This window comes from Heloderma suspectum, chromosome 6, assembly GCF_057233095.1.
Source record: "Heloderma suspectum isolate Gila_16-S chromosome 6, 16-S_ref, whole genome shotgun sequence".
Classification (NCBI taxonomy): domain Eukaryota; kingdom Metazoa; phylum Chordata; class Lepidosauria; order Squamata; family Helodermatidae; genus Heloderma; species Heloderma suspectum.
Window position 1 is genome coordinate 63,978,663 of NC_139463.1, and position 54,695 is coordinate 64,033,357.

The 54,695-nt window shown below is 43.4% G+C and overlaps 1 protein-coding gene across 2 annotated transcripts; it reads right to left on the reverse strand.

The window, feature by feature from the left end:
* Positions 1–5,849: 5,849 nt before the first annotated feature.
* On the reverse strand, positions 5,850–49,141 carry TOP2A (DNA topoisomerase II alpha). 2 transcript variants are annotated; one of them, XM_084804605.1, is made up of 35 exons: positions 48,774–49,141; positions 44,642–44,794; positions 43,559–43,649; positions 43,180–43,243; positions 41,670–41,815; positions 41,000–41,097; positions 40,462–40,674; positions 40,108–40,281; positions 39,128–39,229; positions 38,438–38,575; positions 38,139–38,277; positions 37,549–37,706; positions 36,999–37,124; positions 35,223–35,333; positions 34,993–35,098; positions 32,610–32,719; positions 31,357–31,449; positions 30,298–30,412; positions 27,608–27,729; positions 26,932–27,080; positions 26,450–26,681; positions 25,882–26,016; positions 25,562–25,762; positions 22,675–22,870; positions 19,797–19,888; positions 19,177–19,332; positions 19,003–19,086; positions 18,351–18,542; positions 17,950–18,058; positions 17,551–17,700; positions 17,144–17,291; positions 15,143–15,207; positions 11,386–11,499; positions 6,951–7,180; positions 5,850–6,229 (listed from the first exon to the last, which is right to left on the reverse strand). In XM_084804605.1, the coding sequence occupies exons 1-35, from the start codon at positions 48,804–48,806 to the stop codon at positions 6,083–6,085; spliced, it is 4,692 nt and encodes a 1,563-aa protein (XP_084660731.1). In that variant the 5' UTR covers positions 48,807–49,141; the 3' UTR covers positions 5,850–6,082. The 2 variants fall into 2 exon arrangements, with proteins under 2 accessions (XP_084660731.1, XP_084660730.1); XM_084804604.1 differs by having other exon boundaries at positions 5,856–6,226; positions 17,551–17,703.
* Between the last annotated feature and the right edge of the window lie 5,554 nt (positions 49,142–54,695).

Consider the following 54,695-nt stretch of genomic DNA (forward strand, 5'->3'; position numbering starts at 1 on the left):
CTAACAACTATCTCTGTTCAACCTCCCAAATACGAACTTGTATCCAATCTGGATCTGGGTGGCCTCCTTGACCAAAGGGGGGCGATCATTAACAACCTTGCCTTGTGGACCTGAACCTTGCCCAATGTACTTGCTATTTACGGAAGAGGAGGAAAAGGGTACAGAATGCTTTGGGGCCACTGTATTGAGAAAGCATCGATCCACCATCAGGTTATGACAATTTGCATAGGACCTTTGTACCTTCCTGTTGTCCCATGTCACAGACAGATTGAGAACAGGATAACACCAGCAGTGAGCTATGTCTTGAAACACTCCTGAGTTAAGTGCCCACTTGTCCTGGTCCACCATCTTCCAGCTCAACCAATCTGCCTGGATATTCTGATCTCCCGTAATATACTATGCTGAGATCAAGGCTAGATTGTCCTCTGCCCATGAGAGGATGAATGTCTTCTCCTCCAGGAAGATACTGGATTGAGGTCCCCCCAGAAGTTGATATGTGCCCCTGCTGTTACATTGTCTGTCTTCACAAGGACATGATGCTGTTGAAGCACGCAGGCAAAGGATCTGAGTGCTAGCTGAGTGGTGCAAATTCAAACTAATTGGTCAGCTGCACAGCCTCCTCTGTTGACCAGGCCCCTTGAGCCATCTCCGACTAGCAATATGTTACCCATCCATTCAGACTGGTATCTGCGGTGACTTGGATGGGTTCCTGAAGATGGACCCCATAATCAGATGCCTCAGATTGATCCACCATTCAAGAAATCTCACTACCTCTTGAGGCAACCCCACCTTCATGTGTACCTTGCTCATAAACTGACTTTGGTACTGGAAGACGAACCATTGCAATGGTCTTGAATCGAACCTGGCCCAGGGCACTGAATCTAAGAGTCTCCCTGAGAAAATAAGTCCGTTTGGAAAAGAGGTTGCAGTGGATCTTTGCCTTGGGCAAAGGAGAGTCTAGGTGGCCAGACTGTGGGGAGTCTGGCCAAAAAAGAAGTGGAGCGGGGTGACAGTACAGCAGCATTCCATGCCTTTTTGGCATTTTTAACTGGGCTTGTCCAACGGAACTTGGCATGGTCCAAAAATGGATGGAATCCTGCCAACAGTGGAGGAAGCCGGGAGACCAAGGTGGATGCAGTAGCATGGTCCCAGCGTGTTACTGGTCCAATCTACTAGCCAGTAGATTGACATAGGAGACAGTCTTTTGCTGAAAAAATTCTGCAGACTTTTTTTCTTTACTCCCTGAAGAAGGCCTAAAAATAAGAAAAAAGGCTGAAACATGTTGGGCTTCTTACAATACATTCAATTTTGAATCCTGAGAACCTGTTTCTCTTCTTTGTGATCTACTTTGGATGCTCACCTCCTTCTGTTTTCTTTTCTTGTCCAACAGCCACAAATGGAACTAATAGGGCACATGGAGGACTTAGACCTTGGGGTTCTCATATAGTTTGAATAAAAAAGTCCAAGGAACAAAAAGATGTCAACCCTGGCATAATAAAGCTACAAAGAGGCCATGGAAAGATTCTCAAGTGGCAACAATGGCCATTATGGGCTGAAACAATAGGGTTGGGACAACTCTTGGGCAGAGCCATCACAAATGTCAAAATACATGGTTTGGGTTGGGTATCCTAATCAATTGCTTTTGTTTTATACTGCAGTTTTAAACTTCTAAGTTTAAAGTATGGTGTTCCTGCTCCATCTCCATACCGCTGGTAGGGGAAGAGTGATCTGTGGTTGCTGCATCAGCCTCTGCTCACCTGCCCTGCAAGGAGGGTTGGCAACAGGGCCTCTGTGGTCTCTGGCTGAGCTGTGGCATTCAAACTATGCTGCTTGGCCTAGTCAGGCAAAGGGGTATGAATGTGTCCTGCTGCAGCCTACTTGGCCCCATGAGGTGAGCAGGGGAGGGTGATGCAACTGATCCCTGCCCCACTCTGTGATGGCTACCCTGCCCTAAGTAAACTGTGTCAGGTGGAGATGGGGGAGAACCAGCAAAAAACCCCAACAAAACCACAGCGAACATGGAGCTCACCAAAGGCCCTATTTGTCTGCCAGTAGGCAGGGCGAGTCTGGACATCTGGAATACCCTCCTACTGGAGGAGACTGGTGAGAATTTGGCCCTACGTACTGACTGGAAGAGGGACTATCCCAAAGGGTAGATGAATCTGCATGCCCTCCAGGAGTCCTGGGAAAATGGTTAGTCATCTTGCTGCCCTCAAAATATCCCAAGGAATGTTACCCTAGGAAGCTGAAGCAGCTGAAGCAGTGATACATGTTTTTCCGATGCATTGTATGTTTCATTAACGGCGACAAGTGTGAGCTCTTTTTCCAAAATCAGAGTGAACACTTCCTTACCACAGGATTTCTGATGCAAGAAAAAACAAGACAGGGCCCTGAAACTCCTTATAATATTTGAGGGGCCTCCTAACATCAAAAGCATACCAGACCTTTTCCTGGGGGTTTCAGATGTGGGCCAAGGGAGGGGAAAAGATAATAGAATCATAGAATAGTAGGGTTGGAAGGGGCCTACAAGGCCATCGAGTCCAACCCCTGTTACAGGTTACAGATGTTTGTTACAGATCCTGTAACGAAAAAGGAAAACGGATACAGTACCTTTTTCAAATAGAATATACAGAGCTGCTTTGCTACCAAAAGGGCAACATTCAGTTTCAAGTATGCATCTAGACAATGTTAAAGCTACCAGAAGTGCTGTCTTCCAGGACAGGAACTTAATTGTTCAAGGACTAAAGTTAGCTGTGGTGATGGACTGGAGAACCAGGTTCAAGCTTTTCCAGGGAACCAGTAGGGGGACACAACAATTTAATCTCTGCCAGAAGCATCAGTATGGATGGTTTTCCAGATCACAGCACTAATGGTGATGATCTAGCTCTTAATGTTGGCCTTCAACCCTGATCCAAATGCTAATGCAGGAAGACTAGAATAAGCGACACCTGTTTTCATGGGAGAGATCTTATTACACCATGATACCAAGACTCATCCCCACCCGGCACTTTGATCACCTTATTTATTGATTATATTTTTATCCCTCTCCTCAGCCAAAAAAGGCTCCCGGAGCGGCTTACAATCAATGAACAAAGAAGACTGCTCCTGCCCGCAGGCTTACAATCTAAAAAAGACACGACACACAAGGAAAAGGCAATGGGGAGGGGAGAAAAAAGAATTAGGCAAACTGTCAGCAGGGCTGGTAAGATGGCCCTGTTCTCCCCTCTCATCTCCCAAAGGAGGGGCAGTCCAACTGGAGTAGGCCCTGATGTTCGCTTTGCCTGCTCCCTCGGTCCTTTTTCTTCCCCACATTCCCCATGGATGTCAGTTAGCCCTGTGGGGGGCGGGGGGAGTCCAACTGGAGCAGGCCCTGATGTTTTCCATGTTTACTGAAGGCCCTTGGGATGACATACAAAACCAAAAATATTTATACAGTGCTGAGAAAAAGTTTCTGAACCCCTTAGGAATATCACATTATGTCCAACCTAAAACATTATTAGATCTTAAGGTAACCCCATAATCCTAGATAAAGAATAATAACCTGATTAAACAAATGGCAAACAGACATGATGCTTTTTCAACACTTATTTATCCACCATTGATTCAACCTCCAAAATACATGTGTGAAAAAGTATGTGGACCTTTAGATTCAGTACCTGGTGGCATCGCCTTGAGCAGAAATGACAAGTAAGCGTTTCCTGTAACTGTTGGTCAGTCTCTCACAGTGGTTTTGAGGAATTTTGGCCCATTCCTCCTTAAGCTCAGTGTCATTTGAGGGCTTCCTTGCATGAGCAGCTTGCTTCAGGTCCTGCCATAACATTCTGATGGGGTTTAGGTCTGGACTTTGACTAGGCCATTCTAAAGCATGGAATTTCTTCTTCTGCAGCCATTCTTTTGTAGATCTGCTTATATGTTTAGGATGATTGTCTTGTTGCATGACCAACTTTTGGCTCAGCTTCAGCTCACAGGCGGTGGCCTGCCATTGCCCTTTAGAATCTTCTGATACACTGCAGAATTCATGGTTGTGTCAATGATAGCAAGCCGTTCAGGTCCTGAGGCAGCAAAGCAGGCCCAAATCATCACATTCCCACCATGCTTGATAGTTGGGATGAGGTTCTTCTGTTCCAACTGTTTTTTGCCAACATAACTTTTCTCATTGAGGCCAATTAAGTTCTACCTTTGACTTTTCTGTCCAGAGAACATTGTTCCAGAAGTCTTGGGGATCATCTATGTGATCTTTAGCGAACTTCAGATGGGCAGCAATGTTCTTTTTAGAGAGCAGTCGTTTCTTCCTGGCTATCCTCTCATGAACACCATTCTTGTTCAGTCTTTTCATGATTGCTGAGTCATGAACACTCACATTAGCCAAGGCGAGCGGTCTGCAGATCATTGGATGTTATTCTGTGGTTCTTTGACTTCCTGGATGATGCACCCGTTTGTTCTTGTGGAGAAATTTTGGTAGGTCCGCTCCTGGGTAGAGTGACTGTAGTCTTGGAACCTTCTCCATTTGTAGACTGTCCATCAGTGGATTGGTGGAGTCCCAAATCCTTAGAAATTTTTGTAACCCTTTCTAGACTGATGAGCAGCAATAACTGCTTTTCTGAAGTCTTCAGAGAAGTCTTTTGATTGGGGCATGATGTTTCCATACAACCGTATAGTGAAGACCAAGCTCATAAAGTTTCTGTTCCTTTTATAGGGTGGGGCCTCCCAAACTCATCCCTGAAGATCTACCCAATTACTTAAACACCTGATTTGAATTATTCCCTTTGAGCTGATGCAACTAGGGGTTCACTTACTTTTGCATATACCCTAACTCAAGTACTCATTGTTTGCCTAATTTATACATCATTTTATTTCAGAAGACACAGAATTGGTTAATATGAACCCTACTGGATATTTAGAAAAGGACTGGTTTTGATTCACAAAGGCTATCATGGTAAAATTATAGATTTTCTGTAATTATCATTAGGGTTCACAAATTTTTTCTCAACACTGTATAAAAGAACAAATACAGATCTTGATACAGCTTTGCAGAGCCTGCTTCTAACAGCGTTCTGTATTTGTATTTCAAAGACCAGTCTACAAGTAGAATTAATTCTGCATATTGGACCAGCTTACATGTATTAACTTAATTATATAATTTGTTATTTGCAAGCTGCAAAGGAACAGAGAGTCAATGCATTAAGTGGCAATAGATGTATTAGTTAAGCCACAAATGTTGGTTGGCAACATACATGTGAGGAACCTCAATTTGCCCCAGTTCAGATGCAACACTAAACTATGGTTGAGAGAGCAATCCTGTGGCCACTAGATACTGTCTAGACAGCCATAGGATTTTTTTTTTGTTTCTGGGAACCAAGGTCAGACGACCTTGGTTCCCAGAAATTGCACTTCCCTCCAGTACGGTTCTTTCCATGCTGCCATCATCTCTGCACTCATAAGCGGAGCACAGAAAGGGCAAAAATGGGGTGCTTCTGGGGGCAGGGAGGGAACCACAGAAATTGTTTCAGACAGCTTCCTATCTGGTGTCCAGCCCCCCCCCCCCCCCCCCCGCCACAACTAGGCGCACGAAAAAGCACATCTAGCCATAAATGCAGGGTGGGTGAGGCGTAGAGGAGATCTCCTTCATCCGCCCTGCATTGGATAGTCAGTAGCCTCTGATTTCAGAGCCTACCAACTATCTCAATAGGATTGTGCCCTTAGTGTTATGGGACCATGTTATAGCAAGCCTTGGGCTCTCATGTTCCCATTTGGAGTACTCATCAAAATAAACTGTTGTTTGTTGTGATGGCCCAATGCCGCCTTTGAGAGCAGAGAACTGAGTACAGATTCAGAAGTTAGAAGAATTACTAAGCACAACCTTCAAGTAAAAAACATTTATTGAGCAAATATAAAAGCAGTAGTTATAACAGTGTCAACAAACATACAGAAAATATTTACAGAGACGGACAGAACAAAGATAAAGTTTTGTGCCATCAAAAAGGCCACTGAAATCATTTGAAATTCATTTCTTTGCCGTCTAAAGCAGACACTACATTTTTTGGTAAGATAGAACGAGATGCAAATAAGCTTTGTTTTCAAATCAGAATATCTCATCATCCGACTCCTCCAGATATTGGACTGGCTTCCTGGTCCGACCCACCCTTTCACGTTGTACAGCTGGAGCAGGCAAGTCCTCATCTGAGTCCATTGCAATGGAAAACGACTCATCCAACTTCTTGGATTTCTGCTAAAAGAAAAATGGGTTTGTTAAACTCTCAAGAAACATTAGAATCTACAGAATTCATACATTGCATTTGGGAGGGGGGAAAGGGTGGATAACCCCACCCCCCTTTGGGGCTGTATATTGGTGGTGGTGGTGGTGGTGAGTGGAGCTTTCCAAGGGAGAGTGTGGGGATGATCCTAAGAAAGAGTGTGGGGTGGCTTTGGCCCCACCCACCGCCATTACACACACACACATGCAACCTCCTTTTTCTCCCCCCTTGCACGACTGCAGAAGGACAGCTTTCACATATCAGATCAAAAGACGCTGCGTACTGGAAACGAGCAACTCTCCATCCTTGCTCTACAAAGCAGCCTGGGAGGTAGGCAAGTATTCCTATTTTATGTATGAGAAACCAAGTCAAACAGAAAGGCACTAGAGGACTCTGAACTTCATAGCTTATCTGAAACCAGATCTCACATTTTATTAAGGTGTTGGTTTCTTTGCAGAGTATCGTAGGCCTCCTCCTAAGATGCTACCTAGGGGGAGGCAATTAAGTCACCCACATATACAGATGTTTGAATTTAAAGAGGACTTCCTCAGACATGCAAAATTGTTCCAGTGCCCCCAAGTCTGCACAATAAAAATGTGGGCACAGTGGAGTAGGGTGGCCAGAGTCCTTTAAAATGGTTTTCCATCTTGCAACATTAGAGGTAAGTGGTGAGAATATAAATAGCAACAAGCAAACCTTAAGCATTGTTGATTTTTTAACTGATTGGCCGAAGTCAGAATCAGAGTCCTGAGAACTAGAGGAGGAGGAAGGCTTCCTTTTTGCAGGTTTCTTTGCCTTGGCAGGCGCAGGTTTTTTGGAGGCTCCTGCATCACTACTGGAGTTTGAACTCTTAACTGCTGTTGCCTTGCTGGGTTTTGCAGTTGTTTTTTTCTTAGAGAAAGCATCCACAATAGAGACCTGATTGTCTAAGAACAAAATAATCAGTTAGATATTTGCTGACAACAATCCTGTTTGTCTCTTTGTAGTAAGAAGCTAGGTCTGCTGCAAGAACACATTCAAGCCTCCGCTTCAGAAACTTATTCTGATGACTGTCAAGACAACTGTTAATTACTTGCAAAACACTAAACTATTGTTGATCAAACTGAATCATACCCTGCAGGAAACGGCACAGTATTTTGTATGCAGGAATATCAAGAGAGCGTTTGGAGAGAGGCATTACCCTGAGCCACTGTTAAGTGACAGCCATAAGCAAGGCTGCTATTCATTATAAGCAGTGCTGAAAAGTGTCTGTGGAAATGGACTAAGTTGTAAGAACCAGAACTTGCACAAAGTGGATATATTTCATCAAAAACCTGAGGCTCTGTGTGCATGGTGCCACCTCTGGTGAGCGTGACAAGAACCTCCCCTGCCTGGCCCTTCCTGTGGGAAGGCCAAGTGGAGAGTGTGTGTGGTTGGGTGCCAAAATCAGTAGGCACTCCACACACCTTTGGCCAGCAGCACCCAACCGTGCACCCTCCCAGTTGGCCTTCCCAGGTGGGCTGGAACATTGGATGTTACTTCTGAAGACACTGTGTGCACCTTTGGGCAGTGCTGCCCAACAGTGCTTGCTTCTCACTGTGTCTCCCCCTTGGGAAAGGCCAGGCAGGGGGTGCGTTAGATGTGCACAGAGCACCTTTGGGCAGAAGCCCCCAGTGGGCCCCCACCCACCCACAGAGGAAGGGAGCAGAAGGCATGTTCAGCTAATACTCGGGGAAGGAGCTCCAAACCCTTTTACCAAGCATTGCCTGAAACATTGTTCATTGATTGTAAGCCGCTCAGGGGCTTTTTTGAGCTGAGGAGCGGGATAAAAATACAATAAATAAATAAATAAAAACCTACACTGTCCCCGCTTCTGTCCCCCACAGGAGACAGCCGCTGCCTGGCAATGGGACTGAAGGCATGAGGAGCATTTCTAGGCAAAGGCACCCAAGAGTGCACACTGCCCCCAAGAAGTTCTGCAAAACCATAACAAATAAAGAATCCAGACAATTTAATGTGATCCTGGTTCTCGACTCCATGGGACATACAGCTGAAGTTTCCTGCAACAAGGTCAGATAAATGCTGAATCTGAATGATAAAAATGTTTCATGGAGCTGAAGATCACTGAAAGCTTTGTTGCCTTGAAGTAAGCAGGGCTGCAGGAGGCTCCTCCCACTGAAGGGGACCAAGGACAATGCCTATGCTTCTAAAGAAACTGCAGTCCACCTGTGCAGAATAGAAAACTGGGCACTCACCCTGAGATTCCATTCCAGTTTGGTGTGAAGGCAGCATCCATGATGGGTTAACTCCCACTACCACCCAGGAAAAGGCAGGAAACATATTTATTTATTTCATTTATATCCTGCCTTTTTTTCTCCTTAGGGACATACATTGTCCTCCTCCTCCTCCATTTTATCCTCACAACAACCCTGTGTGGTGGGTTGGGCTGAGAGTCTGTGACTGGCCCAAAGTCATCCAGTGAGCTTCCATGGCCGAGTGGGGACTAGAACCCAGATCTCCCAACTCCCAGTCCAGCACACTCGCCACTACACCACACTGGAAACGTATGACCAAGATCTGGCCTCTGTGGCTTCTCCCGTCCAGCTCCATCCTAGCCAAGCTAAAGACAGACGAGTGATCAAGGAGCCAGTTGACTGTCAGAAGGGAGAAATAAAGAAGTCCCCTCTGAGAAGATGCAGCCCTTCCCGGATGTCCAGTTTTTGCTAAGATGCTACTGTGTATTTATACTTGGCCTGGTGAATGTAGGGTGTGGTTTGGACTTCACACAGAACCAGAATGGAATTTCAAGGTGAGTAACCAACTTTTACTCCAGTAACCAACTTTTACTCCAGTGTGAGGAGACATCCAGAAGGGGATGTTCACAAGCTTGGAGATCAGATAAGGTGGGCATATGTCGCAGGCTGAGGTAAGTCTTAGGTATTACTTGTTGCAAGACCCTCTAACCAAAGACAGCCTCCCCAAACGCAAGTTTGACCAACCTATAGCGACTAACAAAGATGTTGTGTGATGACAAGGTGACTGCCTTGCAGATTGGTCGGGTGCCTTAATGTCGAAGGCTACTTAAGTTGTTGTGGCCCTAGTGGTCCGTGCGGTTACATGGGCAGGCCTTGGAAGTTTTTGTAATATTAGCTGCAAAAAAGCAGGCCTTAACCCACCTGGCCAATGTAATGCAAGTGACCTCTTTTGCCCAAGGCAGTGAGTGGGCTGAAAAGAAACAAATAAGGCTTCCAAACTCTTCCATCTGTCTAAGGTAAATCTTAAGTCCCCCGTGGACATCCAGTGTGTACCACATCCCCTCAGCAGGATGGGAAGGACTGGGACAGAATGAAAGGGAAGCTACGTCCTGTGTTCTGAGAAAAAGAGAACTGACCTTAAGAAGAAAGGATGGGTCTACGTCTAGGATGGCAGCCTCTGGTAAAGATGCATAGGTAGTCTCGCATTAATGGTGCTCCCAGCTCTGAAATCCTCCTGGTGGATGTTATTACCAAGAGGAAAAGGACTTTTAGAGATAGGAGGTGAAGAGAAACAGTCCTTAAAGGCTTGAATGGTACCTTTGTCAGAGCTGTGAGAACCACCTGTAGCTTCCTGAAGGTGTGTCATCATCTTTTGGGGCGACAGCCCCTGAAACAAGAACTGCTAGTGGTACATCTACCAGTGGAACATTAAGTTCTTCCATAGCTTGCTGTCGCAAGGAATAGAATCTATAAGCTACATTAGAAGCCTTCCTACCTAGTAATGGAGAGGACTATTCAAGCTTTTACCAGTTTTTCAAATGAGGTTGGGAAGGGCACCTTTTGGCCGACTGGCATGGGCTTTGGAAAGAGATGGTTCCTGTGTGGTAGTGCTAGTGAGGCCATGGCCTTAGACTAGAGGGAGAAAAATCTCATTATTAAAGACAGACCATTCCCCTTCCTCTTTATTAGATGGGTCCAGAATCTGAAGGGAGTCACTATTTGAAGGGTGGTGTGTGATGGTAGTCCTAGACTTGCAATGTTTACCTCTAGCCATGTCTCTAGGGTCAGGGACTCTGTTGCTGAACCTGCAAAGGAAAGTGAGCCCATCTTGTGAGTTTTGATAAAATGCTTAGTGCTTTCCCCCCCTTAAGCTGGGGCAAAGGAGAGGAACCTGAAGAAGCAGCCTCTAGCTTACGCTTATGGGAGCATTTGTTAACCTTGTGTATGGCATTGGGGTGGTGAACCAACTCCTGATTAATAGTTTGCTGAATAGTGGCCAATAAAAGTTTCTGTTTGGTTTGAGAGTTGGGTGACAGCAGCAGTAGACTGAGATCAAGAGACTGGTCTGCTGAACCCATGCAGGCAATGGGGCTCACTGAGTTAGATGCCCCCTGGAGAAAACCATCTCTCTTGAAGAAATTGCGGATGCTTTTTGCGGTAAAATGAGGGCTGAAACCCCGGACACTGCCAGTCCTGGTTACCAATCACGTCTCCTTGGTGCTGTCCTCCTCAGAAGATGTGCCACCTACCCTGACTCCAAAAGGGCCGTGTGGGCAGCTAAGATAGGCAGCGTGGGCACAGCTGAGTCTTGATGGCAACTTTGCCTGTCTATACATAGCTCACTCAGTAAAGATTGCAGCCCTGTATCATTGTCGGCTAACACCCCGCCTGCTTTGGCAGAGGTTGTGACTTGCCTCATGACTCTGACATAAGCCACTGACATTGTCTTCTCCTGTGCAGGTCTGGTGGTCTTCTTGCCTGTTGGGGCTATTTCCAGGAGCAGAGGAAGAGTGAAAGTAAAAAAGAGAGAAGGAATAAAAACACAAAACAAGAACAGGTAGAAGAAAGATGAATTCCAAGAGATAAAATGAAGGATCTGAAGAAAAGAAACTGAAACTAGGTACGAGATTAAGGAATGAGGCCTAGAGAGAGACACAAGCTCTGTCTTGAGTGAAGGAAGGAAACGGACTGGAGGGGAAGAGCCACAGAGGCCAGGATCAAGGCAAAGATCTTGGTCACATGTTTCCTGCCCTTTCCTGGGTGGTGGGAGTTAACCCGTAGTGGTTGACCCCTTCATACTGGACAGGGAATAAGCCAGTACTAATTGCCTTTTAATCTCTTCAAAAATAATGTTCCTGAGTCGCCTCTAAACGCACAAACACCCACAATAATCTTACCTTTAGCTATGCTTGTTGTTTTCTTGGCTGGAGCTCTCTTTTTAGGAGCAGGCTTAACTGCGACATCAACAGATGCAGCGGGTTTAGCTTCTTCATCATCGTCTTCAGTGTGAACTTGAATAAAGAAAAGTTCCCAGTAAACTAACAGATCTGAAATATTTTCAATTCTGAACTCTTTTATTATTAATTTATCTGATTTATATTCTGCATTTCCACCCAAAAATGGGGCTCAAAGTGGCTAACGATAATAAAACCAAGATTAAAACAAAAACTTGACAATAAAAATAAATTAAAAGCATAATTTAAAGAACAGTAAAAGAAATAAACAGCAGCTAACCCAATAAAACCCCGTTCAGCAAGAGACCAGCTTATATGCCAAAGGCCTGACTGGAAAAAAAACTTTGCCTGCTGGCAGAAGGACAACAGAGAAGGCCAACCTAGCCTCCCATGGCAGGCAGTTCCAGACCCTGGGAGCTGCCACTGAGAAGGCCCGCTCTTGCATTCTCACCAAGTGTGCCTCTGATGATGGCAGAGCCAAGAAGGACCTCCCCGTAAGACTAGCCTCAGCTGTGCAAACACATTCCTGGCTACTGCCAAGACCCGGGCAATCCAGGTCCAGGCCAAATCCAGGATTACACCCAAACTGCAAACTCGAGTCTTCAAGGGGTGTGTAACACCATCCAGCACAGGTTGAATCCCTAACTTTGTATTTAGAACAAGCCAAGCAATTTATAGAAAACTGTATATATTCATGAACAGGGGTAACATTCTCTCTAGTCGTGTATCCAGGAAGTGGGTGGTAATGATGCTGATATTACTAGATGCTCCTAGGGCAGGATAAGACCTATGCACAAGATAAAACCTATGGGCTGATTGGAGTCCTATCACTATCTCTTTGCAGCCCCTTCCCATAATGGTGAGAGAACAGCTATGGCCTACTCAAGCCCATCAAAAGGGAAAAAGAGGCTGGGAGAATGCCTGCACTACTACATTTGTATTGCTCTTTTCCTCCTTGGATTCAGAAGTGCATGATGAAATTGATACTAGTTTTTCTAGACTGTTACAGGAGGCCATGCTGTAGTGTTCATTGTTGTCACAAACGTAGGAATGCGTAATGACATGAGATGAAAAGTTAGTGACTGCATGAAAGACAAGGGAATGAACAGAAAGGAAAGTGCTGTAGGATGGAGAGAGAGAAGAGCCTGCACAGTGTGGAGTGACAAGAAGTAGAGAGGGTTAACAATGAGAGGGGTTCAAGGAGATGTGAATGTGCCTAATGAGGCAGTGAGAAAGAGAATGGGTCAAAAAGAAAAACAGTTAAGGTTGTGAAGTTCAGGTTTGTTTAGAACCACAGATTGTCATAATATAGAATACAAATACAATAACATGTTGCAATACACAAAATATTCAATTCTGAAAAACTTGGTGGAGCAAGAAGTATCTAATACCTAGATTAAAGTGTTGCAATGCAAAAAATCAGATGTAGTACAGTAGATGGCCAATGAAATGCTAACAATACTTTTCTGTGCTGTTATACTCATGTGGCCCCTTTGTTTTTATCAACTCAAAATGGCCCTTGGGCAATTTGAATTGTGCATCCTTTACAAGGCACCAAGCACAACTGCCAAATGCTCTAAACAAAGTAACAAGATACAGCTCTAGGCTTCAGGAATCCCTTTGTTTATGGAACTTGCAAAACAAAGAGACAATGCAGGGAAGTACCACCACTGACCTAAAAAAAAAAGTATTAGACTGACAGTTCTTTTGTCCGCAGACCAGATTTCCTGGTTATTTTTAAAGCTTTGCTATCTCTCATTAGAGTGTTAACAATGACCACTCACAGGAAACAATGTCGAAATCCAGGGCTGCAGTGATTTGGCAGCATCTTGTCCCACCACCCAGAAACATTGAAGACTGACATTTAGGCTCTTTCAATTTCAGTTCTTCTTGTGAAGGAGAAATGGGGTGTGTGTGTGTGTGAGGGGCGAGCTTCAACCTTTTAAGCCTTGCCCTGCAAATGCTTCCTGCACTATGTGAGGAGGAATAAAACTATTATCTCCATTCTGCAGGAATGGGGAAGGGATCCTGAAAGAATGGTATACGGCAAAACTATAGTGTAATCCAGTGTTTCTGAAATTGTGTTCCATGGAACCCTTGGTGCTGCATGCAATGTGATTAGGGTACCATGAGAGTTTCAAAGCCAGCAATATTTTCCCCTCTAAAATATTAAGTATGAAATTATGTATGTATCAAAATGTTTAGTTGAACAGCATTGAGATGGTAAAGGCTGCTATTGTGATGTGGCCATTGCAAAGTCTCCTGGCTCTTACAAGCTGGAGCCACTAAGGAGGATAGGGCAACCCCCCACCACTTCTCAGGACATTATGGGCAACCATGAGAACGCATGGTCCTATCAGAGCACAGCATCTGTATCACATGGCTGATGTATACAGCAAGAGCCAGGACTCAGAATATAGACTCATAGAGAGCAGTCTGGAGCCAAGCATTGGTCTCTTCCGTAAGCAGCAGACGCCTGAGTAGAGTTTGCGCGCGCGTGTGTGTGTGTGTTCATTTAATTTCTGTTTCTGAATTCGGGGAGACAGCGGGGCAGCCTGCAAGCCAGGCAGTCAACTTGAATCCGTCCAGACCCTCATCATACAAAGGCATCAGCCAGAAGGTAGGAAAGTTTTTCAATTTGTGTTTTAAAACTGGGTTGCTGTTCTAGGCTCTACAAACTAATTTTAAAGGTTTGGGTGCAGCTTTGGGCTCTAAAATCAATTTTTAGGGCTTGAAAGCAGCTCTAAGCTTTATAAATTATTTTTTGGGCTCTAGGCTCTGTAAACCAATTTTTAAGGCTTGGGTGTGGGTCTAGGCTCTGTAGGGAGGGGCTATGGCTCAGCGGTAGAGTACATGCTTTGCATGCAGAAGTCCTAAGTTCAATTCCCAGTATCTCATGTTAGGGCTGGAAACATTCCTGCCTGAGACCTTGGAGAGCTGTTGCCAGTCAGTGTCAACAGTCCTGGGCTAGATGGACCAATGGTTTGACTCAGTATAAGGCAGTTCCCTATGTTTCTAAATTAATTTTTAAAGGTTGGATGCAATTCTAAGCTCTGCAAATTACTTTTTAAGGCTGACTGCAGCTCTAGGCTCTGCAAATTACTTTTAAGGAGTTCTTATAAGGAGGACAGTTGTTGGTTCAGGTAATTTCCCTTCATTCTGCTCTCCTTGTTCTTTATAAAATATAAGGCACCCCCCAAATCCTAACTTTAAAAAACTAAAAAAAATCAGATGCACCTTTCAGTGTTATGCGCAGCAATTTTCAGTATGGAAGTAGACTTGATTTCCTCTATGTCACTCTAGAATTTTCCCAACCTTCCTTTATCCCAGTAGTATTCCGTACTCCCCTGATCAACATGTATGGGTTCTGCCAATATATTTCAAACCCAAAAGTGTTCTGTGGCCAAATTCATTTGGGAAACGCTGATATAGTTCATTACTAATAACCCCACATTACTGGGGCGAAGGGGAATGCACAACAGAGTACCTTATGACAACACCGATCCAATAACATGAATGTTACGATCTTGTCTCTCTGAGACAGCTGACTGGCTTAACAGACCAGAAAGTGTTTGAATACAGGGCAGCATCAAGCTGCATTAATCAAAGTCAGGCAAAGGGTAATAGGTGGGAACAGAATTTGGTTTTGACAGACTAAGTGAATTAGTCATTCATTCCAGTAAGTGAATGATATACTCACTTGAGACAGTAGTCTGTACCTCTGGTGGTTTGAATTCTTCTTTACCTTTCTGTTCCTTTGCTTTCCTAGAATAGAGAACCAATACCCTGGAATATACTTTCCACATTTCCATGTGCTTGCCCTATATTCTATAGAAATAACTAATATGAAATAGAAAAACCCAACGTTTTATGTAACACTGGAGCTGAATGCTTGGGTCTTTGGAGAATATTTGGTAAAAGAAACTACTTTTGCCATGGGAAATTGAGACACACACATAATACATTCATATAGCTGGGAGGTTAGGATAACAAAGCAACATGGGGTTGAATACACTTAAATCCATAACAGGAACAGCAAACATTACTTTGAGGGATGACCAGAATTGATAGTGTGTGGACTTCCAAGCTGCACAGAACTCTTCTCAATAGGTGGTATGAAGGATTGGGGATGAAACAGTGGAAGTATACAGAAGCATGCAGAAAGTTCCAGGTTCAAACCCTGGTAACTTCAGCTTAAAAAGGATTAGGCAATAATATTGTGGTGTGGAGGACATTTGCCTGAGACCCTGGAGAGACCCTGCCAGTCACAGTAGGCAGGTGGGGATAGATGGACAAATAGTCTGACTTGGCACAAGGCATTTTTTATACTTCTTTTAAGGAAGAAAGATATTTCTGGTGTTGAAGCAACATCATGCCCTACACCAAGAACACTTCTCTCTCTTTTTCATTTGTTTTCGTGTGTTTTTTTAGTCTGTCATACCATATGAACAGTCCTGTTGCTACTTGGGCGTTCATACACTACTCTGTTGTTTTCTGGTTAACCTTGAGACAAATATTTTCCCCAGAAGCCTTTGCATCTGGTAAGACTCCTAATCTGCATAACAGGCTACCTTGCAAATATTTATCCAAAATAGTTATTTTGTCATCCATATTTGTATCATAATTTGCTACACTTTCCTAAGCTACAATTTTCAGGGAAGCAAATAGATTAAGATAGATTCCTGTTTTAAGTTTGAATCAGTTTGATTCTAACAGAATCTTTGTGCTGACATGCTGCAACTTTTGACTGAACCTTTCACTGACCTAGGAGCCTGCTATGGGAAGGAGGAAATTTTCCCAGCTGAACTCAGGCAAGGCCAACTGGTGTTTCAGATAAGGAAACTGGGAAGAAAGAATAGCTAGCTGCTTACTGGACTATTGTTCACGTGTCCTGCTTATGATGAAAATGACATGAAATATTGTAAACAGAACTAAAAACACACATCAAATTTAAAATAGTAAACCTCTGGAAGAGAAGCAGATATTATCCTGTTTGGGGAACTTAAGGAAATGTGTTCAGAAAAGCTATAAAATATGAAGTAAATGTATTACTTCCAAATCATACCTGGGAACTTTGGAAAAAAAATAACCAGTTGTCAGAAAAAAAACTATTTTGTGGGAAAGATATATAAGCAGTGCCAATACAGAATCATATAAATATGAGGGGGAAAACACAGGGACTCCAGAACCAAACATCAGTTCTCATCAGGACAGAATACTGGGTCTCATTGACTTCTCTGCTCCAGTTTGCTACACGTTCCCTAGTGCCATGTGGGTGAGATATTTTATTGCTTTAAAGGCAATGCTCCTAGAACTGAACTTAAAATGTTTTTTAAATGTGATTTGTTTGTAACAATTATGTATTTTGTCTAGGTTCAATGCTCTTACATCAAATGTGAATCATGTCAGTTTTAAAGATAAAAAGAGATGCCTAATCTCAGAGTTCTCTCTATATAAACTGTGTGTGTATATAAACAAGGAATTTTGTAAACTTACGAATTCCATGGTGACACTTTGTTCCTGGCATATGGCATGGGATATGTTATCTACTGATCCATGATTTAGCGAAATACAGAAATCTCATATTATAGTATCTCCAGGCAAGGAGAAATCTGTCACAACCCTCAAAGGTTTGCTGTCCCTGTTTGGATATTTTTGGAACGAACACAGTTACCTATTTTTGCATAGGTCAGGCACTCACTTAGAAACAGCCTCCAGCTTTGCAGCTGGAACCTCTGCATTTTCATCAGATACAGCATCCTCATCCATTTCATTCTCAGCCTGGTGTTTCCCACCTATGTCACTGAGGTCTGAATCGGAATTGGAATCCACCACATATTTGACTTTTGCTGAAAGAAGAATACAAAAATTAGGCTGTAATCTAGTCAGAAGTAAGTTTCACTGTGTTCAACAGAAATTACTCCGAGTTAAGGGGGTACAGGATTGTAGCCTCAGAGGAAGATTACCAGGAGAGTCAACTCTCTTAACCTTCTTTGCAAAGACTCTAAATTCATTTTAAGATTTTATTATACCAAAAGTACTCAAACAAATACAAATACAGTATCAAGTAACGATTCCAAGTTGTTTTGTAACTCTTCATAAACCTACCTGCTGCTTGGCGGCGTGGTACATTTGCACGAGGTACAACCTCTATATCATCTTCTTCTGATTCTGAGTCAGACCAAGGGTTTTTTTTCATTGCTTTTTTTACTGGCTTGAATGGCAGCACAGATTGTTTCTTGGTATCTGAAGTTAAGTCTGCTAAATTGTAAGACCAGACATGATGCATTTAAGAGGAAAATTAAAACTCATGGGAGTGCTTGGTCCCGGAAAATTAAAACTCATGGGAGTGTTTGGTCCCAGAAAATGCATTCTACCTATTTGCATCACTCTGCCCCCCACCTTAAAATGAATATATTCAGGATATGCTGCTTTTAAAAAAAACTAAAACCAGGTGCTACTAAGGCAAATCCCACCAAAGAACAGACACCAGTGAACAGATTTTACCTGGCTCCATTTTCAGTTTCTTTGCCAATCTTTGTTTAAGATTCTTTGGTTCCTTATCACACCCTGGTGAATCTCCTTCTTGATTCCCATCAAGCTCGGTTTTTTCACTCTACAGATAAATAAGGAGGAGGAGAATTGGTGGATGACAGGGCAAAGGAAAGGCATCAACAAAACAAAGGAAAACTGTAAGTTGGATCTAGATTTAGTTATACTTAGGAGTAGACTCAATGAAATAAATGAAATAAAGTCATGACTAACTTAAGTCCCATTGATTTCAATGGGTCTACTTGAAGTATGACTAAATCTAGATCCAACCATATATACATATTTTGTAATACATTTTATTTATATATCTATATATACACACAATCCCTAACAGAGGCTAACATTTCCTATTTTACCTTGATTTTTCTTTTTAATTTCTTCTCTGCTTCCACTTTCATCTCTTCAGTCACTCGGGGGATGACCCTTCTGCCATGTGGAGAGGGCATGATTTCCTGCAGCTTCTTTACTTTCAGTTTTCCTCCTTTCCCTTTGATGGGCTTGCCAGTGGGTCCTGACAGCTCATCCTGCCTTTCCTTTTCTTCTAAGGCCTAGAGAGGACAGTAGAGCAAAAGTGGGCTGAAGAACTTAATAGTATGCAGTATGATTTCCCAGCTGAAAAGTTACCAATCGCCCAGGGAAAGCAGCCTTATAGGAAGAGCAGGAATAGGCATTACATTTCTGTTTCATGGATGTTTGTTTTTAAAGAAAATGAGATATCTCAATATAACCTAAGTTGAACTATGCAGCAATTACAGCACCCTTTAGCAAAGGCCAGAAGACAACTGTCCCTGGAATCTCTCTGCTCCTCACTTGCATCTTTCAGGTTTCTGCTTTAAGACATATTAAGAACCCCTGGCCACTGTCAGCTGTCTCCACAATTGTCTTTTCCTTTTCAGAACACTCATGTCATACCCAACTGAAGAAAGAGTCCCACTATGGGCAATCAATACAAGCTGAAAACCGATTAGTTTGCCAGAAATCCAGAGCCTTTCTCAAAGAGTGACTTACTTCAAGAGCCTCAACAAAGACTGCAAGATCTTCTCTCCATAAATCATCAGGTTTCTTCTGCTTCAGGTTTTCCAGCTCAGTTTCCTAATAGACCAGTGAAAAATAGTTAAGCCTGTGCTTGAGCATTTAACACTGCCAACTCTCAAGCTTTTTCAGAACTGTTCATCCACCTACTTTGTCATCCCGTTGCTTGCATAGCTCATCCTTCTTTTCCTTTGTTAGGTACCAGAGAGGCATGTTCAGAAGATAGTTAAAATCTGGCCCAGTGGCTGCAGCAGATTCATTTTCCTTATCACTATCCCCTTCTTCATTTATGTCTTCATCGTTGCTCTGGAGCAGAGAAAGTTGGCCACTTGTTAATAGCTGCTGAGGTTGCTCAGCATCTGCAACACAATCCACCCTTTCAAACTAATGAGGTGTTTGTCTACCCTTCTCCCAATGCTTTTCTTTGGATTCAGGAAAATAGTGATGATAGAAGAACCTGGTGCTCAATGTCTGCTCCCCATAGGGTGATGCTGAATACAGGGCCCATTACTACCTCCCAGGAGAGCAGATGGTGACAGAGATAGAAATGCTGCCATCATGTGAACTGTGCACACAGCACTGGGGTCACCCTTCTGCCTTAAAAGGCCAGTAATCCTTGAGACATGATGAGATTCAGGATCAAGATCCATTTTTCCAGCTGCAGCACCTGTGATGGTAGTAGTAATGGTGGAATCCCCTCAAAAGTTAAAGAAACCAGAGTCATAAAGCAACTGATTTAATAAAAAGGAAGAGACTGAGAACTACAATACCTTCTGCTGAGACTCTTTCCATTTCTTTACTGGATCAGAATCATAACCCCTCTGGATAAGGACCTTTATCAATTCTTTCTTGGGCTTGTTCTCTACAAACAACACACATTTTCAGACCATCACAAGGAACAAATTCAGAAGAAACAGCAGCCAAAATTAATGTCACGGCAATTTAACAGTTTGGCACTCTGTTAGGAACAAGACACAAGTCAACTTGCATTCCATGAACAGAAAAGCCAAATTGAACATGGTTACTTTTAGCACTTCAAGATGTGTCAGATTAAGAACATAAGAACCAAGCTGAATCAGATCAAAGGCCTATCTAGTCCAGCATTCTGTTCATAGTAGCCAACCTGCTGCCTCTAGGAAACCCACAAGTAGTAAATGAATGCAATAGCATGTGGTTCCCAGCTGGTACACAGAGACATACCACCTCCAATACTGGAGGCAATCCATAGTCATCATGAATAGTAACCATCGAGATAGCCTTATCCTCTATGAATTTGTCTATTCCCCTTTTGAAGCCATCCAAATTGGTGGCCAGACAGTGACAACCTACAATCAAGAAGATCTTAAGTTTGTGATAGACAGCTTGATAAAATGTTGAATCAATATGTGGCTGCTGTGAAATAGACCAATTCCAAGTTGAGCATAATTACAAAAGGAATGGAAAATAAAACTGTCAATATCATACTGCTCTTATACAAATCTATGGTATGAGCACACTTGGAATATTGTAGGCAACCAAAATGATTGGAGCAACTCCCCTGTGAAGAAAAGTTACAATAACCTGGTTTGCACATAAAACCCACGGTTTGTTTAATCCATGGTTTGTTGCCCTATATGGGGTTTGTCTAGCAGATGAACAAACAAACAAACACTTGTTTGTTTTCTAAATTCCTGGATTGTTCCTTTCCCTCTTCCTTCACCCACTCCTACATCCCAAATGCCTTTGCAGAGCTCTAGTATTGTCATATAGAGTGACTGGTTGGTGTTGTTTTTTACCACTCTTACCTGCTGCCTCTGTCATCTGATGCAACAACCCATGAACAATCCACAGTCCTGGGTTCACATGTAACAACAACCCATGGTTTAAACTACCACGAACAACTCACAGTTCACAACCCAACAAACCATGGGTTCTCTTTCTGGGTTGTTCGTGGTTAAGAAACCATGGGTTTCTTTCATTCACACATAACATAAACATTCACACATAACAACCCAGAATTCAACAACCCATGGGTTAAATAATGAACTAGATCAACTGGAAGTGTTTAGCTTCAACATCTGGAAGTGTTTAGTTTAGAAAAAAAGCAAATATTGGGAGTCATGATAGAGCTGTACAAAATTATCCATGGGGTTGAGAAAGTTGATAGGGAAAAGTTTTTCTCCGCCTCCCATAATACTAGAACCTGGGGTCATCCCATGAAGCTGACAGATAAAAAGGATGTACTTCTACATGCATTGCATGTAGAATTTGCTACTACAGGATGTAGTGATGGCCACCAACCTGGACGGCTTTAAAAGGGGATTAGACACATTCATGGTTGAAAACAGGGAAGTTACAAAAAGGCAGGGAAGGGTTAACTACCCTGACCCTCCTTGCCCTGTTGCTAAACTCACACAGCTGCTTAACTCTCATGTCTGCTTCACTTTTTTTTACCTTGATGCTTTATCAGTGGGGCTGAGACACTTCACCACTGGGACTCCTCTTTGTGCTCAGTGAACTAGGCTCCTTCCCAAGTGTGCCTATTTTTATAGCCCTGGCTAGCTTCTCCCAACTGCTGCTCCAGCCAGTTAGATTAGAAGGCTTTGCTTAAAAAAAAGTGAGGGTGCGGCTCAACTAGTCTGCACTAGAATGGAAAGTTAGGTAAGTTTAGCCCCCTGGGAATGGAGATTTTTTTTTTAAAACAGAAAGCCACGAAAACTAACCGTGCCAACTGACAACTGCCAGTGGACAGGAGATTAAGATGTCATTTGAGTTCCTGGGAATGCAAGTCACTGCACTGGTTGACATGATGAAAATAGCCCACCATGAGCTGCAGTGTCCACAGCCCTCACATAACCCTAGAACAAACCATTGCAAAATCCTCACTGCCTGGGTTTGCATGACACAACCTGCAGCTGGGCAGTGAATATTCAAAATGGACAACCACATGCAACATAGCCCACTGTGGCTTAAATAAGCCATAGTAGGCTGTTTGATCGTGCTAACTGGCCCACTATGTACCTGGCTCAGTGTGCTGTTTTTAGACTTACACTCTTTTAAAAAAGCTAAACACTTAATTAGGCTGAGGTCTGTACCTAAACTTTAGTGTATGAGCTACACTTAAAGACCTAAAAACCAAGCCTATACTGAGCTTGAACTGAAGCTAAGACCACACTTTGTTTATAACCACATTTTCCACTAACTAGGTCTGCACTATTGTCTTTGTCAATATAAAACTACGTATTCTGAACTCCTCTACGTATCTGGCTGAGGTTTTCTGCAACTACTAAATAATCTAATTATTTAGCTTGTTCTGTCACAAATGAACATTTGCATGGGATTTTTTATTAGTTGCTCTTTAGCAAAATTAAACTTCCCCCTTTACTGGAGACAGGAGGGCAGCCTCTTCTCCAATGGAAGTTGGTTTGGAGCCTGCCCACTCAGCCCTAGCTGTTCCCTCTAGTACTTGCCCCCATGTCTTCAAGGAAAGAAATAGCTTATGGCAGAGTCAGGAAACTTGCAGCCCACCAGATCTTGTTGGACTGCAATTCCCATCAACCTTTGTCAGCACAGTTAATGGTTAGGGATGATGGGAGTTGCAGTCCAACGACATCTGAAGGGTGACAGGTTGCCCATCCCTGGCTTAAAGCCAACTCTGGCAATACTTACCAATCACTATTTTGCCCTCTATCTTTTCTAGGATGAAACGTGCCTGGTTGTTTAGTTTTGCAGACTCTGCTCCCAACATCCCGGCAAGCCAATCTTTTCTTAAGGTGTAATAGCGCAACCTGAGTTCATAGAATTCCCGCAGAATATCCTCTACAGTCTCGTATTTCTTCAGGCAACCAACATGGTCAAAGAGTACCTAGGGCAAAGAACAACACTCCAGAAGCCTGCAATTTGCAAGCCTGTGATCATGCCTTGGAAGGGTACAAGAATTTGCTTCCCCACCACACACAACTCCATCACACTGTTTGCTTCACAGGGTGTGAACATCAAAGGGCCTGGGTCCAGTTATAGAATTTCCCTTGAACTATTTATTGTATTTCTTTGTTGTTCAAGCCTTCAAAAAAGCGTAAACGTTTTTGTAAGCCACATTGGTAAAACAGCCCCTTGCTTGTGGCAAGCAGGAATCTCCAAGTGACCAAAGAAGCTTTTGTAAATTGGAAGAAAGTTGGCTCATTTCTTTCATGGTGCTGATATGCCACAAATGCCTAAAATACACAAGTAGACAGGCGGCCTAGCAATTAGTGGGCATGGCAAGGTTGGTCAAGATCCTTTGCAAGAGGATGGAATACAAATCTTTAATTTGGGGAAAGACTGCATTAACTTCCTTTTAAATAGGCTTTAATCAATTAGAGAATATCTGATCAAAGCAGGGGTGTAGAACCTCTGGCTGGCAGGCCTAATCTGGATCTGACTGTGGAAGCTCCTTCCACCTCTGTGGGCCCCACCCCTCAAAGGCCCCATCCCAACTGAGGGTTGGGGAAGAGGCAGGGAGAGGAATCCCCACTGTTCTCTCTGATAACAGATATAACAGCAGGTATTCCCCTGGGTGCACAGTTTCCCAGTCAGGGAAGCTCCATATGCAGTGAAGCTAGCTGGCCAATGCTCCTTCACTCCTCTGTTTGGAGGAGCGATGGCCACTTGGCTAGTTTGGCTTTGCCCACCCCACCTCCTAGGCGCAGCAAAGTCTGAACCCTGGCCCAAGCACTGGGTGGAAAATCCAGCCAGCACTTTGGCCAGGGAGCAACTGATATCAGGTGGGAATGGCCATGCCCTGCTGACGTCATATAGCCCACACAGGGCTAGGTCTTATTTCCAAATAAGAGTGCATAATAGTGCTTCCTAATTCGAACAGATATGGCACTTTAGGAGATTATGGCTGTAATCCTGTACACACTAAGATGAGAGTAAATCCCACTGAATTCAATGGGGCTTACTTTTGAGTAGGCATCTATGAGATTGCACAAGAAGTTTGGGATAACCAGACTGTGATTTTTCAGATTAAGGGAAATATAGCATCCTACACTGAGGTTTATCTGCCCTCCACATTTTGTAGGTTTTTTAACCAGTAAAGGTTACTAGCCTGCCAAATTGCATATGCCGAAATCTAGATCCAACCCGTGCTATTTCTCTTAATGTTCCCGAATCTTTTGATGCTTAAAAGGAAATGGGAACAAGATCTTTGAATTGATGAAAAATAAGGTATATCCCACTTTATAGATTCAAATATCAAAGAAGGGATCTTGAAGGTTTAATTTTATAGATGGTATTTTAGACATTTAAACTTGAAAATGTATATTGATATTAATTAATGTTGTATTTAAATAATTAGTCAATATTATATTTAAGTAGATATCAACATCAACTGAAAGAGATTATAGGAAAATGGAAAAAAATTTGTCTTACAGATCATTCGAATGGTATCTGATTCAACAAAACTAACCAGTTGATTTGCATACAGAACTGAAAGCAGACTGAATTATAATTCTGAACTTTTCTGGTAGGTAATTTGCTAGTACGTTGCACAGTTTTCACTAACCACATATCGGAGACAAATAGTTACATGGAACAATGGCAACAGTAATTGTTTTAGAATGATATTAAACTGGAGGAAAATGTTAGGCAAATACTGATCTTAGTTTAACCATTATTTATTATTGTTTTTTTAGGGAGCAATCCTATGGCCACTAGACACTGTCTAGAGGGCCATAGGATATGCTCTTTTCCAGGAACCGACCTCGGAGCCTGTGCTCTGAGGTTGGTTCCTGGAAAGCCTACCTCCCCCTTCATCCGCGCTGCCTTGGAGAAGCCCCATCCTCCACGCTCGGAAGACGAGTGTGGAGCGACTGAGAAGGGCTAGGGCTGGGGCTGGGGGGCATTCCGGGGCAGGAAGAGCGGAGCTGCGTGTACGACACATCCAATGTGTTGTACAGCAGCTTCCTCTCCCAGTCGGCCCCTCCGCCGCTAGACAGCCCAAAACAGCTGTCTAGCGAAAAATAGCAAGGCAGGAGTGGTGCAGAGGGAACGATCCCCCCGTGCCTCTCTTGCCTTGCTTAGGATAGGGGGTCGCCTATCCTAGGTGGATAGGCGGATGTGACACTGATGATTCTGTTTTCTAAAATATATTTTTTAAAGTATGTTTAATGCATAATACAATAAATTTTGAAATTAGGAACCATTTATTCACTTCTAGATCCTGTCCCCTATTTTTTTTCCTACCACCACAAATATGGACAATTTTTGAGATCATAAAAATGGAGGCTACTCTGTAACGCAAGTTACACTGCACTTAAGAAACTGTCCTCACATCCTCTTCAGCTTAATTGAGATATTATAATATATAAGGTTTCAGTTAAAAGATAAACAATTAAGACTAAGTGTCTCATTTTTTTTGCCTTGATAGGTCCCATGTGGGTTGTCTGCCCCCTTCCTCACTGAATAAATGGAAATGACCCCCGAAGTGTCATCCTTTCCTCTGTACTCTGGGAAGCCCAGGGGATCAGACCTTCTTTGCACTGTGCAAAGAGAACCCTTCTGGGTTCTTGCTTACCATGTTGTTGCAGGAAAGAGAAGTCTGTATTTTGAAGACCTTGTGTAGACCAGCAGCTTCTGCCTCCGCAAGCTTTTGCTCACTCATCTTTACTATGAACTTGACTGTGGTGTCTGTGTGGTATTCTTTATAGTCTGTTATTAGTGGGGGAGTCTTTTCTGTGCCATTCAGCATAGGCTCCAGAACCTGTTCTTTATATACCTGAGGACAGAGAGAACAGTATAGTGGTTTGCCTTTTTTTTTTTTAAACTAGAGATGCTCAAAAACATATTGATGTTAATTGTTCTAGTAGCATAGTACAAAATTACAGCGTATCGTACCTGTGTCCATGTCCGAACAGGAAGCTCAGAAATTTCAATGGTGGTTGAATCAAGTATTGACACCTCCCCATTGACAAGGTACTGGTTTTGCCCCAGGGCATCTACTGTCCCCTTGAAATTCTTATAACTAGGAATCTAAAAAAACATGGAAATTGTAAGCCAAACTGTATGCATTTCTTCAGATTGCACAATACGCAGACTACAAATTCAGTGAAGAGCAGCGTAGGACAACACATGGAGGAGTTGTACCTGTATAGGAAGAAAGGGAGAAGACTGGGCTTCATGAAGAGCAACAGGGAGTGATTCAAAGCACAGAATCCATCAATTTTATATTTTCAAGTCTTTCAAAGTAGATTGTGTCCCATTTAAAGCTTTCTTCATCATGAGGATTAGCCATTCACTGACAACTTTTCAGAACTAAGAAGTCTCATGTCTTATATTAAGGCATTAAACACCACAGCAGAAAGCAAAATTTTGTCTTTGCCCCATACTGCTGCCCTGCCCATCATTATTTCTCTTTTCAAAAACTGTGAGCCCCTTTTTATTGTTACTAATGCATTTTGATTACCATGGATAGCGGCTCATCTCCATCCAGCATGCGTCGAATGTTATTCACCACTTCTCGGATATCATAGTTGGGAATCTTGCTTGACCAACCAGTCCCAATGCCCTCAGCACCATTGATGAGCACCATGGGAATAATTGGGATGTACCATTCTGGTTCTACTCGTTGGTTGTCATCGTATAGAAACTTCAGCACACTGTCATCCACTGCTGGGAAAACCAACCGTGCCAAAGGACTAGAAAAGAAAGTGGTTTGGGCTTAATTTGTCTATAACAGTATCCTAGAAACAGGAGAATTGCTGAGCTGGGAAGGACAGGACCAAGGGTCATCTTGATAAACTTCTTGCAGCAAGACTTGCTACATCCAGATCGTGCAAAGATATTAAGACTTAAAAACATTTTAAAGCCGCTTGTTATATCTTTCAAAACCACCACCACCTAACAGAGTCCAAGAAAAAGCCAGCTGGACAGCAGACTGCTACTAACCTGAGCATTGTGAAAATGTATCGAGGGCTGGCAGAGTCTTTCCCACCATGCAGCCTGGTGCCAAACTGACCAATGGGCTGAAGCAGGTTAAGGTTGTTGCTGCCCACAAAATTTTGAGCTAAATTGATAATGGTCATCATCAGTGAGGCCTGAAACAAATATACAGTACCAAATGATGAAAACAACCCTCTTTGAAAAAGGACAGCCAAAATATTGGGACTGGGTAGAAAAGGAGGATGAGCAGGGGGAACAAGGAAGATAGGATAGAAACAGTATTCCAAGAAAAGGAAATTTATAGGTTTGTGGCTACAGAAACGTGGGGAAGGACACTTGAGCATCTAACCCAGTCACCGGCCATAGCTTGAAAAGTTCTACCCTCCCTCCCAGAACAAAAGAAGACAATTGCTTTCGGTGATTTTTCTTCTGATTTAATGTACTGTTTTAAATATTTGTGTATGCCACACAGAGCCTTTGGGATGGAGCAGGTTATACATTGAATCAATACCATTAGAATATTAAAACTATAGCAAATACAAGCCTTGTCTGTCATTAAGCGCACAGTTTGAGCAGTAGGATGACAACACTGGTTCCTTCAACTTGTGCTAACCCCTCTTGGAAGCTACACATCCATTACTTGCTGCTTTTTGGCCTTGATCCTCACCCTCACTTCCCTTACCTCTCCATGGTGGTAAGAGGACATCTCAGCCACTGACCCAGCCAACTGGGCAACCTTCACATCCCGCTTGTCATTTCTTTTGAAACAAGTGAACAAAACTTTCCTTTGACCTGGTTTCAGTCCTGAAAGAATGAGGTAGGTTGCTTTAAGTGAAGGCATAGGCTTCTTCCCTTCCATAACCAGCATCTCTCAGCTAAGGCAATAAAAACCCATACATTAAGGGACCGCAGTATTTGTTGTGCTAGTTTTGCAGAGGTAGGTGAAACAATGGCTGCATAAGGACTGCCCCACTGCCTTCTCTCTGCAGGCATGGCAAGTGAAAGGACATCTGACTTAGCAACCTTTTCCCAAGAAGCAATTGCCAAGTTAGATAAACCACTACTTATTATAGGGTAAATCAGATAAAACTGTGAGTTGAGTTTCCTTTTGGCCAGGTATTGGTTCTGGCACTCTTGTCTTCATATGGGTTTGTGGGGATGACGATAGAAGAGACTGCACTAGAACCCATCCCAATCACCCTGGCAAGACCTTTGTAGGTTAGTTTTATGTGGTGCACCTAGGCTATATTGCGCCAAAGGGGCTCAAGTTACAGGAAGCCAGATTCCGGCTGAACTTCAGGAAACACCTCCTGACTGTTAGAGCAATATGACAATGGAACCAGTTACCTAGGGAGGTAGTGGGCTCTCCCACACTGGTGGCGTTCAAGATGAGGCTGGATAGCCATCTGTCAGGGATGCTCTGACTTGGATTCCTGCATTGAGCAGAGGGTTGGACTTGATGGCCTTGTAGGCCCCTTCCAACCCTACTATTCTATGATTCTATGAAAGCACCTTGGCTCATTTCAAGCAGTTGTCTTAAGTTTCCATTCCGTTCACGTATTAAAAAAGTTCCTTCTTTCAACAACCAGATCTGAAGAATTCTCAAAGTCACAGACAACAACAGCTGGCCAGAAGATTTTTTAAAAATAGTTCAGATTAATTACTTCACCCAGAAATGAAGCTAGATCCATCTGGTGCAGATGAGATGGCTGGGTTTGCATTCTTGAAGGATGCATTTGAACAGGATCATATTATTGGTTTAAGATCAAAGTATTGTTTGTTCTCACTTACCCACAACTATAACTACTTTACAATCACTATGTTTATTTAGAAAGATGGGGTAAAAATGGGACCCCTGTGTGCCTAACCAATTAACTACCTTTAATCCAAACATGTTCAGGAACCCAACAAAAAGTGACATGAGAATCTACAGAATGAAGAATCTCCAATTAGGGAAAAGACAGCAAGCAATAAGCATGAGGCAAAGCTGAACAAAACCAAGACCAGCAATGAATTGTTACAGGCAGCATACACACCAATGTTTTGAAGCGTAGTTTAATTTAATGCAATAAGTTCAGAAGTAAATGCTGAACTTTCTTACTATAGTTTGACACCTATGGACAAATGCTGCTCCCACATGTTCCTTGAAGTTGGAGCCTCAGTAAAAACTGCAGTGTAACTGTTGCCAAACAATGCTCTCAGTACAATTACTGCTGCCATTCAAGGAGTGTCACAGCCCATGGAAGCTGGGCAAGTAAATGAAAACTGTAAGAAGATATCCTCTGGTGTGCAAGGAGGGGCAGGAGATAATAGCTGTCATCTTCATGTAACCAGAGAGCATGGCTTAAATTGTTTTGACGGTATTAATGTTTGAGCTGTTTTACTGGTTATAGATGTGTTAAGTTTTCTTCTTATTGTTGTGGTGTATCTTATTCTTTAATATGTGAGCCAGTTTGGATACCTTAAAAAATAATGAAAGAAATGAACTAAACTCCATCTTGCCCTCCTCCCTCCCCTGCAGTACTTTCCCCCCCTCATAGTGCAAACAGGACTGCAGGAAGTTATTTTTGTCCTCCTACAATTGGCTTAGGGTACCAGTTGTTGTCATACATTTATTATAGTCAACCACCCAATACACAATACAAAATCACAATTTTTTTATTTTTTTTTTACGTTTCAATAGCACCCATTACCTGAAGCTCTCTGGGCAATTTACAAGACAAAGCTTTAAATTCTAAAATACAATAAAATAGTAAAATATAATATAAAAACTATAACTTTAGAATAGAATAAAACCAAAGTAGTAACCAAGATAAAAGCCAGCAGTGCAAAGATTTAAAAATGCACTAAAGCCATTTTTAAAACGGAAGAGGTAAATAGCCCGGGAAAATAGAGAGGTCTTTACCTGGCACCCAAAAGACCATAATGTAGGCGCCAGGTGAGCCTCTCTGTGGAGGTCATTCCACAACTGGGGGGCTACCACTGAAAAGACCCTCTCTTTAGTAGCCTCAGTGAAACAAAAGTGCCAAGCAACCGTAACAGGTCTGGGAGTTACAATAGCACTGAAAAATACTGGCACTTGCTCAGTAATAAAGATGTTGGTTTCCGTGAGAAAGATACTCAAGAGGATCTCTGAAGACTGACCTGGAAAGTCTCATAAGAGGATACATTAGATGCTAGTTTAGTGCAAACACACCTTTTATCCCATTCATACATGTTCTCCAATGTACTCAATTCTGCTTCTGGTAGAAGTATAGAATAAAAGAATCTTACATCTTTTGCTATTAGAGAACTTTATAATGATGCACTGCATTGAAAACATGAGGAAATTTGATTTAGATTTTAAAAATATCTACATAATAGGCAACTTACCATCAACCAGTGATGGGATGGATCGCTCATTGTCAGAGTTTGAGAAGAGAACAAGTTCTTTGTGGATGAAGTCATTGTAGGTCAAATAACTTGTAGCTTTCCCATATAGGTAGTTCTAAATGTGGCAAAACAATTTTAAGTTATGCCTTCAAAACAGCAGCTTAATACCTTTTTCTACCTCAATAGCCTTGCCATTTCTAATAGTTTGCTCTCCTTAACAAGATAAAGGAAGCGTTCTGATGATAGATTGCTTTATCCTCTCATTGGGGCTGCACATAACTAGATGTGTCACTATGGTGCAGAGCTCAGAAACAGCTGATTCCCACATGCACAGACATCACTGAAAGTCATGACTAATGACTCATAGCTGAACACATCAATTGCCTCTACTTAAGTATTGTGTTTGAGATGAGAACTGATATGAAAAGCTTGGTCTGTGGTAACTATTCAAACCTGCAACTGGAGTCTTGCTGTTGAACAAAGAGATGAGCTTGTGTGTGTGAACTCACAGGCAAAGAGGGCACAAGGGGAATTATCATGTTCTGGTGGCACTTTGATCTTTTCCCTTCCCTTCCCTTTTAATTGCAAAGCCACAAAAGAAGCCTGTCCCTCCTATCCCTTTCACTGATCAATCAGGATTAGGACCACGGTAGAGAATTTTAACCCTTCTCTCCTGTCCCCCCCCCCCCCCCAGTTGTAATGAAAACCACCTCTGCTCTTATTTGCACCTTTGCTCTTATTTGTTATCCTACATTGTAAAGATGTTATAACTTTCTGGCCAAATGGTTGAAACTTCTAATACATTTGCCTGTCAGAGAACTCAACCCTGTGGAAAAACAAGAAGCTGCCTTATGCCTGGTCAGACTATTTGTCCATCTAATCCAATATTGCCTACTCTCCAGGGTCTTGGGAATTCACATCACCAGCTACCTGATCTTTCTACCTGAGAGGCCAGAGATTGACCCTGCAACTTTCTGCATGCACACCATGCTTTCTACAACTATAGTCCCTCCCCAAACCGTTTAGTGAGAATCCCACGCTGCCCTAAAGGCCACTTACATCTGGAAGTCCATGTAGCTTCCGCTGCCTTCTATCTTCCATGAAGTTTGTCAGCCATTCCTTTCGGTCATCAATCTTTTTTTTGCTAAAGGCCTAGAACGTTAAAAAATGAACAGCCAATTTACTCAGAGACTAGTATTCGTAACTACGCTTATTCAGGACAATCACAGGTATATATTTAGGATACTGAGTAAAATATGGAGGGTTTGGCACTCAGTTTAAATTCCTTTTAACGTCCGCTAAATTATCTACAGCTCTAAGAGAACAATCCCATGGTCCCTAGACAGCATTGGGGGGGGGGGGGAGAATAGGATTTTTCAGATTCCTGGATCTGAGGTGGAGACAGTGTTCTGACCTCAGACCCAGGAGCCCGAGTTCCCTGCCTCCTCCCCATTGGTGTGGAATTGCACCGGCTGCCTCTCTGCGCACACAAATCCAAGCTCAGAGAGGAGGGAAAGGGGGCTGTTCTGGAGGCAGGGAGGAAACAGGGGTGGCGGGCTTTCAAGGAATCCTCTGGCTGTCCCAGCCTCCTTCCCTCCTGCTCCACAGAGCCCCAGCTAGACAGGCAAAATTGCCCATCTAGTGAAAATGCAGGGTGAGAGGGGCACAGAGACGGCAATTGCCTCCACGCTCCTCCCACCCAGCAATGGATACTCATGAGCCTCAGAGTTTGGAGGCTTATGAGTATCAAGGGTGCAAACAATAGCATTGTGCCTTAAGTTAGAACTTCTTCCTCAGAGCCAGGCACTGCTACTGGGTGCACCTTGTATACATACCCCACTAAGAGCATGGTACACATTGTCCACTAAGAATTGAATCCAACTTAAATCGCTAGATATTAGAGACAAGGGACTCTAGATCTTGGAAGAATACAGACATCCTGGAAAATCCAAGAGATATAAAACTTGTCTGCACTGCAGCCACCCACAGTGCAAACTTGGGCAGTGCAATTCATTGGGCTTGTACCACATTTTAAATTCATTCTCAATTTGTTAACTGCTGCTAGTTTATAAGCAAATCCTGATGTCGGATACACAAAAGTTAGCCTATGCCAGAAAGACATTCTCCAAGCTTTGCTGAGTCACATTCACCCATCTCTGGCAGAGAATGCATTTGCTAGCTTCAGCCTTTAAAAAAAAAAAAAAAGGCAGCTTTGCTAGGATCACATTAATTGATAACACATGATAATTCATGCACAACCACTTTGCAAGTGCAATCCTCAAACAATGGAGGATTAGAAACAGTTTCGCTACCAGAGTGATTGCAGCATCATCTTCAGGGCCAGAGTACTTGAATGGTATTCGGTGCCTTGTCATCTCTGCAAAGTACTCTTTTGCCTCCTTTGATGTGCTGGTACCCAGACCTATGGAGATAAGGACAGACAGCCCCAATACAATATCTAGATAAAATCTATACAACCTATTCTCCATTGCATGTACAAGCTTCAACATATATTGCGGCAAAGTATCTTTTTACAGAGACAACTAAAGCAAAGACTGAAGAACTAGAAATCAATATGCTCCATCTGTCATTAAGAAGTCTCATAGGTAGATTCCCATAGTTATTAGCTGACAAGCTATAGAGCTCATTTTCTTTGTATCACCTAGAGTTCCAGTCCAGGCAGGTCTGATATTACAACAGTGCCACAATCTAATATGACACCATACACTAGGAGAAAGCTGTTCAGAACAATTTGCAATGGAGAGAATGGTTAAGTGCAACATTAGGATTTCATTTTGAGCAGGGGTGGCCAGGCTTTTGTGTGGAGGGCTATAATAGTAGGGCTGGCAGAGAATTCTGCCACGGATTTCAGTGGGGCCGGATTCTTCAGAATCCGGCCCCCCGGAATCCGTGGCTGAACGGCCTCCTGCCCCCCTGCGGAATCCCCCCAGGACGGCACTTACCTGGGACGGATGCGGTGGTGGCTCCAGCGGCTAGTCTCCTGCCGCCGCCATTGCTGTCCTTGCAGCCGTAATAGGCTACATAAGAATTTACGGAGCCTATCACAGCTAACCCCCCCCCCAAACCCCACCATACGCAAATGGTGGCGGCTCCGGCGGCCGCCATTTGTGTTCCCTATTTTTCGCCGTTCTAGCCTACGTAAATATTTACGTAGGCAATTACGGCAGGAAAAAAAAGGGGGAACACAAATAGCGTAGTGGGCGCTATTTGCATTCCTTTATTTTTCGCCGTTCTCGCCTACGTAAATATTTACATAGGCTAGAACGGCGAAAAACAGGGACCACAAATGGCGGCCACTACGCTATTTGCATTCCCCCCCCCGCTTTTGCTGTTCTAGCCTATGTAAATATTTACGTAGGCTAGAATGGCAAAAAATAGGGAACGCAAATGGCGGCTGCTGTAGCCGCCGCCATTTGCTTAGGCTGGGTTTTTTTTGGGGGGCGGGTAGTCATAATAGGCTACGTAAATTCTTACGTAGCCTATCATGGCTGCCTGGCTGGACGCAAATGGCGGCCACTACGGCGGCCGCCATTTGCGTCCACAGCAGCCCATCCGTGGCCAGAAATCCAGCTGCGGACGGCCCTGGCCGGCTGCTCTGCAGCCTGGCCGTCGAGGATTCCGGGGGGGGGGGGGGGAGGACCGGATCGCCTCCCCCCCATGTCGAGGATTCTGGGGGGAGGGACGGAGCGCCTCCCTCCCCATCGCGAAAGATTCCGCAAAAACGTGAGTTTCGTACATCCCTACATAATAGGGATGCAGAATCATTCAGAGGCCACATGGGTAGGTGGGGTTGGTGGTGGGTCTGTCAGGTTACACACACCTATTCACCCCCACAGAAACAAACAGCCCCTTCCCATAGTGACTGGAGTGCCTGTGAGAGAGGTTGAGATTAAAACCTTTCCTCTAAGCAATCTTGCCTGCATTGGGATAAAGGGGGTAAAGCCTCCCACACCGCAATCCCGATTTAGATTTGTTTCCCCACTGTTAACAGCAGCATTGAAAAAGCAATCTGTTATCAGCTGATGAGTATGGAGAAGTGGGTGACCACAAAGAGCGACTGAGGGCTAAATGCAGCCTGTGGGCTGCCCACCTGTAATTCTGAGGTATATTTATGCTTGAGCTTATCTAAGTTCTCTCTAGGCTCAGAATAGGAAGCACATTAAACATTAGCTAATTGCCCTACTTCAGTTGTCCCCCTACTTCATTGAGAAGCCTGGCAACAAAAATGCATTCCCATATAACAGTCTTCTAAAATATAAGTTTGGTCTCTGATAAACACCCAAGATAATGGAGTTTCATAGTTACAGAACAGCTATTGAGAATGCCTATCTGTGTGCCCTTGGCATTTTAAATTGATATATTAAATATATACTTTCACCTGACCTTGGCTTTGCTTTGGTTAAGTGCTCCAATATATTCTTTACGTACAATCTGGCAAGTGGGTTGCAGATAAGGCCCCCTACCCTTATCTTCCAGAGTATACACGTAACAATATTTCTTGTTTCCTAAACAGAGGCCATTTGCTAGTCTTAAACAGTTGGCAAATACCCACCATTCCTCATATGATTTCCTATGAACTGTCAAAAATAGTTTTATTCCACACAATGTGTTGTTTTAACAGTAAAACTGCTTACTTGACTTATCTGGCAATACTATACAGGGTTTTAGACAAACCTTTGTAGTACTTGATTTTCCAGTTTTTGTAGTTAGGATTGCTGGTTTTCCATTCTTCAAATTCAGGAATGCTGTAGAAAGAAATCTCTTCTTTATTCTTGGAAACCTAGGTTGAAGTAAAAAAAAATTACAGTCTGGAAACTTTTTGAATAGCCAACAATTTAATAAATATATTTTAGGATGAATGTTCGCAACTGCTCAATTGCCACTTAGAAGAAAGAATAGCTCACCTTTATGATGGGGGTAATGAACTCTTCCAGGAAACGGTGCTTCAAAAGAGATGGCCAGTTATGGTGTATGAAGTTAATCAACAAGCCTTTAATGTGGGAGCCATCTTGATCCTAAAAGAATGTTCAGAAGACAGATTTGACTAACTGGTGCTGTTAAGGGCGTTATCAAGCATGTCCAAGAGAAGTCAAGAGAGCTCAGCACCCATGTATTCAGAGACTAATGCTAGCCAAAAACTGATTATATGTTGGCCTACTATTCCACAACCACAGCAGTTGCTTTGTTACCAAACCAATAGTGAGGTCAATTATGGCTGCCAGTCTGCTCTAGCAGCAGCCTTGGACCCCAGTTCAGCCACTCAGTGGCTTGGACAAAGGACCCTCTTACAACATAAATTCTTTACTTTTAGTATAAAACAGTGATTTATTGAAATGTTTTTGTGAAATCAAACAAGATCGTAAAGCATTTTACATTTAAGTACTTTGCAAATGATCAAGAAGTCATACATACGACTCCAGCTAAAGTCAGAAGGCAGTAGATGTAAAATAAAAATAGGATAGTTACATGGTAACAGCAAAAGAGAACAGCTGACATTAGCATAGCTGTTACCACACAGCTATACCCACTATTTTATCACTTTTCAGAATGCTTGTTGCTGCACTCCTAGAGATGGTACAACCTCTGCAAATTTTGAAAAGGGTGAACTAGTACATGGGAGATTAGAGGACAGCAGGGCCCTGGGTGATGACTGGGTAGACCACATGATCCAGTGTGGGACCACGGCATTAAGATGCCTTTAAAACCAAGCCAGAATCATCAACGGAGAATGCTCTACCCACTCATTAACAGGTGTGAAATGGGTTCTGAAACATCTACTGGTTTGTTTCTAAACTCGATTCAAAGTGCTGGTTTTCATCTTTAAAAGGGCCTGGGGCCAGACTGTTTCAGCAAACACTTCCCCCCACCCCCTGCCTGCTCCAACATCACCATTATTTAAGATCTGCCAATGAGATTCTGTTCTATGTGCCATCTTTCCGAAAGCCAGGACTTGCTTCTACTAGAAGCAAAGCCCTTTGATTGTGGCTCTGAACCTGTGCAATACACTCGTTCAGACTATGTCTGTTCTTCCTTCTATACTTACTAAAAACGTTTTAGGAAAGCAATCCTAGATAGCATCGGGGGCGGGGCAGGCAGGATACATCAGATTCCCAGACCAGAGGTCAGAGACAGTACTCCAATCTCATAGGAAGGAATCTTCACTTCACCCACCTCCCCCTTAGCATGGAAAGAACCATGCCGGCTGCCTCTCCAAGGCTGAGAACACAACCTGAGGGGGTAAAGGGGGTGTCCTGGTGGTCGGGACTGGAGAAACCAGGATACGAGCTAATCCAAGGCCTCTCCACCCTCCTTCCCAAGGTACCTCAGCTAGATAGGCAACAAAGCCCATCTAGCAAAAATGCAGAGTGGAGAGGTGACGACTGCCTCCACCACTCTCCTGCTCTGCACAGGATGCTCATAAGCTTCCGAGTTCAGAGGCTTAAGAGCATCAAGGGTGTAAGCAATATGATTGTGCCCTTGTTTATTGTATGTAAACGGCTTTGGAATATTCGAGTCAAAAGACAGTGTCAAGATGTGATAACTACTTAAAGATAAGGGAGGAGCCTGGCATTGTAAGGCCCCAACCTTGAAGGAGATTGGCCATTTTGCTAGCTGCACACATACATACAAAAGACTGGGTGCCACAGTATTGTTGTTGCTAGCGCATCAAAAAGGCATACTTGATCTGTCATGATCATTATTTTTCCGTAACGTAGGCTCCTGAGTGCTTCCTCATCGTCATAGCTCTTCTTATATTGCAGGCCCACAATCTTAATAATGTTGTTAATTTCAGCATTCTCCATGATCTGAAAAGGACCAGAATGTCTCTCAGATTAAGTAGATACAATTGATCTGATTGTACAGATTAATACAATTAATCTATCATCTATGAGTTGATAGATACAAACCTATCAACTCATAGATTTCTCCATTCCTCTATAGACAGGCACTGCCAGATTACTGCACAGAGTATTTAACTGATCATAAAAGCAAATTAAAAGGAACAGATTTTGCACCGAGTATCCCATGAGCAGAGTACAACAGTTGTCATTGCAGATTCTTGGAATAGTTGCAGATTTTAATTTTGGCTGTCATTTCTGCAAGGTTTACAACACAATCACTTTCCTGATACAATTTAGCTGAGGATTGACAACTTTTACTGAAAACAGCTACAGCAAATCTTGGCCAAGAAAAAGCAGTAGTGGGGTTTGCAAAGTGTTGCCAACTGACCTGTTTATGGGAGGCTTCCCGTACATTAAGCATCTTTCCACGCAGGGGAAACACTCCATATTTGTCCCTGCCCACAACTCCAAGGCCAGAAACAGCTAGTGTCTTAGCTGAATCTCCTTCTGTCAAAATGAGGGTGCAGTTGATAGAATTCTTGCTCCCTGTTAAGAGAATTCAGAACTTTAACTCAGACTGATCCATTTAGCTATATACATACCCATTTAGTCAGGACCAGCTGCCAAGGTTTGGATGCCAAAAGTCATTCCTTTCCCTCACATTCTGATACAGCCCAGTTAGCAAGAGGTGGACTTCAAGACATGTTGGGCAAGAAAACAGATAGCAGGTTCACCCACAATATAAGACAACGCCACATGCCCAGAAGCAAGGATTTAGTTCATCTCTGCCCCTATTCCTAAAGTGCAGTTGCTCTCCTGGGGCCAAACTGCAGTCTATATGGAAGCAAGGACACAAAGTCCACCCTCTTGCCAGTCCCATAATCTTACATCGCCCCAGTCTGCACCCTGTAGGAACCAGTATTCAACTTTTAATAAATAGCAAGGCTTCGGTGCTTGTAACTTTCTTGGAAGACATACCAGCATCATTGGCATCATCCAATTTAGGTATTCCTTTAATTCTAGTATGTTTTACAGCAGAACACTTCTTGTTTAGTTGAGTCATGGCCTTAAACTTCACCCAATTCAGAATACTTTCCACGATGCCACAACTAACTGCCTAGAAAGAAAGAAAATTGCTTGTGGAAGGGTGCCTGAAGTGTGCCATCAGGCTGCTTTTCCCCTGCTTGAGTTGGAATTCATTTAGCGCTCAACTCTGGCTCCAAGCCCCTCCCACAAAATTAAGCCGCAAACAACACAATGAACCTCACAAAACTTACCCCCTTGATAAACTTTTCACTCAGCTTGCACGCAGAGCCAAAGGCCTTTGCTTGAAGCGTCATATTCTCTTTTGTTTGGGAGTCAAAGGTTGGATTTTCAATCAAGGAGTTTACGAATACCCACATGTGATTCTTCACCTAGAATTCAGATGCAGGCGTCATTACAGACTGCAAATGTTCAGCTTATTGGACAGCTTCATCTCTCAAATTTCCCCAGCTGCAGTGGTGATATGAGCCTAGGCTCTCAAGCTAACTATGGGGACGCTACGTCTCCCAAAAGGAGGGTAACCAAATTTATCAAAACTGGCAGAGGAAGGCTCCTGGACTGAGAACAGTGTGTAGAAAGCGCCATTTTATCTATTTACGCTTGTTGTGCAGGGGCAAATGCTCAATCTGGTAAGCTCCACATAATATTTTCTCTTCTACACAATTAAAGGTAGAGACCCACCCACCTTTGCATCCAGTTACCCAATCACTTAAGGAATCCTTATGTTTAGACTCCATCTTGCTTAATCTGCTTTTAGCACTGTGGGATGCTGTAATGCACAGCTGGGGGACACAAATGAAGGTTCAACTGCACTTCTATGAGATTGAGCCTTCAGAAACACTTAAACATTTTGGCACAAGTTTGCAATGTGGCATTAAAATGCCCGAGAGGATTGTGAAAACAAGAAAATTTGAGACTTGCACCTGGAAAGGCTTCACTCCAACTCCACCTTTGTTCTTTTTCTTTACCACGTCTATGAGCTTGTTGACAATCTGGTCAGCAACATAGTCTACATGTCTGCCACCCTATAACGAAAAGGAAATCCAAGTATTAGCAAAGTTTCTTGGAGGGCTTACTACAATGGGTTATGAACATGCAAGGGGCTTTGGTTTGTAGAAAATTCTAAAATCATGAGTGGTCTAAAATGCATTTTGAGTTCTATCCAGCACTTATGCTGAATTACACCATTTTATGTACTAGGAAGATTTATTCCATATTCATACTGGGTTAAACTGATTTACCTTGACTCAAGAGCTTAAGTTTTGGTAAGGTTTATTTCTCAAGTGTTTTCAATTGAAAAAGGTATAGGACCTTTGCCAGCTTGCTTAAATTCCTCGCTTATGTTCTCATAAATTCTCATGTTATAAAATAAGTTTCAAAGGACTAAAATAACAGAATAACCGGGGGTGGGGGAGGGAGTTAGATGATATTTTTAGTTTAATTAATATCCCATGGAAAGATCTGGCAAAATGCCTTGGCCTATTTTAGAAAACATTTCAAAATGGTCTGCACATTGAACCTATCAAGATGAAAACTCTTCCTTGGTTGTTTTTTCTTGTGATTTCATTATGTTTTATATGGTATCATTAGTAAATAAATAGCCACCTAGTCCCATTTTTTGGTAGAAAGAATGGGTACAAATCAAACCAACAAATAAATAAAGTTTACAGGTGCAAGCATGGACATTTCTGGCTATGCCAATGCAGCACCCCACCACCAGACTTTGCAGCTTTTGGAAAGAACTGTATAACTGAAGTCTTATGGTCTACTTTAGAAACATATTAGCTACCAAATGAGAAAGATGGTTTCTTCCTTCAATGACGTTTTCCACGTTGCCCTTGATTTCTAAACAATTAACAAGACAAATTCAGAGTAGCCAGACTACACCTCCGCAACTAGTTACCTTAGTTGTAGCAATGCTATTGACGAAGCTAACTTGCTGGAAGCCCTTTTCACTCATTGTTAGACACACCTCCCACCGGCCATTCACTTCTTCATGGATAACTTTCAATGGATTGCCAGTTTCATCCAGCTTGTCCTTTACATACAGATCTACATAGCTGCGGAATCCTTTGACCTACAGAGACAGGCAGATCACTTTACAGCAACCTTTAGGAAATACTACTGATTTGGTTGTTAACAAGCAAGGTGAAGAGGGCTGGAGTCAGACGACAGAATCTGCATATAGTTAGATTGGTTCTCCCAAGTCCCAAGCCAACAACTCAATGCCAAAAAGGGCAAGAAAAAATTCACTCACAGGTAGCCTCTTTCCATTCAAGAAGACTTTGACATCTTTAGCTGATCCTGCAATATCATAGGCTCTGCGAGACATTAGAGCCACAATGTCTTTGTCCAGTGTGGTCATTTTAAATTTTGACAGATCAGGCTGGAAAGTGATGCATGTAAAGTCCTCACCATCGAAGTACTTCAATTTCATCTCTCCTGCCTTATTCATATTATCAGTCCAAGTCTGAGATAGAAAATTGAGCGCAATTAAGAAATTTTAGCTACTGAAACATACAGATAAATTATTTTACCTACAGTAGATAGTTCCTAAGCAGAGAAGAAGCACAGTATGCAGCTTGTTGGCTCAACTCCCTTAACTTAGCCATCTTGTGATTCTCAGTAAGTAATGAAGATATACAAGCACAACAATTAGAACTGCAGACAAACCGATGCCTGGACCTCCAGCAAATGTGGAACAAACTTAGAAGGTGGTATAAAAAGTATATAGCCTTCGGGCCCTGCATCTTAAAACAACAAAATCATTATTATGCTTACAAGATCCCCCATACCTGTTTAAAGAGCTTCTTATATTCTCTGCATGCAGTTTCCACTGTAAATTTAGTACTAAAGATGTTGCACAACTTTGCTCCATAACCATTTCGGCCACCTGGAACAATGGGAAACAAGTCAGGCTAATGACAGACAACAAAACTTTGTAAAGTTTAGGAGGTATACAGCCTGATTCTAGGCATGTTTACTCAGAAATAAGCCTCATTCAGTTCATTGGGGCTTGTTCTCAAGCAAGTGTGCATAGGATTGCAGCTTTAAGAAGGCATCCGGTTTTACTTCAAATGGAACTTAAACCAAGCATTCAAACCTTAAATCCACCGCCCCAACCCCGAAAATACCAACAATCCCCCCATATATGGGTAATTTCTACATCATGTTTCACTGGATCACCCTCACTGTCCTATGCTGCCAGCAGTTGCTAGCATGGGATAGGTTGGAGTCTCCATATCCGACTACCTTCCTGGACGGAACAAAGATCTGACTTTGTGCTCATTCCCATCTTGAATGCAACAGAAATGCAAACTGTGAAGCTTCAGCTCCAACTAATGAAGATTCCTTGCAAAGGCAGAGTTAAGATTTTTGAAAGAGGCTGTCTCCTTAAAACATATTTTCAAGCTTCAGAGTCACCTCTAGGCTGGTTAATAATTCCTATCAAAGTTTTCCTCTAACCTGTTACTTTCTTCTCCTCATCATCATAGTTGCTGGAGGTCAAAAGCTGCCCAAAAATAAGAGCTGGCACATAGACTTTCTCTACTTTGTGTTCTACAACAGGAATCCCTTTTCCATTGTTCCACACAGAGATTGTGTTATTTTCCCTAGAAAGAGAAACCAAACCCTTTATGAACCAAGAACAGGTAAAGCCACACTATTCATAGAATTAATTCCATATTCCCCCTAGAAGAGCTGTTCAGCACTCTTCCCCACAGCCCCTTAGTTTCAGAAATTTCTCATCTCTACAGACCCAAAATAAGATCCTTATTCACCCAATGACAGACAATCCTCAGCTACAAATCTACTACTGGACTTCTGGTTTACTAGTACAGCTTTTATCATGTCTATGATAAAGTCTATTTTTATTTCATTTTTTGCAATTCAGGTTGTTTGACAGTACTTTACTGGACTCTTCTCAAAAATACAGCTTTTAAAAATTACAGATTTTACAGTACAAATTGCTTTACAAGTATTCTCACAGGGATCATTGGTCTGATAGCATTGTTATATAATGCCATTACCTTTCTTAAATTTTCCTTAGGGCAAAATCCTACAGCCGCCAGACAAGCAGTTAGATGGCCATAGGATTGGCTGGTTCCCAGAGAACCGCCTTCCCACCCCCTCCCCCTCATAGGCAGCGTGGATTGTCCATGCACTCCACACTTGGAAGAGCAACACAGAGTGGGGGAAAGAGGGCGTTCCCAGAGGTGTGGCATTCAGAAATGCCGGTATAACACTTCCAATGTGTCATCTGCCCTCCCTATGCTGCGCTCCGAGGTCCTACGGCTAGACAGCCAAAATTGGCGGTCTAGCCACAAATGCAGGGCAGCTGGAGTGCGGAGATGCACTCCTCCCGCCCTGCATTGGATAGGCAGTCGCCTCCGAGTTTGGAGGCGGCCGTCTATCTGCATAGGATCGCTCCCTTAGTTACTTATCCTTAGAATTAATATAGTCACTAAATAACCAACATGAAAGCCATCTATCCTTATGTACAAATTCTGCATGCAGAATGTCCAGCGGACAGCAGTGGGAGCCCAAGCAATCTAAGCCTGCAATTCATAAATAGGTTACTAAAAAGGAACCACTAACTGATTTGTTTGGATTCCCCCAGCATTTATAGCCTGACATTATGATACAGATGACATGAGGTGATTCTTCCCCTTTATAAAAGTAATACGGCATAACAGGCCCATAGCCATGGCCAACCTCACCGGTGCTACTGCTTTCCTGAGGTCATTATGGAAAGAGATGTCATGCAATTCAAGTTTGCAGTTGATGCTTACAGCCTTTTGGCACAGTCTCCTGCCAACACGTTAACAATTCAAGCGGGCTACAGTGCTCTGAAAGTAGAATTCTAGTAGAGCACAGATTTCATTTCAGATGGATGAAACACACATCCCCATCCTCAGCATACACCAATGCTTGAGGAAGCTAAGAAATGCAAAATAAAAGCCGGAACAAAACTTACGGGTCAATTGTAACCTTGATACAGGACATGTTCTTATCTCTCTGCTTGTTATCCGCAGCATTAACTAAAATGGAGAAAAATGTACAGCTGGTTAGTGACAGGCCAGTACTTATCATTTAATTCCTTGACCCAAGAAGTCCCAATTACCCCATCCGGTTAACCGCAGTTAGCCTTTTTACAAATGAGGCTGAGATAGCAAGTCATTGAAGCACCAAGCCTGTGGTCAAACTAGAGAGTTCACCACATCAACCTTAACTCAATTGCAATCCCTGTGTATTTCGTCGCATGCATCAACAAATGGGACTAAAACATATGCCTATAAAATACCTAACGTTGTTCTTCACCACAAAGCTATTTCATCTACATCATTTCAACATACCTAGAATTTCATCAAAGATTTTATACAGGCCAGGTACAAAGGTGACATCCCTGCAATTCAGTCCTACATCTTCATCAAACACCCACATTTGCTGAAAAGATAATTTTAAAAAGTAGTGAAGTTTCATTCATGGCTTCAAAAACAGCTTAGCTACAGAACATTATTTTCTACTAAAGTGAATTCATGAATAGCAAGTAGTTTGCACTGCAGGACTGGAAACCATTTTAGAATGGCAAGAGAAGGAAAGGATGGAAGTCAGAGAAACAACTGCAGCATAGACACAGAATGCCAACTATTTAATTCAGGAGTGTGGAACCCTTCTTGGCCTGAGGCCACATTCCCTTTCAAGCAAGCTCCCAGGGGTCTGCATGCCAGAGGTGGGAAGCCCCCCACTCTCGCTGAAAGTGGGCAGCAGCATCCCACATGTACTAAAAATGCCCCTTCCCATGGCAATTTTTAAAAATGCCTCTATTGGTACCAATGGAGGCTTTTAAAAAGACCAATTGCAGCATGGGGTGGGTAGAGTGGCTGCGAGTCACAGGTGGAAGCCCCATGGGTGACACTGATCTGGTTCACATGATATACTGGGCTCACTGTGGGTTATTTAACTCACGATGAACTTGGCATGTCGTGCAAACTGGCCCATTTACTCCATAGACTGGAAGCTTAATGTAACTTGTCTGATGAAGCAGTAACTTGGTTCACCCAGATATTGGCATCTCTTACTTTAAGTTGAACACTGGAATGCACAACTAGCGGTGAAGTAAGTTTCTCAGGAAAAAGCAGGTATTTTTACTCTACCGATGACATCAATTTAAGGGAGCACAAGAAGCCAGCATTGCCCAGTGTTCCCATTAGCCATATGGGCTGATTGGAGCCAGCACGAGATGCCATACACCTGGAAGACAGATCAGTAGTGTAGAACCCACCCTCACAATCCCCCCAATGAGAATAGTCTAGTTAAGCTGTGTTGTGATACTAGAACTTCCTTTGCAATTAGCAGAAATAACTTGAAAAGCTTATTCAAAGTTAGTGCAAGAACAGTCAGTTTCTACCCCAGCTCCCCAAATAAAAACTTTTTACCTGGGTCACTAGTTCCACAGAGCCAATGTATGTATCAGGGCGGAGCAATATATGCTCCAGCTGGGTTTTCTTCTGGTAGATTCTTTCGACAGACAATCTCTTTTTTGGATCCTCATTCTTGATCTTACCCACTTTGGGGTTTGCGTCCACTGCCTGAATGGAAGAAAAATAAAACCATCATGATGAAACAGTCTGCAAGGAAGACTAGCTAGGTGGGTGCCTGCAATAAAAGGCTAGGCTGGAAATGAAAATGCACAGAAAATGTGAATACAAGCCCAAGCTATAGTTTTGAATGAAGGAATTAAAATAAGATAAAGGAGTTACATGGTTGTGCTAATCTAATGGCTGGTTCTGACATCGCAACAACCCAGGATTGTTGTGAATGAAGCAGGAGCAAACTGGTTCCTGCTGCTCAACTGCTTCCATGGAAATAAACAACCGAGAAATACCCTATCCCTGGATTGTTAAGCAAGTCGTGTGAAATGGGATTTCTGGGCTCTTGGAGGAGAGACAACCCAGAAATCCTGGTTCAGATATCATGCTTAATAGGGTGTCTGTGGGTTGCTTTGCTTCTCCCACTTGCAGCTGGAGCGATCAGGCTGTGGGAACCAGCACACTTGCTTGCTTCGTTCACAAAAAAAACCACAGGTTTTAAAAAAAACCCTGGGCTGTTGTACCATCGGAACTGGGTCAATGACTATTATAACTGCAATACCTAAAACTAGCCTCCATGCTGCCTCTGAACATCGGATGGTTCAGACATACAAACTGCCTTCATACCCTGTCTGTGGGCTTCCCAGATAAATCCGTTTGGCCTCTGTTACAAATAGGATGCCAGATTAAATGTGATCCAGCACACCTCATATATTCTTATATTTTAGGGAGCTAATCCCTCCAGACTAAAAGGTACCATGGATGGCCAGGGGGAGGGAGGGGGAGACTTAACATAACCTCAACATTGCAGTTGGAAGATTCAAGGATGACAAGAGACCAAGTTCAGATGTCCCACTGCCCAGTTGCCCAACCATGATCCCATGCTCCCTCCAATGTCCCCATACTTACAGCAAGGAACATTTAGAGGGGAGAAAAATGAGCAAGACTTTTCTCGAACCCAGGAAAAACAGAAAGAAAACTTATACATCCGAAGTGAGAAATATACTGGAGGTTAGAAAACACCAATTTTTAAATGATGGATGTAAATCAGTCGGACGTTTTTCTCTCCCCCCTCCACTCAATATTGAAGTGGGTGGGGGACTTTACAGAACATGATGGGACTGAGGTAATGAAGTAAAAATATAAATAAATGGGGCTAAGTAGAGGAGCGTAGAGCAGTGGCACTGGTGGTAGACTTTTAACAGAAATGGGAGTTATGTGAATAATTGGGAAGAGAGCTAAGATGAAGGGAAAGCAAATATAAACAAAGAATGAATTAAATATACTGGGAATTGTGAGATAGCAATCAAGGATATACATATTTTGCAGATTAGATTACTGCAGTGCTTGTATGCAGGGCTGCCTTTGATAACCACTTAGAAACTTCAACTGGTATAAAATATGGCAGCTAGATTACTGATTGGAACTAGGCACATGGAACATATATTACCCGTGGTAAACAATCTCCACTGGCTTGGTGTTCCAGGCACCAAAGTACTTGTGTTGACCTTTAAAGCCACTCATGTGTTGAAAACTGGGTATCTAAAGCGCTCTTGGTTATCATTCAACCTGCCTTGATGTTGAAACCTTCTTTGGAGGCTCTTCTCTGGGTGCCCCTACCTTGGGAATTTAGACAGGTGACTGTTGGATACAGGTCCTCCTTTGTGATAGCAATTCACTTATGTAACTCTTTTCCCATGATCACCAGGCACCAACCCTGTTAAGCTTTAGGCACCAGGTCACACATGCCTTCAAATAAAAGGCTATTGATTTTTGCTGCTGCAGTATTTCATGCCGCAATTTATTGTTTATTTTCTATATTTTATGCTGTTTTGAATAATGCTTACTCCAAATAAATGATAGTATCCATATACATATATACTATGTGACCTTGGGCCACCCACTGTTTCTTAGCCTAACCTACCTCAATGGTTTTGTCTGCAGGATAAAAACTGGGGTGGAAGGGGGAAGAGAGAACAGAAACATGTATGCCACACAGAGCTCTTTGGGGCAAAGGCACAGGAATATGGGACGCTGCCTTTTTGTTCATCAAGACCAGCATCGTCTGCTCCGACTGGCACTGACTCTCCAGCAGACATCTTTCTCATCGCTTGCTACCTCATCCTTTATAGAACTGGAGTTATCTGAAATTGAACCCAGGACTTTCTGCATACAACACATGTGCTCTTCTAGTGAGCTACAGACACTCCTCCAACAGATGCTCACATTTATATCAGCCTTCCCCAACTTGGTGCCCTCCAGATGTGGGCTACAACTCTCATCAGCTTCAACCTGCATAGTGACATGGGATGTTGGGAGTTGTAGTCCAGCACATCTTGAAAACACCAGAATGGGCAAGGCTGCGATTCAGCCATATTTAGAGCAGACCCAGGAAAATCTATGGGACAGTGGGTCTATACCAAGTATGACTAAGGGTGCAATCCTACGCATGTTTAGAAAGAAAAAAGTCCTACAACTCCCAGCTGACTGGGGAATGCTGGGAATTGTAGGGCTTTTTTCTGTCTGAACATGCATAGAATTGCACCCTAAAAATCTTATGCATGTCATCCCTGCAGGGAATAGTAGGGTTTTTTTCTGTCTGAACATGCATAGTCATTTGTGTCTGGAAAGTTATGTGTTCCTACAAATTTCTTTATCCTGATTTGCTGAAGGGCAGTCTGCAGCTGGGAATTTCTGTGCCTCTCAGCTTTTCCTTTCTGATAAGATGCTTCACGGTCCCTGTGCCAAACCATGCCGCTACTAAGAATTAAACAGAAAAACAAAAACCACAACAGGGGTTACAATGGGAACTGCAACAAAATGTTGTAGTGTGGAGTGCTAGTGCTTTCAGGTGCAATCTGGCTGGAGAATGCTCAGAGCTGCAGGACTATTTTCCTTTCAAAACATAGGAAGCTGCCTTACACTGAATCAGACCATGGGTCCATCTAGCCCAGTATTGTTGACACTGATTGGCAGCAGCTTTCCAGGCAGGATTCTTTTCTCACCCTACCTGGGCCCTTCTGCCTGCAAAGCATGGGCTCTGTCACATTGAACTATGGCCCCTCCAGCATAGGATTGTGACCTAGATCTGGATCCAACCCAATATGTTTAATCTAGACGGGAAGGAGGCTCCATTCGGAAAAGATTACGAGCTAAAGGGCGCAATCCTATGCATGCTTAGACAGAAGAAAGTCCTCCAACTCCCAGCCAGCATAGCTAAAAAGGGGGAAAACATGGGATTACGAGGGGGTGGATAAACAAGGGGATTTTGTTGTTGTTTTTAACTGGGGTTGGGAGGACGATTAAGAGCACAACCCCATGCATGTTTAGACAAAAGTCCTACAACTCCCAGCATTTCCCAGCCAGCATCGCTGTAGGACTATTTTCCTGCCAAAACATAGGGAGCTGCCTTGTACTGAATCAGACCATGGGTCCATCTAGCCCACTACTGTCGACATAGCTGGCTGGGGAATGCTGGGAGCTGTAGGGCTTTCTTCTGTCTAAACATGCATAGGATTGCACCCTTTAGCTCTTCCGAATGGAACCTCCTTCCCATCTAGATTAAACATATTGGGTTGGATCCAGATCTAGGGCGCAATCCTATGCTGGAGGGGCCATAGCTCGACGCGACACAGCCCATGCTTTGCACGCAGAAGGCCCCAGGTAGGGTGAGGAAAAGAATCCTGCCTGAAACCCTGGAAAGCTGCCGCCTTAAAAGGGGGGAAAACATGGGACCACGACGGGGTGGATAAACAAGGGGAGGGGTTTTTTTTGCTGTTTTTAACTAGGGTTGGGAGGACGATTAAGAGCACAACCCTATGCGTGTTTAGACAAGAGAGAAGTCCTCCAACTCCCAGCATTCCCCAGCCAGCCATGCTGGCTGGGGAATGCTGGGAGTTGGAGGACTTCTCTCTTGTCTAAACACGCATAGGGTCGCAGCCTAAGAGGAGAATAAGGGAGTTCGGGGCGAAAGACTCACCTTGAGCGGGGAAAAGGACTCGTCGAGATCCATCGTAGACTGGGAGCGCGCGGGGAAGAGGCGAGCAGGGGAACTCGAGGGTCTCGGGAAAGCAGGGAGCCGTGGCGGGGGGGGGGGTCTGACGGCCCCAAGTGCGCGCTGCCGAGCTGTACGGGGGTCGCGGGGGGGGGCAGTCGGCGACGAAAAGAAGAGCCAACGCGGAGGCGGCTGGCTGTGCTGCGTCCGCCCGCCCGCGCTCGACGCCCGGTGCCCGTCTCGCGCGCGGGCCGGTCGCTTTCCTGAGGTAAAGCAGCGCGCAGGCCGTGAGGAGAGACGTTAAACCCGGGCGGACTTCGAAAGCGTCGCCTCAGCCCGCTCAAACGCGGCCCGACCAATCGCCGCCAGCCTCTCCTCCAGGCGGACCAATCGCCGCTGGGAACAGCTAAGCGGGTAGGGAGAACGAAGGAAGGGGGCGGGGGCGGGGGCTGTATCCAGCCAATCGGGACAAAACTGGAGCGTTCAAAATACTTTAAAAAAATAAACCGTCCCACAACTACCGCGCCGCCCCCCCCCCCGAACGGGAGGGAGAAAGGGGCGGAGGGATCTTGGCGCTTTCGGCTCACGGGGGAGGAAATGGCGCTGAGGGGCGAATGAGTCCCGTGCCAGAACAATAAAATGTACTATGTATGTTATCTAGTAGTAAGTTATCATGGTCATAAGAGCCAGTGTAGTATAGTGGTGAGAGCGTTGGACTGCGAGCCGGGAGATCCGGGTTCTAGTCCCCACTCGGCCATGGAAGCTCACTGGGTGACTTTGGGCCTGTCACAGGCTCTCAGCCCAACCCACCTCACAGGGTTGTTGTGAGGATAAAATGGAGAGGAGGAGGAGAACGTAAGCCGCCTTGGGTTCCTTGCAAGAGGAAAAAATGGCGGGATATAAATGGAATAAATAAGAACATAGCTCTGCTGGATCTGAGCAAGTGTCCATCTAGTCCAGCATTCTGCTCACGCAGCGGCCAGCTGGCTGCCCACAGACACCCACAAGCAGGACAGGAGAGCAACAGCACCCTCCTGCCCATGTTCCCCAGCAGCTGGTGCACATAGGCTCACTGCCTCTGATACTGGAGGTAGCATATAACCATCAGGACTAGTAGCCATTGATAGCCCTCTTCTCCAGGAATTTGCCCAATCATCTTTTAAAACCATCCAAACTGGCAGCCATCACCACATCTTATGGAAGTGAATTCCATAGTTTAACATGGTGAATTCCATCACTACATCTTGTGGAAGTGAATTCCGTAAGTTAACATGGTGAATTCCATCGCTTCGTCTTGTGGAAGTGAATTTCGTAGTTTAACATAGTGAATTCCATTGCTACATCTTGTGGAAGTGAATTCTGTATTGCTACATCTTGTGGAAGTGAATTCCGTAGTTTTAACATAGTGAATTCCATCGCTACATCTTGTGGATGTGAGTTCCATTGTTTAACTATGCGCTGTCTTCCTTAATTCTTAGGATATGCCTGCCCACTCATGCCACTATTTTGCACCTGAGTCGGTGAATCTCAAGGTTCTAGCAAAATAAAATGAAATAGTTCCTGCAAGTCCACCCCTGCCATAGATTACTTAAGACAGAACCTTCTCTCCAAGAAGTTATATCAATTATAATGCAAATTTCCTGTAACTTTGTCAGGCTCTCTTCTACTGAAATATTTTATTGTTTTTCCAATATTTTGTAAATAGGAATTTAGTAAGTGAAAGAAAGAGAAAATTAAACGTCTAATTTGATTCCAGTTCCTTACCTGTTTTCAGAATAACATAAGAACAGCCATGCTAGATCAGTCCAAGCGTCCATCTAATCCAAGGGTGGCCAACCCGCAGCCCATGGGAAACCCACAAGCAGGACGTGAGTGCAACAGCACCCCCCCCCCCCGTTCCCCAGTAATTGGTGTATATAGACTTATTGGCTCTGGTACTAGAGGTTGCACATAGCCATCAGGACTAGTAGCCATCAATAGCCTTATCCTCCATGAATTTGTCCAATCCCTTTTTAAAGCTATCAAAATGGTGGCCATCACTATGTCTTGTGGTAGCAAATTCCATAGTTTAACTATGTGCTGTGTGAAGAAGTACTTTTATCTGTCCTGAATCTCCCACCAATCAGCTTCATGGGATGACCTGGGTTTTAGTATTATGAGAGGGGGGGATGTCTCCCTATCTACTTTGTCCACACCATGCATAATTTTGTACACCTCTATTGTAACTGTCATTCATTATTATTAGATGTTGTTGTTCAGTCATTCAGTTGTGTCCGACTCTTCGTGACCCCATGGACCATAGCACACCAGGCCTTCCTGTCCTGCACTCTCTCCCGGAGTGTGCTCAAGTCCATATTCATTGCATCAGTGATGCTATCTAGCCATCTCATCCTCTGCTGTCCCCTTCTCCTTTTGCCTTCAGTCTTTCCCAGCATCAGGGTCTTTTCCAGAGAGTTTTCTCTTCGCATTAGGTGGCCAAAATATTTGAGCTTCAGCTTCAGTATCTGTCCTTCCAATGAGCAGTCAGGGTTGATTTCCTTTAGGATGGACTGATCTGACCTCCTTGCAGTCCAGGGGACTCTCAATTAGTATTGTTACGCTCCTGCACTCCAGTCCTGAGAGGGGAGAACTTGCAGGGGCTTCAGTGCTTACACAGACTTGTTTCCTGGAAGGAGGGCAGTGGAGACTTGTAGTGTGCTCAGGATGAAGGCCTGCAACATCACCACTCTAAGCCATCCCTGCTCCAAGACAAAAGCTGCTCTCCTTTTGTCTCAGACTCACCCTTTACCCAGATCCATTTCCTCCTATCTCCTCAGGTCTTGTAGAACAAAGGTTAACAATTCAAGACAACCTTTGGGTAACTGGCCCAAAAGACTGCATTGGGGGAAATCCTCAGTCTCTTTGTACTCAGCAGCACTGAATGGTAAGGGACCTCGGGAGGTAATATAGACTGACCCCAAACACATAACAGTGTGTGTGTGTGTGTATACTATCAATTAGTATGTATAATTGTTTAGAGCAGATCTGCACAACTTGTTGGCACTGAGGGAACACACCCTCACATACCCGCTTGCACATGCCCACAATGACTGGGCTGTTTTGGGGTTGCTGGGGGAGGCTAAACTTTCCCCCACCCCTTAGCAGTCCTGATCAGAAGTGCTGCTTCCCCATCGCCATTCACAATGGTGATGTTCTCATGCTATTATTCATACCGGAAAAAAGGCATTAATGAGGGCTGCCTACTGCAATTATTCTACGGATTTAACCAGTAGGCAGTGTAGGGAACAGCCTGGAGCATTAGAATAATAGCTCTAGAAAATCATCCTCCTGTGGTGGGCAGGGAGAGGAGGATAGAATTGCTTCCCTCCCAAATTTTCAGGCATTGGGGTTTTCCCATGATGTTTCCTATTGCATCCCCTTTCCTCCTATTTGTTGGTGTACTAGGGGAAAAAAACCCATTTGGAGGCACAATTTGGGGCTAGGACAGACACACACACCCCCCCCCCCCAGGGCACCAGTAACAGCAATATAGGCAGACAGCCCTTTTAGTATGTAACCAGAAAACCTCAAAGCCTTAAAAATATTTAATTAGTTTTTTGGCCTACTGAAAGACAGGCAGACTTTGCCCATAACTTGCCGGAATCTGTCCATCTGAGCCTCTGACCTGCCAGGCTGCACCTTGGTTTCAGTCCAGACTTCACTGGATCTACTCCAACTTCATTTATGACCCACCAGCTCCTGCTGGGCTCCACTCATGGCTCACTAGATTCTATCTTGTTCTGGCCCTATTCCTGACCAGGGAAATTATGTAAAAACAAACAAACTGCAGTTGTGTTGTAGCACTGTAACCATTATTGTCCAGCCTATTATATGTTAAGGACTGTGGGAGCAGGATAGGGCTATGTTTTGCAGTGTAATCTTGTGTATGTCTGTTCAGACACTCAACTGGACTTACTTCCAGATAAGTGAATATAGGATTACACCTTGTTGCACCTTACCCCCAGGTGATGGCACTGGATAGCTATCTGGATAGCATTTTAATTGCTATTCTGTGTCATTCATATACATCCCACATTTTGGACCTTTTCTGCATTATTTTAAAATATATATGTGCATTTATAAATAATGGAGAAGAATGAATTAAAAGCAGACTTACAAATACCAGGAGTGAAAAATGGTACCAATCTACCAGGAGCTGTTTTGACTTGGGTCATGTGCCCCATTTCATGGGTATTAACCCCATATCTCTAATTCATTCATTCACACACACACAGCTCCCTCTTCTCAATGGAAGGAATTTAGAAAAAACATATAAGGCAAATAAGTGGAAAATATCTTTTTGCATATAATTAAATTCACTGTCTGGATGTGGGAAATTATCAAACCTGTGGCAACTTTACAGCAACTTTAATAGCTCCACTTGTATATTAAATGTAACAATCTCTACAATAACCATAATTTTTCTTTGCTGATACTAATTGGGGGCAAATAATAGTAAAAAATTTTAAACAAGCAATGCGCGGAAGCGGAAGAAGGTAATAGAATAGGAAGGACAAGAGACCTCTTCCAGAAAATTAGAAACATCGGAGGTAAATTCCAGGCAAAAATGGGTATGATCAAAAACAAAGATGGCAAGGACCTAACAGAAGAGATCAAGAAAAGGTGGCAAGAATATACGGAAGATCTGTATAGAAAAGATAATATCGGGGATAGATTTGACGGTGTGGTCGGTGAGCTAGAGCCAGACATCCTGAAGAGTGAGGTTGAATGGGCCTTAAGAAGCATTGGTAATAACAAGGCAGCAGGAGATGACAGTATCCCAGCTGAACTGTTTAAAATCTTGCAAGATGATGCTGTCAAGGTGATGCATGCCATATGTCAGCAAATTTGGAAAACACAAGAATGGCCAACATATTGGAAAAAATATACTTATATCCCTATACCAAAAAAGGGAAGCCCCAAAGAATGTTCAAACTATCGAACTGTGGCACTTATTTCACATGCCAGTAAGGTAATGCTCAAGATCTTGCAAGGTAGACTCCAGCAGTTCATGGAACGAGAATTGCCAGATGTACAAGCTGGGTTTAGAAAAGGCAGAGGAACTAGAGACCAAATTGCCAGTATCTGCTGGATAATGGAGAAAGCCAGGGAGTTTCAGAAAAACATCTATTTCTTTTTTATTGATTATTCTAAAGCCTTTGACTGTGTGGATCATAACAAATTGTGGCAAGTCCTTGGTGGTATGGGGATACCAAGTCATCTTGTCTGCCTCCTGAGGAATCTGTATAACGACCAGTCAATCCTAAAGGAAATCAACCCTGACTGCTCATTGGAAGGACAGATACTGAAGCTGAAGCTCAAATATTTTGGCCACCTAATGCGAAGAGAAAACTCTCTGGAAAAGACCCTGATGCTGGGAAAGACTGAAGGCAAAAGGAGAAGGGGATGACAGAGGATGAGATGGCTAGATAGCATCACTGATGCAATGAATATGGACTTGAGCATGCTCCGGGAGAGAGCGCAGGACAGGAAGGCCTGGCATGCTATGGTCCATGGGGTCACGAAGAGTCGGACATGACTGAACGACTGAACGACGACGAGCAACAGTAAGAACAGACCACGGAACAACGGACTGGTTTAAGATTGGGAAAGGAGTACAGCAGGGTTGTATATTTTCACCCTACCTATTCAACCTGTACGCAGAACACATCAGGTGACATGCTGGGCTTGATGAAGCCAAGGCTGGAGTTAAAATTGCTGGAAGAAACATTAACAATCTCAGATATGCAGATGATACCACTTTGATGGCTGAAAGCGAGGAGGAGCTGAGGAACCTTATGACGACGGTGAAAGAAGAAAGTGCAAAAGCTGGGTTGCAGTTAAACCTAAAAAACCCCAAGATTATGG

Excerpts from the sequence above, each read along its gene's own strand:
- TOP2A (XM_084804605.1), bottom strand. The coding sequence starts at position 48,806 with ATGGATCTCGACGAGTCCTTTTCCCCGCTCAAG. Across the intron at positions 38,576-39,127 it reads TTGGAGTGAAGCCTTTCCAG|GTGAAGAATCACATGTGGGT; the intron begins GTGCAAGTCTCA and ends TCTGAATTCTAG. Across the intron at positions 6,230-6,950 it reads AAAAATCAACAATGCTTAAG|CAGAAATCCAAGAAGTTGGA; the intron begins GTTTGCTTGTTG and ends TTTTTCTTTTAG.